This window comes from Mobula hypostoma, chromosome 2 (genome assembly GCF_963921235.1).
Source record: "Mobula hypostoma chromosome 2, sMobHyp1.1, whole genome shotgun sequence".
In the NCBI taxonomy this organism is placed as follows: domain Eukaryota; kingdom Metazoa; phylum Chordata; class Chondrichthyes; order Myliobatiformes; family Myliobatidae; genus Mobula; species Mobula hypostoma.
The window spans coordinates 52817492-52885244 of NC_086098.1; the positions used below are offsets into that span (position 1 = coordinate 52817492).

The 67753-nt window shown below is 39.8% G+C and overlaps 1 pseudogene; it reads left to right on the forward strand.

Moving 5' to 3' along the window:
• Window positions 1-23545: 23545 nt before the first annotated feature.
• On the forward strand, window positions 23546-51826 carry LOC134357212 (meprin A subunit alpha-like; annotated as a pseudogene).
• Window positions 51827-67753: the final 15927 nt, after the last annotated feature.

The following is a 67753-nucleotide window of genomic DNA, read 5'->3' on the forward strand; positions in this document are numbered from 1 at the left end:
CACACATGACACTAATAACAGGCTTATTTATTGATAGATCTTATGGGGCCTCAATGGATATTTTTCTCCAATAATATTGCAAGTAAATCTTATTGTCTGCAATGTAACTTTATATTTAGAAGCATACTCACCATTGACCTGAAATGTTTGAAGAATGCTTCCCGCATCTAAATATGATGAAATAAGTAAGTTATAAAAACAGTTGGGTACAAAAGCAGCAACAAATGCTTAAATTTTTGAAACGTTTTTCCAAAGGTTTCACCTTTGCTTCTGTGAGTCCAGCAGTTACTAACTTAAAGAAGCCGTTGAAGAGAAATGAATACAATGCATTAGGATGCATTTGTCAAGTTTCAGATGCCCTCCTGTCCTTCCTGAAATGGACTTACTAAGTTTTCCAAAAGGAATAAAGAGGTCCTAAAAATGAATACAGGGAGTTGGGAAGGAAGCTGAGGAGCAGGACCTCAAAGGTAGTAATCTTGGGATTGCTGCCAGTACCACACGACGCTGAGGATAGGAATAGAATAAGGTGGCAGAAAAATGTGTGCTGAAAAATTGGAGCGGAGGGCAGGGATTCAGAATTCTGGATAATTGTGACCTATTCTGGGGCAGGTGTGATCTCTTGCACTTCAATCCGAGGGGACCAATATTCTTGTGGGCAGATTTACCAGAGCTGTTGGGAGTGGTTGAAACTAATAAGGCAGGCGGATGGGAAATAGCGTGATAGAGCTGAGGATGAGCCAACAGGTTTACAAGTAATTGCTGGGTGTAACATGAATGTAAGGAAGGACAAGCCAATCAAATGCAGACAGAGAAAAGAGTTAAAATTCAAAAGGAAGAATGCAGGACTGAAGGTGCTGTATTTAAATGTGTGTAGCATTAAGAATAAGCCGGATAAACTCATGGATAAACTCAATCAATGGCTGATTTGATGTTGTGGGCATCACTGATTGTGGCTGAAAGAAGACCATAATTGGGAGCTTAACATGAAAGAATATACTTTGTATCAAAAGGAAAGGCAAGAATGCATAGATGGCGGTGTGGCTTTGTTGGTAAGAGATGGAATTACATCGTTAGAAAGAAGTGACATAGGGTCAGCGAATGTTGAACCTTTGTGGGTGGATTTAAGAAACTGCAAGTGTGAAAAAAACATTATGGCAATCATATATAGGCTTCCAAATAGTAACCAGCATGCGGGCTTGAGATTGCGAAGGTAGCTGGAAAGGGCATGTAATAAGGGTAAAGACACAATTGTAATGAGGGAATTCAATATGCAAGGGGATTGGGAAAAAAAGGCTGGTGTCAGATCACAAGAGAGGGAGTTTGTTGAATGCCTACAAGATGGCTTTTTAGAGCAGCTTGTGTTTGAGCCTGCTCGGGAAAAGGCCATCTTAGATTGGGTTTTGTGTCATAACACAGATCTTATTAGGGAGCTTAACATGAAGAAACCCTGAGGAGGCAATGATCATAATATGATTGAATTCATACTGCAATTTGAGAGGGAGGAGCATAAGTCACGTCTATCAGTATCGCAATGGTATAAACGGAATTACAGAGGCATGAGAGAGGAGCTTGCCCGATTGAATTGGAGGAGGATATTGGCTGGGATAAAGGCAGAGCAGAGATCACGGAAGTTTCTGGGTACAGTTCACAAGCACAGGATAGATATGTCCAAGAGGAAGAAGTCCTCAAATGTCAGGGGGAGGCAACTGTGGCTGATAAAGGACTGCATAAAAACCAAGGAAAGGGCATATAAGGTAGCAAAAATGAGTGGGAAGCTGGATGATTGGAAAGCTTTTAAAATCTAACGAAAGGCAACTAAAAAAGCTATAAGAAGGGAAAAGATGAAATATGAGGGCAGACTAGCCAATAATGTAAAGTAGGATACCAAAAGTTTTTTCAGATATATAAAGAGGTGGGAGTTGGTATTGGACCACTGGAAGATGATGCTGGTGAGATATAATGGGGGACAAAGACATGCAGGTGAACTTAATGAGTACTTTGCATCAGTCTTTATCATGGAAGACACTGGCCGGACATCCGTGAGTGTCAGGGAGTAGAAGCAAATGCCATTGCTATTACAAAGGAAAAAGTGCTAGGCAAACTCAAAGGTCTTGAGGTGGATAAGTCACCTGGGCCAGATGGACTACATCCTAGAGTCCTGAGGGAGGTGGCTGAAGAGATAACATATGCATTGGTCATGATCTTTCAAGAATCACTTGATTCTGGCATTTTCCCAGAGGACTGGAAAATTGCAAATGTCAATTCCTTTAAGAAGGGAAGAAGGCAAAAGAAGGGAAATTATAGGCCAGTTAGCCTAACCGCAGTGGCTGGGAAAGTGTTGGAGTCTATTATTAAGGTTGGAGTCTATTATTAAGGTTTTGGGCTAGTTGGAGACTAATGCTAAAATAAGTCAAAGTCAGCATAGTTTCTGTAAAGGAAATTCTTGCCTGACAAATCTGTTAGAGCTCTTCAAGGATGTAACAAGCAGGGTGGACAAAGGAGAGGCGGTGGATGTCATTTACTTGGATTTTCAAAAGGTTTCTGATAAGTTGACACATACGAGGCTGCTTAAGATAAAATGCAATGGCGTTACGGCAAAGATACTGGCATGGTTAGTGTAATGACTGATGGCAGGAGACAGTGAGTGGAAATAAAAGGGGCCTTTTCTACTTAGCTGCCAGTGACCAATGGAGCTCCTCAGGGGTCAGTATTGGGACCACTGCTTTTCACCTTGTTTGTCACTGATTTAGATAATGGGATTGATAGCTTTGTGGCAAAATTTGCAGATGGTATGAAGATAGCTGGAAGTGTAGGTGTAGGTGTAGCTGAGATTGCAGCAGGACTTAGACAAATTGTAAGAATGGGCAGAAACTTGGCTGAACTAGAGGTCACAGCCTCAAAGTTGAGGGGTGACCCTTTAGAACAGAGGTAAAGAGGTATTTTTTTAGCTAGAAAGTGGTGAATCTATGGAATGCTCTGCCATAGACTGTAATGGAGACCAAGTGAATCTGTGGAACCTCCATGATGGAATGGTGGAGCAGACAAAAATGGGCTGAATGGCCTAATTCTGCTCCTATGTCTTATGATCTTATTGTTTAATGCCCTGATTCCAAGCAAGCATGATTTAAAAAAAAGTAAGCCAAGAAATTGGTTTGTTTTACAGCCAGACTGCAATGTGTGGAAATCACATTGCTTGGATTTTTATACCAATTCCACTGCAAATCCTACTACTGGGAAACAGAGCCAGAACAAAGCAGAATATTTGATTCCAACACCATTCACACTCTAAACATTCATTCCCTTCTCCACTACTGTGACCACAGTGTATACTCTCTATAAATCTTCTGCAGTTACTTTTCAATTTAGTCTGATAGCAGCTGTCATACCTTAAATCTCTACCACAAAGAAAGGCAAGGGTGTTACGTACATGGGAGTACTGCCTTACGGTGCCCCTCCTTGTCACCATCCTGACTTTGAATTAATTCACCAAGCTTTCACCTAAAATCAGGATCGTCACTGGAATGACTGCAACAATTCAAAAAGTAACCAATCCTATTCAATCAAAATTATTAATATCAATCAAATAATATATTTGCCAGTAAATTTCTTTGCATTTTCTAACAAAGTCAGCATGGATTTGTGAAAGGAAAATCATGTCTGACGAATCTCATAGAACTTTTTGAGGATGTAACTAGTAGAGTGGATAGGGGAGAACCAGTGGATGTGGTATATTTGGATTTTCAAAAGCCTTTTGACAAGGTCCCACACAGGAGATTAGTGTGCAAACTTAAAGCACACGGTATTGGGGGTAAGGTATTGGTGTGGGTGGAGAATTGGTTAGCAGACAGCAAGCAAAGAGTGGGAATAAACGGGACCTTTTCAGAATGGCAGGCGGTGACTAGTGGGGTACCGCAAGGCTCAGTGCTGGGACCCCAGTTGTTTACAATATATATTAATGACTTGGATGAGGGAATTAAATGCAGCATCTCTAAGTTTGCGGATGACAGGAAGCTGGGTGGCAGTGTTAGCAGTGAGGAGAATGCTAACAGGATGCAGGGTGACTTGGATAGCTTGGGTGAGTGGGCAAAATCATGGCAGATGCAATTTAATGTGGATAAATGTGAAGTTATCCACTTTGGTGGCAAAAATAGGAAAACAGATTATTATCTGAATGGTGGCCGATTAGGAAAAGGGGAGGTGCAACGAGACCTGGGTATCATTATACACCAGTCATTGAAAGTGGGCATACAGGTACAGCAGGCGGTGAAAAAGGCGAATGGTATGCTGGCATTTATAGCGAGAGGATTCGAGTACAGGAGCAGGGAGGTACTACTGCAGTTGTACAAGGCCTTGGTGAGACCACACCTGGACTATTGTGTGCAGTTTTGGTCCCCTAATCTGAGGAAAGACATCCTTGCCATAGAGGGAGTACAAAGAAGGTTCACCAGATTGATTTCTGGGATGGCAGGACTTTCATATGAAGAAAGACTGGATGAACTGGGCTTGTACTCGTTGGAATTTAGAAGATTGAGGGGGGATCTGATTGAAACGTATAAAATCCTAAAGGGATTGGACAGGCTAGATGCAGAAAGATTGTTCCCGATGTTGGGGAAGTCCAGAACGAGGGGCCACAGTTTGAGGATAGAGGGGAAGCCTTTTCGGACCGAGATTAGGAAAAACTTCTTCACACAGAGAGTGGTGAATCTGTGGAATTCTCTGCCACAGGAAACAGTTGAGGCCAGTTCATTGGCTATATTTAAGAGGGAGTTAGATATGGCCCTTGTGGCTACGGGGGTCAGGGGGTATGGAGGGAAGGCTGGGGCGGGGTTCTGAGTTGGATGATCAGCCATGATCATAATAAATGGCGGTGCAGGCTCGAAGGGCCGAATGGCCTACTCCTGCACCTATTTTCTATGTTTCTATGTTTCTACTCTCGTTATACTGGGACACAGGCAGGCATTCAAATAATGAACTCAGTACAATGTTTCATTTGGATATTTATTTGAAATTTTGGATTTTATTAGAATTTTTATTCTTACAATGAAAGTAAATTACATTCTTTCAGATTTTGGCTAGAAATTTCTATGTCTTCTTTCTTTAATGCTTTGAAAGTGTATCCAGAATGTCAACAGAAACTCGAGAGTCTGGATTAGAAATCTCCCTGTTTGTCAGATTTCCGTTTAAGTTATTCAGTAATCCTGTCAGCACTTCTGTCACATTACCACGTCCTTCCTTGATCTCCTAAGAGGTAACACAAACCACTGATTCTTTTTAAGCCACTGTCTATTCGTCCACATTCCAGTTTATCCCTTTTTGTTTGAAGATCTGTTTTAGAATTTCTAAGGGTGATTTTTTTTAAACAGTTTGAGTATGAATTTCACGTCCAAGATCACAAGAAAGTCAATGGTTTGCTGTGAGCAATTAAGTAAAACTTCATTTTCTTTAATGGATTGTAAAAAATGTCTTTAGTAAGTAAATTCTAATATTCTTCGAAAGTAAGTAGTCTGTATTGAACTGACAGAGGAGGTCTGGGATGAGTGTTTTAAGAATATACATGTTTGTTCGGTCAACGCCAGACACAGACTTATACAGTTTAAAACAATGCATAGGCTTCATTATTCCAAAGAAAAGTTGCACGGTTTCTACCCTGATGTTTCAGCAGTTTGTAATAGATGTAAATCTGTGAACAGTAACTTGTCACATTCATTCTGGTCATGTTGTAAGCTTTATGCATACTGGAAAAGTATTTTTCACTGTTTCTCTGAGGCTTTTGGGAAACGGTGGGAACCAGACCCGCTCATAGCCATCCTTGGAGCAACCAGTTCCCTATCTTCAGCCAATAAGTATGAAAAAAAGGCTGTATTGTTTGGAACGGTGATTGCTAAGAGGTTAATCCTGCAAATGTGGAAAATGGACTCTGTGCCTACGTACGATCCGTGGCTGAGAGAACTGGCAAATACTTTACATTTGGAGAGACTGAGACTATGTAATGAAGACAGAGGGGACATCATTGAAAGGATATGGGGCCCTGTATTGGACATTCTTACGGGGTGAGGACTGAGGTTTTGTGGTGTGGTGCACCTCTGCTGTGTATGTTTACTTTTGCCATTATATTTTTCTCCCTTTTGCTGCTCAATATTTAAACAGATTTTGTTAAGCTCATGGTTTTTGTAGATGTGCTTTTCTTTTGTCTTGTTTTTTTCTTTGGTAATAAAAAAAATAAAAAGTATATGAAAACAAAACAAAAAAAATATAGTTGATGCCTCTACTATACAACCTTGGCATCAATACCAAGCACAATAATCCAGTTGAAAGATAAAATACAATTAGTCTCAATGAAATGAATAGATGAAATAGTAAGGAAAGCGGGAGAGGAACAAAAAGGATCATGGAGAAATTGAGGTGACAAAGGGATGCAAGGCTAGGAGAAGAAGAATTATTAAAAAGGAGGAGCAGCATGAAGGAACAATGACACAGGCATGAGGAAGGAAAATGGATAAGAAGTGCAGATGGAGAGAGAAGCAGAAATTATATCCAGAATCATGTCTAATTATTGGCAGAAAGTATCAGGAAAAGCTATTGCATCCAGAAGCAATAAATTGTCTATTCACTAGGATACTGGAAGGGATTAGATTGAATTCCTGAGAATGGCCAGATGAACTTGATTTAGATTCCGTTGACTTCGATGTCAGAGGCATCAGCGGCAGCAGAAGGCAAGTGGAGCAGCCATTGTTGGAGAGGCCATCATCAGTGTGGGGGCGAGAGTCAGAATGGGAACCTCGAGGCTTTGACTCAAGAGGCTTAATTGAGAAGAGGCTGAGGCCAAAGAAAGATGAGAAAGGTAGGTTCTTCCTTTCATTATTACTGATTGGTCTTGGTTGCCCAGAGAGCAGGACAGGCAGGATGGCAGTAGAACGTTCCTCCTGTATAATGTGGGAAATCATTGAATCTGATGGTCTCCTTAATGACTACACCTGCCAGAAATGCAGCCAACCACACCTCCTGAAAGACCACATTAAGGAGCTGGAACTGGAGTTGGATGAATTTAGGATAATCTGGGAGGCAGAGCAATTGATAAATAAGGATGTTAGGGATAAATTTATCTCGGTGAGGAAGATAAAGAATGGCAGGGTGAAGGAACCATGGGTGACAAGTGAGGTGGAAAACCTAGTCAGGTGGAATAAGACAGCATACATGAGGTTCAGGAAGCAAGGATCAGATGAGTCTATTGAGGAATATAGGGTAGCAAGAAAGGAGCTTAAGAAGGTAGCATGAGAAGGCTTTGTTGAGTAGTGTAGAAGATTGTCGAAGATTGCGGAGGGACATTGATAAGATGCAGAAGTGGGCTGAGAAGTGGCAGATGGAGTTCAACCCGGAGAAGTGTGAGGTGGTACACTTTGGAAGGACAAACTCCAAGGCAGAGTACAAAGTAAAAGGCAAGATACTTGGTAGTGTGGAGGAGCAGAGGGATCTGGGGATACTTGTCCACAGAGCCCTGAAAGTTGCCTCACAGGTAGACAGGGTAATTAAGAAAGCTTATGGGGTGTTAGCTTTCATAAGATGAGGGATCGAGTTTAAGAGTCGCGATGTAATGATGCAGCTGTATAAAACTCTGGTTAGGCCACACTTGGAGTACTGTATCCAGTTCTGGTCACCTCATTATAGGAAGGAAGGAGGGATGTGGAAACATTGGAAAGGGTACAGAGGAGATTTACCAGGATGTTGCCTGGTTTAGAGAGTACGGATTATGATCAGAGATTAGGGGAGCTAGGGCTTTACTCTTTGGAGAGAAGGAGGATGAGAGGGGACATGATAGAGGTATACAAGATATTAAGAGGAGTAGATAGAGTGGATACCCAGAGCCTCTTCCCCAGGGCACCACTGCTCAATAGGAGAGGACATGGCTTTAAGGTAAGGGGTGGGAAGTTCAAGGGGGATATTAGAGGAAGGATTTTTACTCAGAGTTGTTGGTGCGTGGAATGCACTGCCTGAGGCAGATATACCAGTTAAATTTAAGAGACCTCTGTTACGTAACTGGCAAAAATGAATATCAATTGAGACAGGTTATTTAAAAAAAAACAAACATTTATTGAACACGGATAAATGATAAAAAAAACAAACGAAAACTTTAAGCGGAAGTTAACAGATATGCAGCCGTTCACCAACTCGCCACTCAGCTCAGGTTCTGAAAGCATTAAATGCGAAAACAGTTCTTAAAGCGATACAGTCAGATATAGTTCTTAAAGCGATAATTTCGGAAGTCCAACAGATTTATACGTTCAATTGGGTGAGACTTCTCTGGAGAAGGATTTCTTTACAGACGCAACTTTCCTGCTGGTTCTGTCCACAGGATTCACGATGCTGAAAATAAACAGTTTAAGTCAACTGACCTTAAATTCCTTTAGAGAGAGAGAGCACCTTTTTGCATGAACTCCTTGCTCTTTTTGGCAAGAGTTATCTTGGATGCAGGTAGCTACTCCTCCAACGAAGCCTGAATAGGGTAAACTTTATTAAACTGCCAAACGAAGCCGACTTCTCTCGATCCTTCGATTCTGTACTTCGATAAATTCTTCACTCTCCCTTCCAGTGTTGGAATTGGGTAAATCAACACATCTAGCAAAAATTTCCAGTCCAATAATATGGAATCTCGCAGCAAAACGCACAACCGTTTTAAAAATGAAACTGCATTATAAAAACAAACACGCAACAGAAACGGAAACACAGCACGTTCTACCTGGAAATCTACAAACTAAAAAACCCACTGCATCACCTGGTTCGACTCTTATACAGTCATGGGTCACAAGTCATCACGTGACCTCACATCGGCAGGAAAATCACATCAGGTGACCTCCAAAAGACCATTACAACATTCTCACAAAAAAAACACAGATCTCCTTGAGCATGTAACACCCCTGTCCAAAAAAAAATTTGGTCTCTTGAAGAACAAAATTTTAACAATTTATGCAAAAAAAATACAAAGGTATAAAATTTACAAAATACACAATATATACAATCTTATCTTTCAGCCCTTTACAAACTAATGTACAGTAGGAGTGTTACAAATGTTAAAATACCACTCCAAAAAAACAAATTTTCATTGTATATTTAACATCCAGACAAACAATCAGTGATCACATTGTCTTTACCCTTTATATGAGAGATCAAAATATTGCACTTCTGTAACATTAGACTGTGGTATTAAATTGGAGTCTAATTTCCTTAACCCTTTTCCTTAACTGTCACAGTGGCATGCCCAAATTCACTTTTAGTTAAGTTAATAGTTAAGTTAGCTTTTGAAAGTCTCTCACTAATTTCTCCACTGCCGTAATATATGCTTTCCATGTATTATTCCCTGTAACCAAATCTTCAACCTTCAATCTGTATCTTTTTATCCCCGAATCACGCCATTAAACATCCTTTGAAAAGTACCTGGTGCATTCTTCATCCCAAATGGAAAAGCATTCTATTCATATAACCCAGATGGGGTTACAAATGCTGAAATCTCTCTACCTCTATCTGTCAATGGAACACACCAATAACCTTTTAACAAATCAATTTTTGTAAGGAATTTGGCCTGTCCATCTTTGTCCACACAATCATCTATCCCAGGGATTGGATACGCATCAGTTTTTGTCACAGAATTTACCTTTCTGTAATCCGTATTAAACCTAATACTATGGTCTGGCTTAGGCACCATAACACACGATGAAATACAATTCCAATTAGAATGTCTAATAATATCATTCTCTAACATATACTTAATTTCTTGTTCAGCCAGTTCACATTTTTCCCTGTTGATTCGATACGGATGTTGTTTTATGGGTTTTGCATCTCCCACATCTACATCATGCGTAGCTACGGTGGTTCTTCTAGTGACGTCTAGAAATAAATCTCTATATTCAAAAATTAACAGTTTCATCTGCTCTCTCTGCTCTGGCTGTAAATGAGCTAATTTTTCATCAATATTTTCCAGAATTTTTGAATTTGGTAACCTGGCTGAAATAATGTTAGGTTTAAAATGAGTTTCAGATGAATCCTCTATTAAGTACTCATCAAGATCAGACTCATTATTGATCACAACAGTCATAGTAGCAACTTCTCTCTCATAATACGGTTTTATCATATTTATATGACACAGTTGTGTTGTCTTCCTCTGATCTGGAGATTTTGCCACATAATCTACATTATTTACTTTTGATTTAATCTCATAAGGACCATGGAATTTGGCTCGTAATGGGTTCGTTTGCACTGGGAAAAGAACCAACACCTTATCTCCATGCTTAAATGAACTCATCCAAGCTTCCTTATCATATCACATCTTCATCTTCTCTTGAGCCAACTTTAAATTTTCCTTGGCCAAGCTACAAGCTTTGTACAATCTGTCTTTAAATTTCAAAACATAATCTAGCAAACTAGTGTGTACTTCTTTATTTATCAACTGTTCCTTCAACAAAGCCAAAGGTCCTCGAACTCTACGTCCAAACACAAGTTCAAAAGCACTAAAACCTAATGATTCCTGCACTGCCTCTCTTACTGCAAAAAGTAGTAAATGTATACCTTCATCCCTTCCTTTACATTTTCCACACAATGTGTCCTAATCATAGCTTTTAGTGCAGAATGAAATCTCTCCAAGGCTCCTTGTGATTCTGGATGATAGGCTGAGGAAATAATCTATTTTGCTCCCAGTTTATAAACTATCTGCTAAAACAACCCAGACATAAAATTGCTACCTTGATCTGATTGTATTTCATCGGCAACCCAAAATAAGTAAATAATTTTGTAAGAGCCTTTGTCACAGTTTTAGTTGTTAAATTCCTAAGAGGTACTGCCTCTGGAAACCTGGACGCTGTGCACATAATAGTTAATAAATATTGATGTCCAGTTTTAGTGTTTGGCAAAGGACCGACACAGTCCACAATGATTTTTGAGAACGGCTCACCAAATACAGGAATTGGTTGCAGTGGGGCCACTGGAGTAACCTGATTAGGTTTACCAACAATTTGATACATGTGACACGTTCTACAAAATGTTGCCATATTTTGTCTTAAACTAGGCTAATAAAAATATTTAGAATCTTTGTTCATAGTTTTCTTTAACCCTAAATGACCACCCTAAGGAATACTGTGAGCCATAGTCAATATCTCATGTCGGTAAATTTTAGGAACTACCAGCTGATGATTAACTTCCCATTCCTCACTAGCAGGAATTGTAGGCGATCTCCACTTTCTCATTAATACCTTCTTTTCAAAATAATATCCAACTGGTACTTTTTCAATCTCACTATCTGGAAGAGCTTGTTCTTTTAATTTAACTACCCCAGGATCTCTACCCTGCTCTGCTATCATCTCCTTTTGAGATAAAGACAAATCTTCCTGATCAGACTTACCATCAAAATCCTGATCAAATAATGTAGGCAAGGAAGTTTCTGATGCATCCTCAAAATTCGAATCTTGATTTGAACTGTCATGGGTAACAACCTCACCCTTTACATCACTCTTTTTAGCCATAGCTCTTGTTACAACACAGGAAGAACCTGTGTTAAAATTCCTCTGTGTTTCCTCAGAATTTGAATTTATTGTCAAATGTGCTTCAGGAAAAACTTGTCCACCTGCTAAATCATTCCCTAACAAAAGAGAAACATCATTCACAGGTAAACTGGATTGTAGTCCTACATTAACAACCCCTGTAACTAATCCTGACCTTAAATTTACTCTATGTAAATGTACTGGCATAAGGGCACTCCCAACTCCTCTTATATACTTTACCTCAGCAATGTCAGACTCATCACTAAACCTTAGCACACTGTCTAATATTAGTGACTGTGAAGCTCCAGTATCTCTAAGTATCCTTATTGGTACTGAATTGGATCCCTCTTTCAAGGATACAAATCCTTCTGTTATAAAAGCTTCATATCTCTACTTAACGTGGTCAGACTCTGACACAACTCCATTAATATTTTCTAAACCCTGTGGCTTTACAGGTTTTTCAATATGCTGCACACAAACATCTGGGACCACTTCTTTCTCTTTCCATTTCAATTGGAAGCAATTAGCTATTACATGTCCAGGTTTCTTACAATAATTACAAATAATACCAAAATGTCTTTCCTTCACATGTCTCCCTTCATCCTTACTTTTCTCACCAACTTCAAATTTAATTTCTGACTTTCCTTGACTCTCTGTGCTGTTTTCACTTTTAAAAAATATACCTGGAAAAAATTTATTCTTGTAAATTAAAACATACTCATCAGCCAATTTAGCAATCTCCTGCAATGTAGCAGTGTTCCGTTCATTTAAGTATGTTCTCACTTCAACAGGAATGCTTCTTTTAAATTCCTCCTGCAAATTCAGCTCTTTTAATTTATTATACTACCCATTCACATTTTTAGAGGAAACCCATCTCTCAAAACACACAGATTTCTCATTGGCAAATTCCACATAAGTTTTTTCCACCGATTTCTTCTGTGACGCCAAACCAAGCTATGGGACAATTGCTGCTGATGAGAGAGATAAGAGAGACAATGGAGAAACATTCAAAATGCTAATAAGAGAGGGGAGAGGGATTAACGGAAAAGAAACACAATTCAGAATATTGACAGACTGGTTGCTTTGAACCTGAACTGTTTGAAGTTTGATGGACAGGTGATACCCCAGCAGGGGGATAAAAAGAGCGGGTTCGCTAAGGCACAGGACACCACGAGACCATGAGACAACGAGACCCTGGAAAGAGCGGTGTGCCCCCACAAGTGGTGCGAGTTTGGAGTTCCGGTTCGTGGGGACCGACCATAGGCTCACAGGGTGTAAAGGTATGATCGGTGGGAACCTGGTGTGTGTGTCCGCCCTTGCCTAGGTACTGGGTTCACCGCGGAAGAATGATCGTATCCGGAACGGAGGGGTCACAGTTGGTGACCACAGCCGGTTAGAAGACATCAAAAAGGGTCTGCCCGAAACCAACTGCGAAGACATCAAAGGTCTGTCTGAACCAAATTGCATCCCCCTCACTCTCTCTCTCCAACGGTACAACAGCGATTGCTGCGAACTGCACTGGCTGAAATTAACTCTGCATCACTGTAAGACTGATCATTTTACCCCCAGACTGCGATAGAGCTTGGTTGATTCCTATTACCCTAGTTCTGTGTAAAGGTGTGCATTATCACTGCTAACCTGTTACATTTATATCCTTACGATGAGAGCACTGTATTATTTGTTTCTTTAATAAAACTTTATTAGTTCCAGTAATCCAGACTCCAACGAGTGTTCCATTTCTGCTGGTTTTGCAACCCAGTTACGGAGTACGTAACACTTCAAACTTCTAAATCTTTCTCTATACGCTTCCGGAACCATCTCATATGCCTTTAATAATTGCTGCTTAACAATATCATAATCCAGTGCTTGCTCAGCATTTAAAGCTGTATAAACTTGTTGTGCCTTGTGTTTAATTACACTTTTTAACATCACTGGCCATTGGTTTTTTGGCCACTTTATACTCAGAGCAACTATTTCGAAATGTTGGAAATATGTTTCTACATCAGCTTCATTAAATTGAGGAGCCCAAACAACCTCACGACTAGCACTAAACTGTTTCGTAGAAACAGAAGACTGACTCCCGGACCTTAATTTCTGCATCTCTGGATCAAATTTCCTCTGCTTATCAGCTTCCCTTTCTTTAAATTCCCTTAATTTAATAGCCTCCATAGCCTCGAATTCCTTCTGTTTATTTACAGCTTCTAACCGACTCTTTTCCAAATCAGCTTCTAATTGCTTTAACTTTATTTGTTCAAGATGTAACTGCATTTCCAGACTACTCATTGAAAACTTATCTAACACCTCCTCATCAAATAAATTCAAAGTAATATAATGTTCAGCGATTTTTCTTTGTATGAAAGCCTTGGTGGAATTCCTCATGATTCCTTTAATATCCAACTTCCTAGCAATCTCCAATACCTCAGGTTTCCTCACATTCTCTAATGATCTCGAGTCAGGCGTCTTCAAAAACCCATCAATATCCATTGTTGCCGAATATAACACACACACCAATCAAACCAAAAAAAAAATCCGGTATTTCCCTTTTCCAAATCAAAATGACAATTACGAGCACTTAAACTCAAAATCTGAACATATCACGGAGGAGCCCCCACAGTTTATGTTACATAACTGGCAACAATGAATATCAATGGAGACAGGTTATGAAAAAACAACCAAACATACATTAAACATGGATGAACGATAAGGAAAAAAAAACAAACAAAAACTTTAAGCGGCAGTTAACAGATATGCATCCGTTCACCAACTCGCCACTTGGTTCTGGTTCTTAAAGTGTTAAATGCAAAAACAGATCTTAAAGCCATACAGTCAGATATAGTTCTTAAAGCGATAACTTCAAAAGCCCAACAGATTTACACCTTCAATTGGGAGAGACTTCTCTGGAGAAGGATTTCTTCACAGACGCAACTTTCCTGCTGGTTCTGTCCACAGGATTTGCGATGCCGAAAATAAACAGTTTAAATCAACTGACCTTAAATTCCTCTAGAGAGAGAGAGAACCTTTTCGCATGAACTCCTTTCTCTTTTTGGCAAGAGTTATCTCGATGCAGGTAGCTACTCCTCCAACGAAGCCTCAATAAGGTCGATCCTTTATTAAACTGCCAAATGATGCTGACTCCTTTCGATCCTTCGAACCCGTACTTTGATAAATTCTTCACCCTCCCTTCCACTGTTGGAATTGGGTAAATCAACACATTGAGCAAAAATTTCTAGTCCAATAATATGGAATCTCTCAACAAAGCGCACAACTGCTTTAAAAATGAAACTGCGTCATAAAAACAAATGCGCAACAGAAATGGAAACAGAGCACGTTCTACCAGGAAATCTACAAACTCAAAAACCCACTGCATCACCTGGGTCGACCCTGATATAGTCATGGGTCACATGTCACCACATGACCTCACATCGGCACGAAAATCACATCAGGTGACTTCCAAAAGACCATTACATCATTCTCACAAAAATAAAAATACAGATCTCCTTGAACATGTAACACTACCAGACAGGTATATGGGGGAATTGAAGGTGGGGGTTATATGGGAAGCAGAGTGTGAGGATCAGCACAACAATGGTGGCTGAAGGGCCTGTACTGTGCAGTACTATTCTATGGTGAGTTGTCAGAGGGATTTGGAGCTAGTGAGCTGTCAGAGGGATCAGGAGATAGTCAGTTGTCGGAGGGATTAGGAGATAGTGAGTTGTTGGCGGGATTCGGGGTAAGTGAGCTGTCAGAGGGATTCGGAGTTAGTGAGTTGTTGGAGGGATTCAGAGTTAGTGAGTTGTTGGGGGGATTCGGAGTTAGTGAGTTGTCGGAGGGATCTGGAGTTAGTGAATTCTCAGAGGGATTCGGGATTAGTGAGTTGTCAGAGGGATCCGGAGTTAATGAGTTGTTGGAGGGATTCAGAGTTACTGAATTGTTGGAGGGATTCGGAGTTAGTGAGTTGTCAGAGGGATCAGGAGTTAGTGAGTTGTTGGAGGGATCAGGAGTTGGAATTCCATGCAGGCTGGAGGAACAACGTCTAATGACAACCTGTGTTTGCGAATGGGTGAGAAAGGAGCTCAAGGTCTAGCTTTCGTGTTCCTGCCATCAGCTAGTGCAGAGCTCGAGAGCTACAATTTGGTGACTAATAGATCCTGGGCTCAATGTTAAGGACTGGGGCCCAAAGGTTGAAATGGAAGACCAGAAGTTGAGGCCCATTGGCCAGAGCCGGAATCTGCAGATCTCTGTGAGTACACTGAGGAAGCTGGGGGCTCAGTGTCTGTGAGTTCGAGCCCAAGTTCACTGGAGGCTGGAAGCTGAAGCTGGCCTGTGCTGTGGATGAAAGACTGTGCATGTGTGTACGTGTATGGGTGGGAGACAGGAATGGGGCTTGTTTCACTGTTTTTGCTGTTTTGTTTCCTGTTGAGTTCTGCGTTGTCCTGCTGAGCATTGGGGGCATGCTATGTTGATGCCAGAATGTTGTGGTGACTCTTGCAGGCTGCCTACCAGACCCTTGTGTATGTTGGTTGTTAACACAAATGACACCTTTCACTGTGTATTTTTGATGTATGTGCATGTGATAAATAAATGTGAATCTTGAATCTTGAGGTGGGATTACGGTTTTGGTGGGTGTTATTGTGCAGGCCATGCAAAGCTATTTAAGTGTTTTTCCAAGTAAAATTTAAGTTTCTTGAAGTGTAAGTAGTTGCTTAAAGTATTATATTTAAATCTAAAAGTATTTATAAAAATATTTTATTTACAGTCTATTTAAGACAGACAACATTCCGGGCCGAGTATTCAAGCAGTGTGCACACCAGCTAATTGACAATCTTGTGGACATCTTCAACACTTCATTCATCTGGGCTGTTGTCTCCACGTGCTTCGAATCAGCCGCCAACATCCCTGTACCAAAGAACTCTAAACCTTCAGAGCTAAATGATTGCCACCCAGTGGCTCTGACACGAATTATCACAAAGTACTTCGAATAGCTGATAATGGTATATATCTATAGGCATCCATTAGTCTCATGAGACCATGGATTTGCGCCTTGGAAGGTTTCCAGGATGCAGGCCTGGGCAAAGGTGTATGGAAGACCGGCAGTTGCCTATGCTGCAAGTATCCCCTCTGCACGCCACCGATGTTGTCCAAGGGAAGGGAACTAGGGGCCGATACAGCTTGGCAAAGGTGTCGTCGCAGGCAATGTGTGGTTAAGTGCCTTGCTCAAGAACACAACACGCTGCCTCAGCTGAGGCTCGAACTAGCGACCTTCAGATGACGAGACCAATGCCTTAACCACTTGGCCACGTGCCAATGGTATATATCAAAAAATCTGTTTCTGTCACATTGGACAGTCACCAATATGATTAACGACAGGTTCAGAGGCAGAATCGTAAAAATTGTTAACGTAGCAGTGGCATTACAATTCAATACATTGAGAATATAGAAATCAATCAATCAATCATGGGTCGCAGCTATGCCTGCTATTTTGTCAGCTATGTTTAAAGCTTACACACGTGTCTGTTCCCCACTTTTCCTACGCTACATTGACGACTGCATTGGCGCTGCTTCCTGCACCCATGTGGAACTCGTTGACTTCATCCACTTTGCCTCCAACTTCCACCTTGCTCTCAAATTTACCTGGTGCATTTCCAACACCTTCCTCCCCTTTCCCGGTCTCACTGTATCTACCTCTGGAGACGGCTTATCTGCTGAAGTCTATTATAAACCCAAGGACTCTCACAGATACCTGGGCTATATTTCCTCCCACCCGTTACTTGTAAAAACGCCATTCCCTTCTCTCAATTCCTCCATCTCCACCATATCTGTTCTCAGGATGAGGCTTTTCATTCGAGAATGAAGAAGATGTCCTCCTGTTTCAAAGAAAGGAGTTACCCTTTCTCCACCATCAATGCTGCCCTCAACTGCATCTCTTCCATTTCATGCACGTCTGCTCTCACCCCATCCTGTCGCCACCCTACCAGGAATAGGGTTCCTCTTGTCCTCACCTATCACACCACCAGCCTCTGTGTCCAGCAAATAATTCTCCAGAACGTCCACCATCTCCAATGAGATCTCACCACCAAGCACATCTTTCTTTTCCCACACTTTCTACTTTCTGCAGGGATCAGTCTCCATGTGACTCCCTTGTCTATTTGTCTCTCCCCACTGCAAGCGGAACAATTGCTACACCTGTCCCTACACCTTCAATACTAATACTTCAATACTATTCAGGGCCCTAAACAGCCCTTCCAGGTGAGGTCCCTGCACCTTCAATACTAATCAGGGCCCCAAACAGTCCTTCACCTGTCAGACTGTTGGGTGTCATATACTGTGTCCGGTGCTCCTGGTGTGGCCTCCTGTATATCGGTGAGACCTGACATAGATTGGGAGATCACTTCACTGAACACCTGCACACCATCTGGCTGAAGAAGCAGGATCTCCCTGAGCCACACATTTTAATTTTACTTCCCATTCCCATTCCAATATGTCAATCCATGGCCTCCTCTATTGTCACAATGAGACCACACTCAGGTTGGAGGAACAACACCTTATATCCCTCTGGATAGCCTCCAGCCTAAAGGCAGGGACATTGATTTCTCGAAGTTCTGTTAATGCTCCCACACCCCATACTTCTTCATTCCCCATCTCTTTTCCCTCTCTCATCTTATCTTCTTGTCTGCCCATTGCCTCCCTCTGGTGCTCCTCCCCATTTTCTTTCTTCCGTGGCCTTCTGTCCTCTCCTATAAGATACCCCTTTCTCCAGCCCTGCATCTCTTTCCAGCTTCCCAGCTCTTTACTTCATCCCTCCCCCTTCCGGTCTCACCTATCACCTTGTATTTATCTCTCCCCCACCTCCCACCTTTTAAATCTACTCCACATCTTTTTTTCTGCAGTCCTTCTGAAAGGTCTCGGTCTAAAATATCAACTGTAGTTTTTCCATTAGATGTTGTTTGGCCTGCTGAGTTCCTCCAGCATTTTGTGTGTGTGACTAACAATTACTTCATTCTCCTTACGCTTGTGTACAGGAAATGACATTTCATAATTTTGACTCTCATGTTTGCGATGATTGAAGTTTACATCTTCTTCAGTGAAAACACAAAATACTGGAGGAACTCAGCAGGTCAGGTAACATCTATGGAAATGAAGAAAAAGTCAAAAGGTCCTGAAGGAGAGTCTCGGCCTGAAATGTCGACAGTTTATTCATTTCCATAGATGCTGATCTGCTGAGTTCCTCCAACATTTTGTGTGTTTTGCCTTGATTTTCCAGTACCTGCAGATTTTCTCGTGGTTTTGATCTTCTTCAGCCAAACATAAAAGGATTGGATTAATCTTTGAAAGTCAATGGCAGATGAGAAAAATAGAAAGATTTCATTATCAAGGAAATAATATTACGGAACTAGCCTAATGGGCCAGGTCATACTTCTGTACAGAAATGCACACATCAGCACCTACCGGATTAGTGTGTCTGTACATTATAGAGCAAGTGTAATTGTGAAAGGTATGTGGACCTTTGAACTTCTTGCAAAATCAGATGTGAAACATTGAGCTTGATGGAAATTGTATTCAGAAATCCTCTAAGTGGCACTTCTTAACAGTAATAAACATTGAAAAAGTCCCAAAATAATCAGAACTAATTATTCATTTTAAATATACATTGTTAAAATTTCCCTTTTGTTTGCAGAACAGAGTAAGATGGTTCCAATGATACACGATACAGATGAAGAGTGGGGAAGTCAGAGTGAAAGTGAAATGGCTGAAAGAAGCGAAGTTGCCAATAAGAAAAGCATCATTGCATATTTGGCTTCATTTAAGCCAAAAAAATCTTCATGATATTCATGAAGTGCTTAAGAAAGGAAATTGCTAAAAATAAAAAAAAAGATTAATTTGAATTGACTTTATTACTTACATCCTTCATCTCAATGAAGAGAAAAAATATTTTCGTTATGTCTGTGTCTAAATGTGCAATGTGCAATGTGCAATTTATAATAAATATTATGTACAACAAGATAGTCAGTAGAATATAGAAATACATTTGTGTCAGCATGGGTTAAGCAGTTTGATGGCCTGGTGGAAGAAACTGTTCCGGAGCTGTTAGTCCTGGCTTTTATGCTGTGGTACCGTTTCCCGGATGGTAGCAGCTGAAACAGTTTGTGGTTGGGGTGACTCAGGTACCTAATGATCCTTTGGGCGCTTTTTACACACCTGTGTAAGTGTCCTGAATAGTGGGAAGTTCTCATCTACGGATGCACTGGGCTGTCTGCACCTCTCTCTACGGTAGTGGTCATTAACCTTTTTAAGCCCAAGATCCCCTACCTCAACCTCAGTGAAAGGCAAGATCTACCGACTAAATCGTTTAGAGAAAAAACAGCTCAGATTGTACTTCCAGTTTGAGGCCTTTTGTTTGGGTGAATTATATTTGAATTACACAAAATACTTTTGTCAAACTTTCAAATGAATTCAAACAAGAAAACACTGTAGCTAGCATATCAAACAGGCCATAGCTGTCTTCCTTTAAGAATATTACAATACTTCACACCTTTAATTCAAAGTTTCATTATTTAATTTTATTTCAACACGAAAAATAAATGAATAAAAATTGACTGTTGCACTCAGTGTGATGACTGGGGCTGAACACTTTCTGCTAGTTCCCTGAAATTTGGCTCATAACTACAGACAGTCAGTCTGAGACAGTCTGTGAGGTGTAGGGTTGCCAACTGTCCTGTATTCCCCCCGCTAGGGTAGAACGCTCCTATGAAACGTTTCGTGCCGAAATGCTTTACGCCAAAGAAGCAAATACCGGTAATCTCTATGGGAAATTTTTTGAGTGTTCCTAGACCCAAAAAAAAACTACCAAATCATACCAAATAACACATAAAACCTAAAATAGCATTAACATATAGTAAAAGCAGGAATGAGATGATAAATACACAGCCTATATAAAGTAGAAATAATGAAGATTGAGCCAAAACCGATTCATGGGGTTAAAAAAAGAAATCGGCACATCACACATGCGCACAGAGGTGCTCGTGCAAGGCTTCATGGTCATGGTCGTCTTTCTCGGGGTAAACACAAATGTCCCGGGATTTGACTGTTACTTTTGTCCCTTATTTGGGAGCGAGAAAGTTGGCAACCCCAGTGAGGTGTCTGTCAGTAAATCAGCTCCTGTACTTAGATTTAGTAATTTTCATCTGTTAAAATGCAACTTCTCAGTGATAAGTTAACCCGAGGTAGGCACTTTCAGTGCTATAAAACTGATGGACACACCCAGCATTGCTTGGCCCCATCAGTAGTAATTCCCACCAGTTTATGAATAGGGATGTCATTTTCTTGGACATATTTTTTAAAACTCATTGTAGATATCCTCTCGTTCTTTCCTTTAATTGAAAAAGAGTGAGGAAGTCCTCCTTCGTTGTAAAATCCTGAAAAGCCATTCTGACAAATACAACAAGCCGAGCTGTTTGCATTACATTCTGGGATTTATCGAACTGTAGTGAAAAATATTCACATCCTCTGACGGTGACTCTACCCTCCTTGTCACTGTTGCAGGGTCAAGCAGTATATTATGTATTACGGTTGTGATGCCATTTTTATTTTTAAAGTCATTAAAAACAGTCTCTGCGGTAATGACCATTGCTTCCTTGAATAAATCGCCATCAGTAAAAGGCTCTTGTGTTCAGCCATAAGGTGACTTAGACGAATTGATGCTTCAATAGCAGCCTTATTTTGAGCAGCTTGTTTTGTGGAAAACGACTGCTGGGCCTTCAACCCCGATTTCAGCTCCTCAACTTTCCTGGCATGAATTGCGCTCTTTGGGGGGTAGGTGTCTTTAAATTCCTGTTGGTTGGTGTTGCGGTGCTGCTCCAGATTCCCTCTTTTAGACAGTGCTTGTGTTTGGTGGCACAACATACATACATACATACTTGCCTTTCACCAAGGTAAATAGAAATTCCTCTTCCCATTCTGGATGGAATTTGTATGTTTTCGCCTTCTTTCGTAGAGCCTCCACTGTGCTATCAGGATATCACGATTGCCGATTGCATCACCTCTGATCTGAGCCGACATTTACATGCCAGGCAGCACCTAATTAATTAGCTTGTTTATTTCGGCTTTTTTCTTAAAAATGTGCTGTGTGCGTCCCGACTACCGCTGTACCCCTGCCTGCTTCGCGGCCCGGAGGTTGGGGACAATGCCATATATTGATGTTTGCGACAGTCTGTACTCTTATCTAATCTGATTGGTCACTTTGATACAGCACAGGCTACACTGAAAACGCGGTGCATGGCGGGGAAAATACACACATGCGCACTGGGCAGAAAGTACGGAACTAAACCCCCGCAACCCAGAAACAATCTCTCTGTACAAACAGCTTTTAGCGAAAATATTGCTGTATTACCATTATCCTAATCAGTATTACTTATTTTTATAATGCTCACATTACAACAGTATTTTTGTATTTATTTCTGATTTTTCATCGGTATCTACTGGGACAGTCTCAAAGATCGACCGGTCGGCGACCCTACTCTACAGAGTCCTGTGATTGAGGGAAACACAGTGCCCATACCAGACAGTGATGCAGCCAGTCAGGATGCTCTCAATTGTGCCCCTGTAGAAAGTTCGTAGGCTTTGGGGGCACATAACAAATTTCTTCAATGGTCTGAGGTAAAAGTGGTGCTGTTGTGCCTTTTTCACCACACAGCCGGTATGTGCAGGCCACATGAGACATTCGGTGATGCTGCAATGTTCGTTCCTTCAATGGAATTTTGCATAGAACATATTTTTGCAAGCATTGGTACTTCATTGCTGATTCTAAGAAATGGAAGCCAATTACATTATTTTGCCCTCTTACAAAAGACCAGCTCTCAACATTCCAGGAATCTCTTATATACTGGACCTGTGTACATTTGCACTAGGAACTTGCATGTGGTTCAAAACCAAGTGATATTCATACAAATGTGATCTTGGTAAAGGCATAGAATTTGTCTTTTCTTAAATATAAATGAAAGCTTGCTCTGTACCTAGCTAAATTTGACCCCTGATATACTGTACTTGCAGAAGAACTGGATGGGCCTCAGCAACAGGAGACCGTGAATGTATAGTCAGTGGCAACTTCATTAGGTAGAGGAGGTACCTAATAAAGTGACTACTGAGAAGAGTACTGTGCATATGAATCTCTATTTAGTTGATCATTTTGATTAGTGAAGACTTTAATGGTGACAAGTTGTTCCAGGTAATGGGGTTTGGCTACACATCTCCCTATGATCCTTAGCCAGGTTCTCAGTACGTCTGATTACATTCCCATCTCACTCTGGTTAAACATCTGAACCCAAGTCCCAGCAAGGCACCTGACCCACTATCCTGACCCCTGCCTCTGGCCACGAGACTGCTCACATTCCAGACTACTGACTCTGCCCTTACACCTGATTCACTGCATTCCTGTCTCCTGTCTTCCGTGACAAATTTATTCATGCTCCTAAACCCAGAGCTGACTACACACTTGACCCGAGCCCCTGATCACCAATCTTGCATCTTGTGAGACACGAGCACACGTACTCTTAGAAGTATAGAATGCTAAAGAATCAATACCTTCTGGGTGAAGAAATTTATTCCTATCTCTCCCTGTGTACTTACTTTGAAGTTCATAGAAATATCAACCCTGCATCTCAACTCCAAATTTTATATGTTTTCATTATGTAGCAGATATGGTATCTTATTTGTATTACTTCATGAATAATATTTAAGCCTGCATCAGCAGATTTTCTTTGGAGAGATAGTAATTAAGTTTAAGTGAATTATTCACTATCCTTCTGAATTGTCTTAATAACTTACCAAAAAAAACGCAAGGCTAGGAATACAGTAACATTCTTGTACCATGAAGCTGTTATTAGAAGAAAGGATTTTGGACTATTGCACTCATCTTCCCCGTGGTGTAGATTTATCCCAAACATGCTATAAATGTCAAGATGGTGAAAAATGAATGTTAGTGTGTCCATATATCGACAGCCAATGCATTTGCTGAGTGGAACAAAATGCACTCATCCGCATTGTATTCTTTTTCTTTAGTAGTTTTGTTGGCAATTGTGAAACTTTGGTGGTAAGATGCACTATGTTCATTTGCAAATTATTTTGATGAAACTTTTACCATTTAAAATCAAATATTTCTTTTTCCAGATCAGAAAGGGTCCTTTTGAAAATTGTAAGTGTTGCTTTTCTCTGTTACTTGTTTTAAAAGTCTTTCACACAACGTCTTTCTTAATGTTTAATGCATTCATTTTAAATTCTTCATTAATTAGATTATGAAGTGGATGTTAGCAATTTAAAAGAGCATATCCCACAAATAAATGCAGGTAATTTATAAGACTTAGAACAAAGAATGCATTCTCTACTATCTAGAAAGTTAAGTCTCTTAAATTTACTAGTATATTCTTCTAAATTTCTCTGGATTATTGAAAATTCTCACAGCATCTTTGATCAACATGTAGAATTTCTTATAATATGTTTTTCCGATTACCTTTCTGATAGAATCCCAAAGGTTTTTGCTTCAGGGAGACATTGAAGTAGTTGTAAGTATGATATGCATTATATTGATTCATAATAGTTTCATTTCTTGTACCATGCTGTCATCTTTCATGGAATATTGATTTCCTGACTTTGTTTCAGCGAGAACGGAATGCTCGTAAAGACCCAACAAAGAGATGGACATTCCCAGTTCCATACATTCTAACAGATAGTCTTGGTAAAATTTTATTTACAAATTATTGATAATATGGAGGTCTTCACAGTCTTTATTAATATCCTGATTTAAGCATCTAATATTATATGAATGTTTAATGTGCACATTTGAAAATTCTCAATAGTATTTTGCAGGAGAGTGGTCAATCTTGTCCAAACAGGGCAAATTGAAATGTTTACATTGACAACTTTAGGGACTTATTGAAGATAAGCAATCAGAATTCAAAAGTGAAATATTGCTAAATGAACAGAGCACTTTTTCACTTTTGTGTTGATTAACAAATATATTCACTGTTGTTGTTCATTGTAAAATAAATCAAAGCAGATTAATTTTTGACCCAGAATGATAGGCAATTTCTAGTGCACATGTTGCAGCCCGGTGGATGATCATTTTGCTTCATTAACTGTATATACTTTCCTAAAGTTAAATCATGGGACAGCAAAAGATGAATGCATAACGTGCATATCTGAAATTTCTCCGTATTATTTTGCAGAAGAGGGGTCAATCTTGCCAGAATTCTGAATGATGTTTGAACAGAAAACAAAGTTGATTCTTCAAAACATTTTAAATAGTTGAAAACATGAAAATAAATGTAATCAATAATAAAAAAATCAAATTAAGATATTTTTACTTCTTTCTCTAACAGAAGCACAAAAAAACTCTAATTAATAGTTTGCAAACACAAGGAAATCTGCAGATGCTGGAAATTCAAGCAACGCGCACACAAAATGCTGGTGAATGCAGCAGGCCAGGTAGCATCTACAGGAAGAGGTACAGTTGACGTCAGGACTCCTGATGAAGGGTCTCGCCCCGAAACATTGACTGTATCTCTTCCTATAACAGCTGCCTGGCCTGTTGCATTCACCAGCACTTTTTGTGTGTGTTGCTCAAATTAATTGTTTCCTGGAACATGATTCCTAGGGACTCTGAGCAAGTTTCTACTCAGTGGCTGGGCTCCATGCAGAGCCCATTCACAGAGCACAACAGAAACATGTCAGTGAGTATATGCTCAGGAGTTGAAAGACATAGTGGCACTTACACTGAGAATTTCCAGAAAAATTCATCCTCATCATCTCATAAGCATGAAGTAGCGGTATTTGGATATCATTTTAAATAATATTTTAAGTAGCTTTTGACCATTACAAGTGAAAAAATTTATGGTCAAACTCCTTCATTTGTTATATTTACCTAGCTTTGGTTTATTGTGTAAAAATACTTCAAATGAATTGCTTAAATTCTGATTTTCAGAGTTAAATGCCAAGGGCATCATCTTGCATGTGTTTGAGCAGTTTCGCTTAAAGTCGTGCATTGATTTTAAAACATACGAAGGAGCGAAATCTTTCCCATCTTTTAAAAAGTTAAATGGGTATGTATAAAACTATACAGTTTTTATAATTAATTTTTATATATAGACTGCACGAAAGATTCTAAGTTTCATAAAATAGTGCAAACTGTGTGCTGTTTTGACTGTGAAAGAAGAGAGCCAAGTATTATTTATCTCCTTTCAGGTACTCTGCAAGTATTAAACAATATAGCAGGTTCATGCTGTAAATATTGACCAGTGCTTTAGATTTCTAGCATCTGTAGTAGTTTGATTTACCCTTGCTCCATCTTTTCTTTTAGCATAACTTTCTAAGTTTGCATTCTTAATTTTCCCAAATTTATCTTCTGCATATTCATCTCTATCTCTCATTAAAAGAGTCTTCCTCTGATCACTCTGAAATTCTCTTTGCAACTATTTAAACCAAAAATCTGTATTTAATTCTCTCTGATTAATTGATGGTAGATATGTGAGTTATCTTTCTTCCTATCCCTCTTCATATATTGATGGGCCTTGGTGCATTAAGCATGACGTACAAAGAAGAAATATTGTTGATTTTGTTCAAAAGAGACAGCAATATACTTTTAAATTCTTCTCTAAATGTAGAGACAAAAACTAAATTAATCTTCAGAAAATCACTGGGAAATTTTAGAAAGAAATTATGTTTCAAGTTGAAAAAAAAGAGAAGAGAGACTGAGAGAAATAGGAAAGATCTGAAACACCACCACTACTAATCTCATTCAGTCTCTCCTGGCCTACACCATGTCCCAGCCCTTCCCTTTGTTCTCCCTGTCCTGCTCATCTTTTCCTAAACGTAAGGTATAGTGTGGTTCGTAACTTGATTTGCCTACACCAGGATCAGGAAGAAGATCCCTGCACTCCATTTCAAGCTAGATGGTTAGGAGATTGTTAGAAGGAGATGGTTAGAGGCTCGTCTTTTTAATATTGTGCAGTGTACATTGACAGTCGAATTAAATATTTGAGCTATAGCTGAGTTTGTGGCTCTCTGCAGGTACCTGGAAAGAATCCTTGCATATTCCTGCAGCTTATTTTAATCATGAACTTGGCGTGCATACTATTTATGATTGACATCACAACAACAACACCAAAGATCTGATGGTATTTTAATATCAGCATTGCAGTTCAATAATTCCATTTAATATCAGAGATGAAATCTCTGTAATTCTTGAAGTTCTTTTTCTTTGCAGACATCCACGAAGATAGAAGAGAGCCCCAAAGAATGAGTGGCAGTTAAAAAGTTAGAACCCCAAAGCCCCCCCCCATTCCCTTCCCACGCACAAGCAGCAGCAAGGCAATTATCCTCCCCCACCCCTACCCATCTCTACAAAAATAAACATCAGCACCCTCCACTCGCTGAGTACACAGTTTCCGACAGCTGATTTGTGTTCCTGATGCTTCATTCTTTCCTGCGACATTTCAGTCAGTGGAACTGGCTCAGAATCATTCCATCCTCGGGGCTGCAAAACCTCACAACCTTGAAAGCGTGCTCGCTTTCTGGGCCGCGTCTGTGAGGTATCGAAAAGCGGCCGGTTGTGAGCTCCTGGGAGCGGTTCCCACCACAGCAAAGAACCAAGGTCTGAGTGTAACTTCAGGTCAGGGTCTTTAATAGAACCCCAGCCACGCTGAAAGGGAAAAGGAGAGACATCAAAGTTAGAAATTAAGCTGTTTTCATAGATGAACACAAAGGAGTCACATTTTAGCACCAACATGACTCCTCGTCGGCTATGTCATTGAAATATGGAAATATGTCCTGTACGTTGCCAAAACGACCATATTTCAAACATATCTACTGGATTCTAAACAACTGTATATTTTCTTCTTTGTATGTAATTGTCAAAATACTGTCTTCATTGAACAGGTGCTGGTCTTTTGTTGGTAATAACCACAAAGGCCAAGATTTGTCCATCGGTGAATGGTGTGACACAAAAGCTATTGTTGAGCATGAAATTCTGCATGCACTGGGATTTTACCACGAGCACTCAAGAACAGACCGTGGTTACTACGTTAATATTCGGTGGAATGAAATTCAGCCTGGTAAGGTTTCAAGTTAACAATCTCATAGGTATATTGGTTTAGTTGAGCATACTGACACAGATCTGAAAGGATCTGGGCTTGACCCTGTCCTGCGATGCTGTCTGTGTAGAGTTTGCATGATTTCTCCATGAACACATGGGCGTCCTCCCACATGGTAAAAACTTGCTGGTAAAGTAATTAGCTCATTCCAATGACTTCTGAGTGTAGGGTGGAGGCAAAAAGAATCAAAGGACAATTGATGAGCATGTGTATGGGGAATAAGTATCAGGGAAATAGAGAGGAGATGGGACTATTGGGATAACTATACTGGGAGCCAATGGGCCAAATGACATCCTTCAGTATCAAATTACATCAGGTATTTGTAATTTCTTTCAAATGATACTTTAATACCTCTAAGTTGCAAAAGAATAATAGGATTGCTTGGTTATTGGTATAAAATCTGTAATTCTAATTAAATAAATTTAACATTTAATCTAATTTTGAAAATAAATTACCCTTAACTGCTGCTGAATGTCAATGTTGTACTTTTATTCAGATAAGAAGATAAATTTTGAAGTGTATGGCAATGACATCATTACTGACCAGAATACTCCATATGATTATGAATCTCTGATGCATTATGCACTATTCTCCTTCAACAAAAACAATAGTGTGCGAACCATCACTACAAAGATACCAGCGTTTAATGACATTATTGGACAGCGATTAGACTTCAGTGCTCTTGATCTGCTGAGGTTAAATCGAATGTATAAATGCAGTAAGTTCAGTTTTCAATTATTTTTCTTGATGACTATGGTCCTCTTCAGGGATATTGATTAATTTTGATTTTCACATAAACCTTTATCTCAGATGCCACTCTCACACTGTTGGACCAATGTGCATTTGAGTTTCTTAATATCTGTGCATGATCCAGGGAGAACAGGATGCTACCGATTGGGTTCATGTGAAGAGCAGTCCTGGAAATGAAGATCATACTATAAATGGAAAATGCAGAGGTGAGTGTGAACCATCAAGTTCTTTCAATTTCCCATGATCACCTAATCCACCATTCCGATCCTTGCGCCTGTTCTGTCATGGGGAAAGATCATGGCTGACCTGGATCTGATCAACATTTACCTGCGTTGTTTGCATAACCTCAAATAAACTTGACTAAAGGAATCTCAGTTGTGACATTTCAGATTGGCCTACTCCTCAAAAGCAGTCTGACAAAGAGTTTCAGATTTATAATACCTTTAGCATGATGAAAAACTTTCTGATATTACAGCCAAATATCAGAAAGCTCTCATTTAACAATTTTCCTCTTAGTTCTGGATTTCTTGGTGAAAACCTTGATATCTCTTGACCTATCCGATCAAATGTTTTAATTCCCTAAAACTCTTATCTTTGACTGAGTTTTATTTAAGAACTGCTGTTGCATATTAGTTATAATTTTATACTGAGCATGTAATAACATTCATAATGATACAATCTGGATCTTATTAAATATGAATTTGATTCCAGGTGAAGCCACAATATTATTAAATGCCCATACACTAAAATAATAGGGTAACATTAATTTGGCTTGCCTGGTATCAAATGACATCTGGTCTTCAGATATGAATGGCAGAGAAAACCAGTATTTTGATTTGTCCAAATATGACTAAAAGGGTTGCGGAAGTGTGAGGAATTGTTTCTTTCTTGCTTTCTCGATCTTTTTATTAAGTTTCCAAATATTAAACATAATAATGATAATAATACAAAGAGATTAAGGTTACATTAATAACAGTTAACATATACAATCACAGACTCCGAGTAACATATGTAATTTAAGCCGCCCAATCTCTTAATAACTGAACATGAAAAAGATTCAAAAAATTTTATACAAAGAAAAAGTCCCCCTACACTAAAAAAACCCAAAAAAATATAACGAAACAAAACAAAGGCTGGGCTGCCATGTTTCATCAGTTAAGATCATTATTTGTCATTAACTCCGCTCCTCTATACACAAACAAAAAGTTATTGAAAAAGATTCAGAAAAGGTCAGCTTACATCATATGAAAATGTTGAATAAATGGTTTCCAAGTTTCTTCAAATTTAACCGATGGATCAATAATACCACTCCTAAAATTTTTTCCAAGTTTAAACATGTTATAGTTTGGGAAAGCCATTGAAATGTACTAGGGGGATTAGAATCTTTCCATTTAAATAAAATGGATCTTCTGGCTATTAATGTAACAAATGCAATCAAATGGCAAGCTGAAGGGGATAAATGACTAGAATCTATCACTGGTAATCCAAAAATTGCAGTAATAGGATGCGGTTGTAAATCAATATGTAAAACTACTGAAATAATACCAAAAATGTCTTTCCAATATTTTTCCAAAAGAGCGCAAGACCAGAACGTATGTGTCAAGGAAGCTACCTCAGAATTACATCTGTCATAGACAGGATTGATATGGCAATAAAAACCAGCTAACTTAGCCTCAGACATATGGGCGCTATGAAACACTTTAAATTGTGTCAAAGCATGTCTAGCACATATTGAAGAAGTGTTAACTATTTGGAGAATTTTCTCCCATTTTTCTATAGGTAAAGATACCTGAAGTTCTCTTTCCCATTCATTTTTAATTTTATCAGATGTACATAGATGTATTTTTGTAATTAAATCGTAAACAATTGCTATTAAACTCATTCTGATAAGGGTTTAAAGCTAAAATTTTTTCTGTAATTTCAGTTTGATGTGGTATGGGAAAAGTAGGTAAAATAACATTTAAAAAGTTTCTAATCTGTAAATATCTGAAAAAATGTGGTATTAATGAAAATTATATTTATTAAACGACTGTTCAAAAGACATGAGACAATTATCCATAAATAAATCACGAAAACATGTTTTCCCTTTGTCTTCTATGAAAGAAAAGCTTGATCAGTTCTGGATGGTTGGAAGAAAAAAATGCATATAATAGGACTTGATAGGGTAAATTTATTCAATCCAAAAAATTTCTGAAATAGAAATCATATTCGTATTGTTTGTTTAGTTATTGGATTAATCATTTGTTTATTCAGTTTAATAAGTGCAAAGGGAAGCGAAGCCCCCAAAATAGAAGCCAATGAGAACCCCTGTACAGAGTCGCACTCGAGGTTCACCCATCGTGGACATTGAATTTCATCCAAATCTTCTGTCCAGAACGTTAGATATCGAATATTAATTGCCCAATAATAGATAAGGCCCAATAAGGTTCGGCAATGCCAAACCGCCATCCTTTTTTGATTTCTGTAAATATTTCTGACTTAATGTAGGATTTTTATTCTGCCATATATATGAAGAAATTTTAAAATCAATAATATCAAAAAATGATTTAGAGATGAAGATTGGTACCGCCTGAAATAGATACAGAAATTTAGGTAAAATAATCATCTTAGCATCATTAATTCGACTAATCAATGATAGGGACAATGAGGACCATTTAGTAAGCAGTTGTTTAACATGAAAAATTAAGGGTAAAAAGTTAACTTTAAATCGATCCTTATACTTCTTAGTAATTTTAACACCCAAATAAGTAAAATAATCAGTAACCAGTCTCAAAGGTGATTGTCTATAAATTGGAACTTGCATATTTAATGAGAAATGCTCTCTCTTATTAAGATTCAACTTATAACCAGAAAAACTACTAAACTGAGGAAAAAATGATATTACTACAGGGATGGATTTCTCTGGGTTTGGGATTATATAGTAACAGGTCATCTGTATATAGTGATACCATATGCATCCCATTCCCACGAATAATGCCAAGTATATTGGGTGAATCACGAAGAGCGATTGCCAAGGGCTCCAAGGCAATATCAAGTAGTAAAGTGTTTAAAGGACAGCCCTGTCTAGTACCTCGACAAAGCCTAAAAAAGGGGGATCTCTGATTATTACTAAGTACAAAAGTCAAAGGTGTATGACATATCAATTGAATCCAAGATATGAATTTTGGGCTAAAATTAAATTTCTCAAGCATATTAAATAAATATTCCCATTCAACTCTATCAAACACCTTCTCGGCGTCAAGCAAAATAACACATTCTGGAGTTTTAGATGAAGAAGTATATACAATGTTCATTAACCTCCTAACATTAACATATGAATAATGATTTTTAATAAATCCTGTCTGGTCGTCAGAGACAATTTGTGGCAATACATTTTCCAATCTACTTGCTAATAGTTTGGAAAAGATTTTGGAGTCCACATTCAACAAGGATATAGATCTATATGATACACATTCAGTGGGGCCTTTATCTTTTTTAGGAATTAAAGAAATAGATACTTCATAAAAGGATTGTGATCATTTACCTACAAATAAGGCATCCTTAAAGATTCTACATAACCAAGGAGAAAGTAGATTTGAAAACGATTTTTAAAATTCTACTTTATACCCATCCAGACAGGGTGCTTTACCAGAATTAATGGAAGAAATTGCTTTCTTTACTTCTTCCGTAATGGATGCATCCAGTGTTAAACATTCATTAAATGGTAATTTTGGAATATTCAATTTCCTTAAAAATTCATGCATTATGGTAGAATCATCAGGAAATTCTGATTGGTATAAAGAGGTATAGAATTCCTGAAAAGATTGATTAATTTCGTCATGGTCAACCATCGAAATACCATCCTGTTTACGAACGTTAATAATCTGACGTTTAGCTGAAGCAGCTTTCAGTTGGTTGGCCAGTAATTTACCTGATTTATCAGCATGTATATAAAATTGACTCTTAGTTTTAAGTAATTGATTTTCAATCGGGGATGTTAATAATAAACTGTGTTGCATCTGAAGTTCAACTGTCTTTTTATAAAGCTCCAGATTAGGAGCAGCAGAATAGTTTATATCAATTTCTTTAATCTTATCAACCAATGTACGTATTTCATTATTAATTCATTCTTTAAATCCAGTAGAATATGAAATAATTTGTCCACTGATATATACTTTAAAAGTATTCCATAATATCCTGCTGGAAATTTCTTCCGTGAAGTTAGTTGAAAAGAGAAAGGTAATCTGTTCTTTAATAAAGTTAACGAAGTTTAAGTGCTGAAGCAGAGTAGAACTGAACCGCCATTGTTGGGTACTGAAAGTTACATCAGTTAATTTGATTGATAGCTTCAAGGCCGCAGGCTCAGAGACGGCCATTGAATCGTACTCACAGGCAGTAACAGACGAAACTAACGGAGAGTGCATAAAAAAATAATCAATTCTAGAGTAATTATGATACACATGAGAAAAGAATGAGAACTCTTTATCTTTAAGATTTAAAAGCCCCCAAACTTCTAAAATTCTGGAGTCAACTGAAAAGGAATTAATAAAAATAGTGGATTTGTTTGGAAGTACCTGATTGGGCGCAGACCTGTCCATTGACGGATTCAGGCAACAGTTAAAATCTCTGCCCATTATCAATGTATATTTATTTAACTTAGGAAGAGATGCAAATAAATGCTTAAAGAATTCAGGATAGTCGGTATTTGGTGCATAGATATTAACCATAACAACTTTTTGGTTATAAAGTAAACCAGTAATTAACAAAAATCTACCATTCAGGTGTGAACTTGTTTCATAGAGAACACATGAAATTGAGGAATCGATGAAAGTAGAGACTCCTTTCACCTTATCCTGTGAGTTGTAGTGAAATTTTTTGTCTTTCCAAGACCTAAAAAACCACCGATTATCCTCCTTCCTCACATGAATTTCCTGGGCAAAGATAATCTGAGCATTCAATGTATGAAAAACTTTAAAAATCTACTTCCGTTTAATCAGATGATTCAAACCATTCATATTCCATGAAACAAAGTTAATAATATTATCCATTTTACTTGAATAAGCTATATGGTATGTGAAGGATTAACCTTAATGCATTGGAAACTCATAAATCAGGAAGATGGAAAAAGGTTTAAAGGGGAACCGGAAGTTACGACAATTCAGACATATTTATAGTTTCAGATCAACCCAGATGAAAAAAACTAAATTAAAAATAACCCCACTTCCCATCCACAAAAGCCTGAAAATTGACCAATAGACAGCCAGAAAGCTATCTAGGAACTGATGAGTTTCGTCCATGGATATAAACCATTTACGTGATTTATCAGGCAGAACAACCCTTAGGTGAGCTGGATATAGCAGAGCTGGTTGGAACTTTCTTTGATAGAGCTCTGACATCACCGGTTTAAAAAGCGCTCTTTCTTGCATTACCTCAGGACTGTAGTCCTCAACCAGACAAAAGTTGAGGTCTCCGTGTTCAATAACCCCTTTCTGATGGCAATTCGAATTAAATGCTCCTTGCTATGCAGATAATGGAATCGGAGTAAACAGGTCAAGGCTTCAACTCTTTAGGAGGTTTTGCTCTTAAAGCCTGCTGAACATGATCAAGTATAGGAGGAGTAGAAAAAAAATTGATCAGAGCCGAACATGTCCATTAAAAATTGAGAAAGGAATTTAGTAAGGTCACCACTCTCAACGCCTTCACGGTGTCCTATTACTCGCAAATTCCGTGTATGACTGCTATTTTCCAGGTCAATAATCTTGACTTTATACTGTTCCAGTGCTTGAGTGGTCAAAGTTAATTTCTTTTCCAACAAATCCAATCTATGATATCTCTCTCTACCAGCTACATCAAGTTCAGAAATTTGCCGCTGTTGTTTTTCACTCTCCCGCTTAAGTGCTCCCTTCAATCTCCTTTAACAATACTTCCAAAGTAGAAAATCTTTTATCGAATTTATCATCCAGGAGCTTCGACATAGCTTCCAAAGTAAGTTGAGACTGTTTGGGCTGTTTAAAATCACCTTCTCTCCTTCCATTTCCATTACCTGCTTCCTTGCCTTCGGCTGATGCCTTTTTCCCTCTGGTATCCATTTCCAGCGATTAAAAATCAAAGTTCAAGCATATAAAAGTGTTATAAACACTTTAATATAGATAGTAAAAGGGTGTTAAAAAGATTGAAAAATGAATGGAGCAAAGCCAAAAAGCAACTTACTCCATCCAGTGCCCCAAGAGAACTTAAGAATTGTTTTGTGACACAAAAAAAACTATAGTGGTTCTGAGGTGCTGTGTTTTTAACTATTTTTATCTAAGTATGTCCAATAAGAATTGAAATCAAAGAACAGAGAACTCTAGAGCATTGTGACTTAGAATTCTATTTACGATGGATGGCTTTCCTACTGATAAGAAAAGTTTTTGACCTTGTAATAAATGATGCGAAGGGTAATAAGACCACAAGACTATAAGATATAGGAGCAGAATAAGGCCATTTGACCGAATGAGTCTGCTCCATCATTTCATCTTGGCTGATCCATTTTCCCCCTCAGCCCCAGACTTCTGCCTTCCCCCCCGCCCCCATATCCCTTCATGTCCTGGCCAATTACAAATCTCTGCCTGAAATATATATAAAGACTTCGCTTCCACAGCTGTCTATGGCAATGAATTCCACAGATTCACCTCTCTCTGGCTGAAGAAATTCCTCCTCATCTCCATTCTAAATGGATGCTCTTCTATTTTGAGGCTGTGTCCTCTGGTCTTAGACTCGTCCACCACAGGAAATATCCTCTCCACATCCACACACCATGGCCTTTCACCATGGTTTCAGTGAGGTTATGTCTCATTCTTCAAAATTCTGGTGACTACAGGCCCAGAGCCATCACATGTTCTTCATCTAACAAGCTGTTTAATCCAGGAGACTGAATGGAAATTAGGAAGAATATGACTTGTACCTGTTGCCATGGCTTCCAATACCTTTGACACAAAGGTTGGGGGTGTTGTGGATAGCGTGGAGGGCTGCTAGATGTTATAGCGAGACATCGATAGGATGCAAAACTGGGCTGAGAGTGGCAGATGGAGTTCAACCCAGATGAGTGTAGGGTGGCTCATTTTGGTAGGTCAAATATGATGGCAGAATGTAGTGCTAATAGTAAGACTCTTGGCAGCGTGGAGGATCAGAAGGTTCTTGGGGTCCAAGTCCATAGGACACTCAAAGCTGCTGCGCAGGTTGACTCTGTGGTTAAGAAGGCATACAGTGTATTGGCCTTCATCAACTGTGGAATTGAGTTCAGGAGCCAGGAGGTAACGTTGCAGCTATATAGGACCCTGGTCAGACCCCACTTGGAGTACTGTGCTCAGTTCTGGTCAGCTCACTACAGGAAGGATGTGGAAACTATTGAAGTGGTACAGAGGAGCTTTACAGGGATTTTCCCTGGATTGGGGAATATGCCTTATGAGAATAGGTTGAGCAAATTTGACATTTTCTCCTTGGAGCAATGGAAGATGAGAGGTGACCTGATAGAGGTGTATAAGATTATGAGAGGCATTGATCGTGCGGATAGGCAGAGGCTTTTTCCCATGGCTGAAATAGCTAACACAAGAGGGCACAGTGTTAAGGTGTTTGGAACTAGGTACAGAGGACATGTCAGGGGTAAGATTTTTATGCAGAGAGTGGTGAGTACGTGGAATGGGCTGCCGGTGACAGTGATGGAGACGGATACAATAGGGTCTTTTAATGGACTCCTGGATAGGTGCATGGAGCTTAGAAAAGTGGAGGGCGATTGGTAATCCTAGGTAATTTCTAAAGTAAGGACATGTTTGGCACAGCATTGTGGGCTGAAGGGCCTGTATTGTGCTGTAGGTTTTCTATGTTTCTATGTTAATAAGGAAACTTGGCAAATGTGAAAAGCTACACAAGTAACTTCTGACAGGCGATAGCATGAATGATCTATTGAAAAAAATGAAAGGAATATACAGGATGATGCCAAAGGGGATTGATTGCATTGTTGGCAGAAGGAAGAAACAAAAACTTATGATCAATGACATAATAATGGACAAACTAGGACTGGAACAAAATATAATTGCACATCAGAAGCTTATTTTAGGAATGCTGTATAATCAGCAGCCCCTAAACTGCTGAGCAATTGCCTACAGACATCTACTACATTTTTACACTCAGTTATGTAAATATCAACTTAATCAATGATCCTGTTTTGTTTTATTCAATTAGAAATAAATGGTTATCATATCTTCAATTGCTTCTTTAATTTCAGATTAAGAGTTTGATTTGAAGCATGCTTCATCCTGAAGTCTATCATTTGATATAAATGTGTAAAACTAAAATTATTCTTTCTCTTGTCACCAATAATTTCTGCATCTTAGTTTGTTCCATAGTTGTAAAACAATGAATGAATCTGAGGCTTTTTTTTACTACGTACACAAATAGTTCCACTTTCTCCAGTTTCTAACATATTATTCACAATTTAGATGCTGGATACTTCATGTACCTTGATACTAAGGATGGCAAGACTGGTGAAAGTGCTGTTCTGGAATCCAGGATCCTGTACCCAGAAGGGATGAGCAGTGTCTTCAGTTTTTCTACAAAATGACAGGCAGTCCAATGGATAAGCTCGTTATTTGGATGAAAATGGATAATGGAACTGGAACTGTTCAAAAACTAGTTAAAATTCATACATTACAAGGTATGATCTTTTTAGACTGATAACCTATTACTTCATTTGTCTATGTTTGTCCATTTCTCTCTAAATCTGCAAGATGGCACAGGTGAATCATGGCAACATTCTGCGGGCTACATACGACCTGTTGGTGCAGTCTTTCATTGATTCTGTTATGCTTATCAGATTTATTTAGTAGGCCTGCAAGAAAATGTATCTCAGGATTGTATATAGTGACAAATAAGTTCTTTGATAGTAAACAAGGAAGAAGCTGAGATGCTAGAAATCCGAGCAACACACACAAAATGCTAGAAAATCTCAGCAGGCCAGGTAGCATCTATGGAAAAAAGTACAGTTGATGTTTTGGGCCAAGATCCTTCATCAGGACTGGAGAAAAGAAGGTGAGGATTAGATTGCAGGAGTAAAGATTGGAGTAATTTACTCCTCATCTATTTTTCTCCAGTCCTGCTGAAAGGTCTTGGCCTGAAATGTCAACTGTACTTTTGTCCATAGATGCTGCCTGGCCTGTTGAGTTCCTCCAGCATTTTGAGTGTGTTACTTTGATAATCAATTTACTTTGAACTCAAATCTCTCCTATGCATAATATTTGTCCAAAAGTCTGATATCGATATCAAAGAATCTACTAATCTCTGTCTTGAATATGCTTAGGGATTGAGCCAAATATTCAGTACACCCAGATGAAGAATTTCCTTCTCACTTCTATCCAGTCTGGCCAGCATTTATTTTAAAATTATGACCTTTGGTCTGGATATCCCAACCAGGGGAAATATCTATCCCACATCTACCCAGTCAAGTACCCTACTTCTTAATGACGACCCTCTCAATTCTTGGTCCAGTCTCCTTAATCTCTCATCAAATGCCAAGCTGGCACTCACTTTCGCCACAGACCTGTTCACAATATCTTAAATGTAGTTTCATCAATGATGTATATAATCAGAGCTAATGCTCTCTACTCCTCTCTTTTATTCTCGTCTGCCCACAGTAAAACCCAATGCACTGTTTGCCTTCCTAGTTGCTTGCTTTACCTGTACGCTAATTTTCAATGTTTCATGCATTAAGATGCCCAGATCCCGCCCCCTTTACATCAGCAACTTTCAATCTCTTACCATTTAAAAAAACACTCTACCTTTCTGTTTTCCCTAACAAACCATTTGATCTCATACATTTACACAATATGTTCCATCTGACATGTGTGATCCAATCTGTCAACTTTTCTGTATCCCTTTACAGCTTCATTACATCGTCCTGACAGCTCATATTGCTAGTGAGCTTTGTATCATCACCAAACTGGAAATATTACACTTATTACACAAAATGCTGGATGAACTCAGCAGGCCAGGCACAATCTATGGAAAAGTGTAAGCATTGCTGTTTCAGGCCGAGACCATTCCTCAGGATTCATCAAGTCCTGAAGCAGCATTTTGGGGTATTAAGGGTGCCACACTGTAGGTGGCAGTGATAGTGTTTTGCGGAGTTGATGATTATGGAAAGTGAAGACAATGATTAAATGGGGAAACGAGATTCTCTAGATGCCGGAAATGTTAAGCAACTCAAACAGAATGGAGGGAAATGTGCAGACAAGTTTTCAGGTTGAGACCCTTCACAAGGCCTGATCTTGAGTCCTGATGAAGAGTCTTAGCCCAAAATGTTGACCTTTCATTCCTCTTCAGGCAGGTTGCCGCTCTTGCTGAGTTCATTGAGAATTTTGTGTGTTTTCCACGAAGAGTGGGTTCAGGAGAGTATGAAATGGAGAAGTGCAGTGAATGGGGTGGATGCAGCTGAAGATCTGCTCATTAAGGATAATCACTGATGAAGGAAATCAGAAGCAAAGGTGTGTGAAGTAACATTATTGAAGTAGATATAACAAAGATAGAGGAAACCGGAAACTAGCATTGTCCTTTCAGGAACTGGCAAGAGAGGGAGTGTGGCCAAGAAAGTTATGGGTTTGTTGGTTTTTCATAAATGTTGAATACCTATCTATCCCTGAAATAGAGAAGGGAAAACTAATGTAGGGAAAGGAAGAACCTTATTTGAACAGTGTGTAAATTAGGACAGAGTAGAAATTGCCACTGAAACTGACATAAATTTCCATTTCAGGGTGTGAGCAGGAAATAGCACTGACAGTGATCAGGGTGAGGAACTTGAGTATCATTGGCTAAGAGGACTTTCTGAAAAATTAGCATCCATAACAATTCCTTATTCCATAGCGACACCTTTGATCTGGAGGGTTGGTGAGCTTTAAAATCTAATAACAGAAACTATCCAAGTAGCCTAGAAACCAAATTTTTCACTATTTTCAATAAATAATTGCAATATAATAATACTTTGAGCATATGTTGGTGTGCTGGTTAGAAAGAATACTTTTATGTTTAGTTATTCCAGTCATGAAACTACTCATTTTCAGATTGGTTCATTTTGTTTCACTTCACTTCATTTGAACGTGCTTTACTCCCGGTACTCCTGGAGATTTCATCAACCACATTAAATTCTATGCCTTGTATGATAAATCATTCTGATTGTTGAAACTTTGACAAATATTTCATGTTTTTATCATTTATTTCTTTTTCTATAGCGGATGGCAGCCATTCATGGAACATTGCCCATGTGACCTTCAATGCGACAGCCAAGTTTCATTATGTTTTCGAAGGAATAATTGGTTAATCCTGTGATTCTTCAGGTGGTATTTTCCTGGATGATGTCACACTTATCGAGACCAAATGTCCTTATAGTGTCTGGCATGTAAGGAAATTCATCAAAAAGATTCAAAACAATGATAGGAGGACCATAACCTGTCCATGTTTCGAGAGCCCCGAAGGATATCGATATGGTTTATATTCAGACCTCATTCTTATTACGAAAATTATACAGGGATCTTTTTCCACCTGTGCAGTGGTGAAAATGATGATATGCTTGAATGGCCAGTTGGGAACAGACAAGTTACCATTACAGTACTGGACCAGCATCCTGATGTGAAACTGAGAATGTCGTCTACTCGAAGCTTCACTACAGATGGAAGTTTTCTTCTACCCGCTGAGAAAATAAATGCAATATCTCTGTTACAATTTTAGCATCTGTTTGAAATGGATTCTATAAGAAAGAGCTTGAGCTTTGGTCAAACTGTTTCTCCTTGTTTTCAGTTAGTATAAAACAGGGGTCCCCAACAGTTTTTGCACTGCAGACCAGTTTAATATTGCCAATATTCTTGCGGACCGGCGACCGGAGGTGAGGGGTAGGGTTGCCAATGGAGAAGAGTAGCAGTCAAATGCGTGTTTACCCCGAGAAAGACTACAATGACAATGAAGCCTTGTGTGGGCACCAGTGCACATGCGTGAACGTGCCGATTTTTTTCACAAATCGTTTTTGGTGATTCTGATTGGGTGGGGGTGGAGTGTTAATCACGACCGCAATATAGGTGATAAGTGGCTAATACACTCAATTTCATTTCTAAAAGTGTTTATCTAACGAATTTAATATTAAACACACAGCGTATATTTTCCTCGCATGAATACAGTGATAAGTCAATTATCAGGGGAGCTTGAAGTAAGTGTTGAACGGACTACGAACCTCCAGTAGAAGTGGTAGAGGCAGGTTCGATATTATCATTTGAAGAAAGATTGGACAGCTATATGGGCAGGAAAGGAATGGAGGGTTATGGGCTGAGTGCAGGTCGATGGGACAAGGTGAGAGTAGCGTTCGGCACAAACTTAAAGGGTCTAGGTGGCCAGTTTCCGTGCTGTAATTGTTATATGGTTATATAAGTCACTTATAAGTCAATTGTATCATAACATTTTAAGTAATGTTTGGATATTAAACACACAGCACATATTTTCCCCGCATGAACATATAAAATCATTGCAACACACCAATACTGCTGAATCAGTGGGAGCCCTGGGCTTGTTTCCCTGCAACATCGAGGGGTGACGGGAGACAGCGATACCCGAAGGGGGTTCCTTATGTCCAGTCTATTCCGCAGTTTAGTTTTTGTTGCATTCATTGCAGAGATATGTTGGAAATGGAAGCAACGTTTTCAGTGCTTTCGTGGCTATCTCAGGATATTTAGCCTTGACTTTGATCCAGAATGCCAGCAGAGGTGTAATGTCAAACATACTTTTCAGCCCGCCGTCATTTGCAAGCTCGAGGAGCTAATCTCCTTCCCACACTGACATGGATGACGCGAGGGTCATGACCTCACGTGCGTTCATGCTCAACAGTGGCCGTGACAGGGAATGAGGAAAGATGCAGCTGACTCATGTCACCAAATCATGTCGTTTCCTCACGGCCCGGTAGCACTTGCTTTGTGGACCGGCACCTGTCCGCAGCCCGGTGGTCGGGGACAGCTGGTATAAAACATACACATAATGGACACAGGTGAATAAATATGAGTGAAAATAATCAGACACCGGGAAATATGAAACAAAAATATTTTTTGTGCTTGTTTCACAGAGTATCTGAATTTTCCTTCATTCTCTAGTTTTAAATCTCTCAGTGCCATACACACACCATGTTCATAGTTTCTATGGGTCTTATCTCCATCTTCCTTAACCTAGTTCCCAAACTATTAACCACTTAGTGGTGTCTCCTTATAATTTGTTAACAAACTCTGCGAGGGCGGCATCTTTTGGCCATCTGTACTTACACACTGAATCACACACTTTGCTATGGGACTGAAGTCCTCTAGAATGCAGGCCAGGTTAAGAATTGGTTTCACTTTCCCAGATGGGCCTTAATGAAGTAGGTGAGTATTTATTAACAATTAAATAACTTCACAATCACTAGTAATGTTTGTTTTCAGTACTGTTCTCCTCCTGAAACCTGGGAATTTAGCTTTAGATTTAGATTATGAAGACACACAGTCCTATTTACTGTCATTTAGTAATGCATGCATTAAGAAATGATACAATATTTCCTCTGGAGTGATATCACAGAACACAGGACAGACCAAGACTGAAAAACTAACAAAACCACACAATTATAACATATAGTTACAACTGTGCAACAATACCATAACTTAATGAAGAACTGTCCATGAGCACAGTAAAAAGTTCAAAGTCTCTCAAATGTCCCACATCTCATGCAGACGGGAGAAGGAAGAAAAACTCTCCCTGCCATGCCCGACCATAGTCCGACTCTGAGTCGTCGGAAAACTTTGAGCCTCCGATCTGCTCTCCGACACCGAGTACCGAGTACCATCTCTATCCGAACGATTCGACCTCAATCTCGGTTGCCAACAGCAGGCAAAGCTGGGGATTTTGAGGCAGTCTGTCTGGAAGATTCTCGATCGCCCAGTAACAACAGAAGTGAACATGCATTTCTGAAATTTCTCCATATGTTCCTCTGTGCTTTCACGTCTGTCTCCATCAAATCAGAATTGTCCATGGCCCCTATTTAACGGATAAGATATCACTTTCACTGGAGGGCTGCGCACACGTGAGGCACTGTTATCTCTTCTAAAAATTATGTACAGTTTGAACTTCATCCTTTCCTTCTTTCAATGAATCTCAAAGTGGTATATGGTGACATACAGCTCAGGTACATTGGTAATAAATTTACTTTGAACTTTCACTTTTCCTTCTGTCTCTAAAGCCACAGACTAAACTTTGCCACGTGCCTTCGTTATTTCATGATATAGTGAAGTCTTGAGCAGCCTTCCTAATTAGGGGTGCCTGGGAGCTACAGAGGTCCATTGGACAGGTGCCTGGATAAGGTGCGGATTTCGGGGCAGCACATCAGAGAAACAAAGTTGAGTTTGAGGAGTGTGACGAGAATACACATAAAATTAAGATGTTTGCTGGCCTCGGTTAGCATCAGTGATATCAGCAAGTGGTCTGCCACCTGCCCTCAGGGGAAGGAGAGATAAGGAACAATGGAGCAGCGTCTGGAGATGTGTAATGAAGGAACGGGGGAGAGAGAGCTGTCTGGAGCGGCTCCCCCCTTTGAACCTTGAACTGTTTGAAGTGATGGACAGGCGATACCCCAGCAGGGGGATAAAAAGGGACCGGTTCGCTAAGGCAGGACACACACGCCACCCGAGGTAACAAGACCCTGGAAGCGGTACGCCTCTCACGAGTCAGTGGGAAGTATCAGACAACGGCCAGGGTGGAAAGGTACGATCAGCGGGAACCCGGTGTGTGTCCGCCCTTGCCTGGGTGCCGGGTTCACTGCAGAGGATCGACCGCATCTGGAGGAGGGGTCACAGTCGGTGACCTCAGGTGACATCACCAAGGACCCGCCCAAAATCGCCGGTCTGTGAGTGAAGCCGTGTCTGAATGATCAGTTGTTCCTGTTCTCTCTCTCTCTCCCCCCACGTTGTCCATCGCCATGGCAACGATTGCTGCGAACTGAACTACTAAACTGGACTGAACTTTGAGTCACTTTGAAATTTGGTCATTTACCCCTAGACAACGATAGAGCTTGATTGATGCTGTTATCTTAATTCTGTGCACATGTGTGTTTATCATCGCTGAACTGTTGCATTTATTATCCTTTCGATTACTGTGTTGCTTGTTTCTTTAATAAAACTTTCTTAGTTCTAGTACTCCAGACTCCAACTGAATGATCCATTTCTGCTGGTTTGGCAACCCAGTTACGGGGTACGTAACATAAGTGGGGTTCTCGTCCGCGATTTTGAACGCTAAATTTGGGATGGAGTAAATTGATTGGGTTAAAATTCCCGAAAGAAAGAAAAGACAAACAGCAGAAATGGAGGCTGAGGAATTTATAAAGGCGCCGACCTTGGAGGCATTAGAGGATGCCAGGAAATCGGAATTGATAGCTGTGGCCAAACGGTTGAATCTTGCTAAGGTGAAGTCGACAATGAGGAGAGAGGAGATACACAGAGCTATTGTAGAGCACTATGTATCTAAAGGTGTGTTTCCCCAAGGTTATCTGGAGGTGGTGTCTATTGAAAAACCTGCTGGAGACGCGGTACAGGTACAGCTTGAAAAACTGAGACTCGAGCACGAGTTCCGGGTACGGCAGTTAGAACACGAAGAGAAGCAGTTAGAAAGGCAGGAGAGACAGTTAGAAAGGCAGGAGAGGGAGTTAGAAAGGCGGGAGAAAGAGAAAGAGGTAGAAAGGCAAGAGAGAGAAAGACAGTTGGAGAGAGAGGAGAAACAGAGGGAAAGGGAATTTGAGCTGGAGAAGTTAAAGATAAGGGCCGAGCAGGGGCTCGTGCCGAACCAAGGTGAAGGGTTCCGGGCGACCCAGGAGGTTAGGCTGGTTCCCCCATTTGACGATACCGACGTGGATCGGTACTTTCTCCATTTCGAAAAAGTGGCTATAAGTCAGGACTGGCCGAGGGATAAGTGGGTTGTTTTACTTCAGAGTGTGCTGAAAGGGAAGGCCCAGGAAGCTTACTCAGCTTTGTCCGCGGAAGATGCCCAGAGGTATGAGGTGGTGAAAGAGGCCATCCTCAGGATTTATGAGTTGGTCCCGGAGGCATACCGGCAGAGGTTCCGGAATGCGAGGAAGCAGTGGGACCACACGTATTTGGAGTTTGCCCGTGAGATGTAGACATATTCTGAGCGTTGGTGTGCCTCGAAGGGGGTAGAGGGGGATTATGACAGACTGCTACAACTGATCCTGATTGAGCAGTTTAAAGGTTGTGTCCCTGAGGGTATGGGACCCTACCTCGATGAGAAAGAGGCAGCCACGTTAGCCGCAACTGCTAAGTTAGCGGATGAGTATGCGTTGACGCATAAAATGAAGTTTGCCCCGAGTAAAGGCTACCAGAAGGGTAGTCAGGACGGCGGGGAGAGTCCACCGGAAAAGTCAGAAAGTAAGCCGGGGACTAGTGAAAAGGATAAGGTAGACCAGGAGCAGTCTGGTAGGAAGTCTCCTGGGGTCGTCTGTTATAATTGTGGGAAAGCTGGACACTTTGCGTCCAGGTGCTTTGCCCCAAGGAAGGAGACGGGGAAAGGAAAAGTGGAAATTTTGAATGGCTGTATCGAGCTTTTAAGCGAACCACTAGGGAAGGACAGGTCTGAAAAAGTCCAGGAAGGGCGCGAGAGGTTTATCTCGGCGGATTGGTGTCAGTGAAGGAGAGGTTAAAACCAGTTCCAGTGCGGATCTGGAGAGACACGGGAGCGTGTCAGTCACTAATACTGAAGAGTGTATTAGAGTTTAGCTCAGAGACCCAGACTGGGGAGGTAGAGGTCAAAGGTGTTGGGGAAGGGACAGAGTCAGTCCCTTTGCACCAGATACACTTACAGAGCAACCTGGTCTCTGGACTAGTCATGATCGGGGTGAGGTCCGAATTACCGATGAAAGACGTGGAAGTCTTGCTCAGTAATGACATCACCGGAGGAATCGTGTTCCCAGTCGTGAGATTGACAGGTCAGCCTGCCAGCATTGAGGCCCCGCCCAGGGACTCACAGGTTCATCACGGGCCCGCGATAGTGAATTTAGCTGAAACATTTCTGCCAACCTTGTATGAGACGGGGTGTAGTGAGATAAGAGGTAGTGAGGGAGCTGGGACGGACATAGCAGTAGCCAGGAAAGAATTTGTGCAGACGCAGGACCGAGACGAGGGGCTGATGGTTTTTGCAGAGACAGCTCTCTCTGACACAGCTTTAACAAAGGAACTAGTAGGCTATTGTGGGGAGGAGGAAGCGCTAAGGAGAAAAGGGAAATCAAGTACAGTACCCGCAGATGAGGAATGGGGGGTGGTGCAAAAGGGTTATGGGGATGAGGTTTTTAACATGGCCCACGAGGTACCCCCCCCGGTGGACATTTTGCGGTGCTGGAGGAAACAGTTGGTGGAATCATGAAAGAGATTTACCGGCTGCCCAGGGGGAAGAATGTTATTGATCATGACCGACGCGAACTGAGACGGTCACCGGCTTTTGATATGCTAACAAACCTAGTCGGTGTTAGCGTGGAAATCAATGAAGCTAGGGGCCCCCTGATAAGAGGAAAAAACCATTTTGAAAAGATTAGGATGGGATCGGTCAGATGGGAGAAGGTCTATTGTTTTGGCCGTGTCTGAATGATCAGTTGTTCCTGTTCTCTCTCTCTCTCCCCCCACGTTGTCCATCGCCATGGCAACGATTACTGCGAACTGAACTACTAAACTGGACTGAACTTTGAGTCACTTTGAAATTTGGTCATTTACCCCTAGACAACGATAGAGCTTGATTGATGCTGTTATCTTAATTCTGTGCACATGTGTGTTTATCATCGCTGAACTGTTGCATTTATTATCCTTTCGATTACTGTGTTGCTTGTTTCTTTAATAAAACTTTCTTAGTTCTAGTACTCCAGACTCCAACTGAGTGATCCATTTCTGCTGGTTTGGCAACCCAGTTACGGGGTACGTAACAGGAGATATTGTTAAAGATCATACTGTTTTTGTGGCACATTCAGTAAATTGGGGTAAGTGAAAAAGGATGGGGATTAGAGGGACCTAATGATCAAAATATCATGGTAGAGTGTGGAGATCAAGACATGCATAGAAATACTGATTGATGGGGTCGAGGTTATTAGGGTATTTAGGAAATTTGTTCTCAGTGATCAGGAAGTGCGACAATAGCCGGGTCTGGATAGAAGTCCAAGGAATAGAACTGCAGGTAGTACATCACTGAAAATTCAGTACGTCTTGGTTTTAATCAGACACCCAAAATATGTTTCTTCATCCTGCTCCTGATCTCCATGAGGAGACAGCAGTGGAGTGCAATGTTGCTGATTCACTGCTGGATTTGACATTGCTTTGATTTCGTTGGAGATCCCAGGGGTAAGGAGTGGAAGGGCATTGAAAGATAAATTCCTTTAGTTTTATTATTTCCTTATAGTATTACAAACTACTTAAATATTTTAAATGTATCTAACCATTTAATTGTTTTTTTATAATTTAGCACTTACCATGAAAATATAATGTTTTGCAATTGAGATCACACTAGTAGGCTCAGGGATACGGAGAATTCTTGTGACTGGATCCCATATTTGGACTATGTAAACATGGATGTCATAAAAGATAAAATACCAAATTGAATTAAAATATTCTTTTTCTAAGAATGTGCTGATTAATTTCACCTACTATTTCTCTATAATAGTTTATGGACAGAAGATTAAAATGTACTGCTATTGATGCAATAATGTTCTTGAATCTGTAGATCACGAATAACCATTATTGAAGAACCGAATAGTTCAGTATATTTTTCATTCGAAAGTTTAGATAAGACTTCTTAATAATGAAAAACCCAAGTGAAATCCATTGAAGTGTTTGTTTCTGGCGTGAATCGACTCTAAACTCAGAAATGACTGGAATTCCCTTCAGTTTGCCTATTGCCGCAACGGGTCAACAACAGATGTTATTTCATTAGGTCATCACTTAGAGCAAGATCATCTGAACAACAGTCATGCACATGATAATATGCTGTCGTTTGACTACAGTTTGGTGTTCAACACCTTCATCCTCCCCAAACTGATCACCAAGTTCCTAGATCTGGGCTTCTGTACATTCTTTTGCAACTGGATCCTTGACTTCCTCATCAGCAGATCCCAATCAGTATGCTAACAGTATCTCCTCTTTGTTGATCATCAAGACAGATACATCTCAAGACTGCATTCTTCGCCCCCTGCACCATTTTCTTTACATCTATAACTTCATCTCTAAGCACAGATCCAATACCATCGATAAATTCGCCAATGGCACAACTACTGTTGGCCAGATCACTTGTGGCGATGAGTGAATATACAGGAATGAGATAAAGCATCTAGTTGAGTGGGGCCACTATGGCAACCTCATGGTCAACATCAACCAAACCAAAGCAGATGATAAGAAGCCTGAAGTCCCACACCACAGGTTTAGGAACAGCTTCATTCCTACAACCATCAGGCTCTTGAATATACCTGCACAATCCTAACCCTATCTCAGCAATGGAACACCATAGATTACTTCTTGCATTGCCATGGATTTCTATTGCACCTTTGCTTTTTGATATTACAGTCTTGCTTTAACAAACATGGTTTAATTAGATTTGTAACATATTTGGAATTTTTATTCTGTGTTTATTTAAACCTTTGTACTGGTGATGATGTTGCAAGGAGTTTTTCATTCTGTCTGTATCTCACTGTCCTTCTGAACCTGATAATAAACTCAACTGGAATTGTTAAATTTGAGATTGTTACACTATTAAGTTGTTAGATTTGCTTCATATTTCCGACCAATATGATTCTGCACTCTGCTTTAATATTTAAGGTAGCATTAAATGACCTAATATGTATGACACTGTTTAATTACAGGCAGCAATAACACCTAATTTTGGGACAAGCCCACATTAACTGGATACTACGATGGTGCATGCGACTGTTACTGGAGTTTCTCCTGGGGATGGGCAGGATTCATATCACACAGGGATCTCCAGGGCAGAAGTTTCTTAAAAAATGATGACCTCATTATTATTATTGAGTTCAATGGTAAAGTTTTTTCTCATGTTTTCTCTTGGTGTGGTTGTTACTTTTCCATCGCAGACTGAAAGTCGGGTTTAGAAAGCTGAGTTCTGTGCTTCATTGTTAACTTCATCTGATATGAAGTTGTTTAGGGATTTTTGCAGAGAAATTAGTTACTTGTGCAAGTAATAAATATGATTGGTCAACAAGGTGATAACAGTCAGTTATAAGGAGAATTCATGGCAGGGACACATGAATGAGAAACTTGGCAAAATTTTGTAAAGTAAATGGTATTGTTGATGGGTGTATGGTTTGAAGAACTAGAGGGGGATATATGTGAGAGTCTATCTCCAGTTGCTACTTTTATATGTGGTAATTTGACATGCTGCTTTTTCAAACACACTATGGAAGACTGAAGGGGTACGGTACACTGCTCATTCTGTTCTTCTTAATGGTGAAGAAAAATGATTGAAGCTTATTTCTCCAATAAACCAGGGGTCAGAAAATACAAAGGTTTATGCACTGTTAGTTAAAAAAACAGCTGACACACCTAACAACTACGAATTATGGATCTGGAGTGGGATGAGTTTACTGGTTATCCCTCAGGTGGGATAATTTAATCAGCTAGCACTTCCTCTGGCCTCTCATTCCATATTGCATGCTGCTCTGTGTAACATAAAATAGCTTCCATAGTTCCTATTAAATATTTTCCCTCTCACTTTAAACCTAAGACTTCCAGGTTTTGGTTCCCCAACACTGCAAAGAATATGCTATGTATACACTCATAATGAGTTTATATGTTTCATCAAGTCTCCTCTTGCTCTTCTAAGTTCCAATGGATACAGAGCCACTTATTAAATGCATCAAACAAACTACTGTGAGATCGTCCCTTCAAAGCTTCTTCTCTGGTGTGGATTCTGAGGCAATGAATGAGCGAATGTGAGAATCGCAGACTCCACATGTGGGGCAGCAGAGAGCTAATGGAAGAGGGGTTTGGTTTTGTGAGGTGGTGTGATTCTGCCCCTACTTACACCGGGACGTTTGTGTGCTCTCAATACATGACCTCAGGACTCTCAATATGACCCTGAAAGCAACCTCTCCACTCAATCTTGCTCAATGCAATGTGCTATTTTGAAGCATTGCCACTTTTTAAGAACATACTGTTCCTATTTGGCCGTGCTGTTCCCCTCCCTTTCTCTACCTCTCAGACATTGTTAGACTCATACCTAACACAGATTGTTGCCCTTCATTGTAAATGGTAACAATAACTTCCAGGATTTTTTGAATTACACTGAGAACTTCATTGGGTGCTAAACTTGCAACCATGTGGTTCCTGAATCAGGGTCACTGGGGTGACATTAGCAGCAACAATTGCCATATGCAACGTAGCATAGTCTTTGAACTATGGACTAGGGGGTGCATACACCTTCAGGTGGTTTTTGCACTTGTCCAAGGTTGGAAAGGGATGGATTAGACTCAAATCATGATTCTCACACTCATGAATGACCTGCGTAATGGATAATGGATAATGGCACAGAAATGGTTGGATGTGGTTCATGCCATACTTTCCGTATCCAGAGTCTTGTCTAATTTGATGCTTGAAGAAGACACTGGAGGGAAGCTCTGGATGATTGAGAGAAGACCAAGGGAATTAACCCAGAGATTATAGAAGAAAACAGGAAAGAAACAATTATCAAAATGCAAAAATCAATCGCTGAACTTAACTAATCTTTTTTTTCAAAGATCTGACTCCACTGATTCATACAGAAGTGCCAGTTCAACCCAGGGGTCCTCCATTAAGGCATCGGCGAGCAGTAGAACATCAGCTACAAAGTCCCTTCAGAGAGCAGTGCAGTCCTGGCTATTGTCTGAATGGTGGAATATGTGTTATTGTGAATGGGAATTCAAGTTGCAGGTAGGTGAAGCTTCTGCAACTCATGTGTGGTACTTTGAAGGAGCAAAATAGTTATTTTGCAGGGTTTACTTAGAAAATTTTGATGACCTTTTGTCTCAGTTTGCACTATGAAATCTGATTTCTCTGATTCCAGAACCACAGATGTCCATTTGTTACAAAGATCTGATCTACCCTTTTCTGAAATGCAAATTACTTTTGTTGAAAGCCAACCTCAACAATATTTGAATTTGCTACACCACATGACAATAGGACACATGTCCTACTAAGTTGATACAGTTATTTGATATCAAAAAGTCCATACAGCTCAACTTGTCTATGCTAACCAAGTTGCCCATCTAAGCTAATGCTATTTGCCTGAATTTGTCTCTTTTCCCTCATCATTTTGTTTCCATGTAGCTGTGTGAATATCTTTTTAAATGTTGTAATTATACCTGTAATAATGGCATGATTATAAACGTTGTAGCAAAAAAAAGCATACAAATATAAGACACTGCTGGGCAAGAGAATATTGATGATCATCAAGCCCACGTTGTATTCCCCATGCTAGCATTAGTTCAACTTTATTGATAGATATTGCCTATCTGACCCATTAGTCCCATGCAACAATTTTTAACACAGTATAATCTTTAGGGAGATGTGCAGCTCCGAGCGAGAATAGAATTTTCCCTATATTTGTGTTTGATAGAAGATGGGCAAGATTCAAACACGATAAAGCCTGCAGAGGTTGGAAATCCAAACAACACACACAACATGCTGGAGGAATACAGCAGGTCAGGTCGCATCCGTGGAAAAGAGTGAAATGGGAGGACTAATCAATCCATTTTGTTTGGAAAGCACTCACAGCCCAAACTACCATTCTCCGTAATGCCCTATATCTCTTTTCAGTTTCATCATCAAGTTCAAACAAAATGCAAAACATGAAATTAGTATGACCAAAAATAATTAATTGTAACTTCAGAAGATGCTCTTATAGATCAGGGCCACTGGGTAAACTGCTCCTTACAACTTATCCTGGCCATTATCTGATGACACATTCTCAGATTTGCTTGTTACGGCTCTACATAGTTTGCATTATTGGTATAGGAGAGAACTATTGCTCACTGGGAAACCTAGGTAAGTACATGAAGACTGTAGAAAGGATGTGTTTGTGAACTTGGAAGCTGTTAGATGGGGGGATCTGTATGGAACATACTGTAGGCACCAACATTAAACTGTTGGACCGAAAGGCTGTTGTTTGTGCGATATTGTTATGTCATACTCTGTAATGTTGTTCCTTTTTAGGTGTACCTCAACTCAAATACACCAGCTCTTTGGTGATCGCTGTGAGAGAGCACAGGTTCATGGCACAGTCCTGGGAGTCCTGATTGGTGCAATTGCAGGTGTGCTGGTGTTGTCTATTGCTATTATTAACATAATTGCCAGAAACGAAATTAAATCATCATAATGCATCATAGTGGATTATAAATTGAAATTTTCACTAATTTACAAATCTTTTAATGTCTTGCAAGAACTTGCATGAGTTTTGTGCTTAATGGTAATTTCATGAAATTTGGTTGTATTTGTATCTCCTCACATTAGACATTGCAATTTTTTCTAATTGTATTATGGGTAATAAAGCATGTAATAAGTAGTTGAGTCAAACTGTTAAGCACTGCTTTGCTTTGTAGAGCTTTTACAATATTTCATTATGCCTGTTCGCATTTCCTGAAGCTTGTGTGTGAATTTATTCTTTAACATAATTCAGAGTTAAAGCAGACAACAAGGCTGGTTGAGCAAGGGAGTCCTGGTCTATAGAAAGTGAGTTCAGATGAGATGAGGAGCTGTGTAAGAAAACAATTTAGTAGCTACCTTACAAGGAATCTGATTTAAAGGGGAGTGGATGCAAAAAGAACTTGTGTAAAATGGTTGATCATCAATATACTAGACACATTGTAAAGATCAATGAGCATAGGAAGATCTAGGAAGTATTCAGCACTGATTTAGAGCACTGTGGAAGTGTTCTTTTGTGCCAGGGACATCTTAGGAGGAAATGATAATCAAACATATAAGGTGCAAAAAAAGATAAATGGGTTTGAAGTCTTATAGATCTTTAGTTAATTTAATGCCACCAAGTAGGAGAGTTAGTGTTCTATTTGAAGAGAGGTGTTGAGAATTTACGCAGTAGCTTTAATCGAACATCTCCAGCGATTTCTGGAAGTTATAAATTTGCCACGTGTGAAAGAGGCAGATCACCATCGTCATCATCAGCATCTGGCGCCGTGTCATATGATGTGCACGATCGTGGTCTATGACCATGATTTTTCTTGGAAAACTCTCCAGAAGTGGTTTGTCACTGCTTTCTTCTGGCCAGTGTGTTTACAACACGGGTGACCGCAGCCATTATCAGTACTCTTAAGAGATTGTCCGCCTGGCGTCAGTGGTTGCATAACCAGGATTTCTTATGTTCTTATATACCAGCTACTCATACAGTGATGCACCACCTGCTCCCATGTGACCCTGATCGGCGGGGGAGGGGGTGGGTAAGCAGGTGCTACACCTTGCCCAAGGGTGACCTGCAGGGAAGCAGCATCTTACACCTTCCTTGATAGAGACGTATCTCTACTCTGCCACTGAAGATCAGTGATCACATTAGTAAATTAAAGCATGCACTGTACCAGTTAACTTTCTGTAGTCTTTGCAAGTTGCATGTGTTCGTTGATAGTGTATTTAACCACATTGAACATTATTTATGCTGTATTTTGACCACAATGTAAAGTATTCTTTCACCACTCAGAAGCCTTGAACAATGTCAGTTGTTAGACACTATGGGATATCATTCTTAAAATTGGCTGAACACAGAAATAAATTTGCTGTAATCTTAACTATAGAGTCATATAGTAATAGAAAAGTACAGCACAGAAACAGGCCATTCATCCCATCTACTCTGTGCCTAACTATTTAGACTGCCCACTCCTGTCAACGTGCACTGGGACCATAGCACTCCTTCCCCCTACCAGCCATGTACCATAAGACCTAGAGCAGAATTAGGCCATTCAGCCTATCGAGTCTGCTCTGCCAATTCATCAAGGCTAATCCCATGATCCCACTCAACTCCATACATCTGCCTTCTCCCCATATCCGTTGATGCCCTGACCAATCAGGAAATGATCAACTTCTACTTTAAATGTACCCATGGACTTGGCCTCCATCGCAGTCACTGGCTGAGCATTCCTCAGCTTCACCACTCTCTGGCTAAAAGAATTCCTTCTTACCTCTGTTCTAAAAGGTTGCCCCTCAATTCTGAGGCTGTGCCGTCTAATTCTGGATACCCCAACCATAGGAAACTTCCTCTCCACATCCACTTTATCTACTCCTTTCAACATTTGGTAGGTTTCAATGAGATTCTTCCCCTGAATTCTTATAAATTTCAGTGAGCACAAGCCCAAAGCTGCCAAACGCTCCTTACATGTTAACCCCTTCATTCCCAGAATCATCCTTGTGAACCTTCTCTGGACTCTCTCCAATAACAACACATCCTTTCTGAGATATGGGGCCCAAAACAGTTGATAATACTCCAAGTGTGGCCTGACTAGTATCTTAAAAGCCTCAGCATTATCTGTGTGTTTTTATATTCTATTCCTCAAGAAATAAACGCCAACATTGCATTTGCCTTCTTTACCAGAGATTCAACTTGGGAGTCTTGCACAAGGACTCTTAAGGCCCTTTGCACCTCTGATGTTTGAATTTTCTCCCCATTTAGATAATAATCTGCACTATTATTCCTTTCACCAAAATACATTATCATACAATTCCCAACACTATATTCCATCTGCCACGTTTTCGCCCATTCTTCCAATCTGCTTAAGTCCTGCTGCAATCACATTGCTTCCTCAGCATCACCTCCCACATTTTTCATATCTTCTGCAAACTTTGCCACAAAGCCATCAATTCAATTATCTAAATCACTGGCAAACATTGTGAAAAGTAGCAGTCCCAATATTGACCCCTGAGGAACACCATATGTCACTGGCAGCCAAACAGAAAAGGCCCCCTTTATTCCCACTCACTGCGTACTGCCTGGCAGCCATTATTCTATCCATGTCAGTATCTTTCATGTAACACCATAGGATTTTATCTTGTTAAACAGCCTCCTGTGAGGTACCTTATCAAATGCCTTCTGAAAATCCAAGTAAATAACATCCGCTGCCTCTCCTTTGACCACCCCGCCCATTACTTCCTTGAAGAACTATAACAGATTTGTCAGGTAAGATTTTCCTTTATAGAAACCATGTACCTATCCAAATTTCTCTTAAAGATTGAAATTGAGCTCGTATGTACTTGTATCGGCAACTCATTCCACAATCTCATGATCCTCTAAGTGAACAAGTTTCCTCTCATGTTCCCCTTAAACTTTTCACCTTTTACTTTTAACCCTTGACCTCTAGCTGTCATCCCACCCAACCTCAGGGGAATAAGCCTGCTTGTATTTACCCTATCCATACCCCTCATAATTTTGTAGACCTCGATCAAATCTCTCCTGCTGGACTAAAGAAGATCTTATTTTATTACAGACAGGTATCAAGCAAAACTCTGTCAATCCCCCAGCACATTTCTCAGTCTTTTTCACTGCTTTACCCAATAAGATTTCCCCTGAAGTGGATCTATTCTGCAGGACAAAGGGAAAAGTGTTTAATCTATATCACCTTCACTTCAGAAGCAAGTTTATGCCGACTTTAGTCATCGAGTTGCAGTACACAGGCAATCTTGCATGTTCACACATTTGCAGCTCCAAATTATCAGTGAAGCAATTTTTAAAGCATACTAGAGGACAAGCCTTGCACTTAAAAGCTACCAATCAAAAGTTTATAGCACTTTAACAAATTGTTAAACAGAAGTTCTTTACGTCAAGTTGTACAACACAACATCTTGACAAAAAAGGTTCGTGTGAGATTCTGGGAAACATGGAAAACTTCCCATTCCATGGGAGCCACTTTTAAACAATGGGTACACAGTGCTGATGAGCACACCATTTCTTCAACTGATTAGCACAGCGTTTGGAGGTCCAAAGGAAAGATCAATATCTTAAAGGTGGAAAAAAGCTTATGATCTATGAGAGAACAGGGATCCTTGTGCTTCTGTGCACATGGTTAACTTACAGGAAGTACTTCAAAGCAATGGAAAGTTACCACAAACATCCTTTCTACAAATCCTCCAAATTAGTTATCAGTATAAGCACACCAATGGCAGCATCATTTTGCAAGTTAACAGCCCCAACATAAGGCCCAATTTAGATCCAACAGGTAGGCCACTTTATTTGCATGAATAATGTTATATAGATGAATCAGACACCCTACTCAAGGTTAGAGATTTGAGATTCAAAGTTCTAAGCAGATTTATTAACAATGTACATATATGTCACCACACCATATACAAACTTGAGATTCTTTTTAAAATGCTTTTATTGAGTATGTAGTTATACTCAATAAATCCATTAAAAATAATCTCAAGATTGTATATGGTGACATATACATACTAGGATAACAAATTTACCTTGAACTTCGAACTTTAAATCTGGAATTTTGAATCTTGAATGGGGTGTCTCATATTTATCACGTGTACGTAGAAACACACAGTGAAATGCATAATTTGTGTTAACAACCAACAATACCCAAGGGTATGCAGGGAGCACACCATGCGGTGTCCAGTGTCACCATACATTCTGGCACCAACGTACAGCCGGACAACACGGAACACAACAGCACAGAACATAACAAGCAGCAAATGAACAACAGCAAACCAGGCCCCATTCCTCCCTCCCTCTCACCCACACACATACACAGTTGTCCTACTCCAGGACAGGCTGTCTTCAGCCTCCAGCGGACGTGATCTTGCAGTCATTGGACCTTCTGTTTTGTTTGGCTGTATTCATGTATGGTTGAAAGATTTGAACTTCAACTTCAACTTCCTCACTGGCTCACAGAGATTCAGACTTGGGTACTGGCCAATGTTCCTCAATTTACAGACTTGTGATTTGACTGTTAGGCCTCGAGCTTCAGCATTGACCCCAGGACCTGCCGATTACTGAACACGAGACCTCCAAATTCACTCTTGCTGATCCGCGAGCCCTGTGTGTCATCGGACCTCATTCCTCCTGCCCACATGGAACTCCAGCTCTGGAACCCACTGACAATTCATTGACCCTGGTGTGGGGGGAACCTCCCAACATCTGACCATAGATGCCCCAAGTCCACGTCATTGGCCATCAAATGTGGAGCGGGGGATTAGACTCAGGCCTTACAGCCAACTTCCCCCACATCCTTGTCAGTAAACCCTAACCTGACCGCACTCCTCTCTGTCCCCAAAACCATCTGAAATAAAGAATGAAATCTGAGCCGCGAGCTTGATGGAGACCACGCGTCGTTACCATCCAAGCACTTACATGGGAAGGAATACTTAGATATTCTTAAAGCCTGTTTGAAAAATGTGAAACATCCTCAACAACTTGTCGAAATCCCTAGCCCATGACAACTCAAAGTTTAGGAGTATTCAGGACTGCACTGAACTCCACTGACGCATTCATCGAGAGCACAGCAATGTCCAGTTTAAACTACAAGTGAAACATACCACTGTCCCAATTACTCATTTGCCAGATGTCTCTTGTACCTGTAGCATAGCCTGTGCATCCACATAGGCTTCAAGAGTAATCTTTATTCCTGAGGGGCTGCTTATGATGAAGGAGTCAACAGGACATGAAGAATCTACAAAGAGAAATGACACAGGGCACCCAAAAGATATCCCTGTGAAAGTGGATATATACAGTAAATTAATGTATACCAACACAACAGCAGACATGGAAGAGATTGGAAAGGCACATGACAGGGTTAAATCTATAATGATATTATGCGTATCATGATTTTCTGCCACACAAGTTCCTTTTACCCGTTAAACCCCATGCTATAAGTGAAGATGCATTCTTATGGAAAATTTTTGTTTGATATTAAACTTTTATTTCAGCGATGACAAAGTGACCCACTGCTGATACTTGACAACTGAGACCAACATTAGACTAAGGGAATGGAAAAGGCTTGTACGATATGAACAAGATATTTTGAAAATTTTTAATTTTTAGTCACTCATGACCTGGGACAATAAGATTTGGAAATGATGTCACTGCGTCAATTGCGTTGGCAGTCGGAAGAGAGATATGACTGCTCCAGTCTGGTGACACGTGAACAACCATCTCAAAGTGCCGTGATGCCATCTTCTACATTTCCAAGGCCATTTAAAAAATGCGCCTCATCCTGGTTCCCCATTCCTTTGTTGCCACCAAAGGGCTGAAATGTTTTGGTAAAGTGTTTTGTGCTATATCCCCATGGTTACAGTACTAGGTAAATTGTACTGTAATTGTTACTTCTACTTTGTAAACTGCTGGAATTCCTCCAGCATTTTGTATGTATTTCTCATGACTTCCTGCGTCTTTCGAACCTCTTGTGTTCATCATTTGCCAAATAATGGTCACCTTTACAGGTAGAGGCCAGAATGCATAACATGGCAATAACAAGTTGGATGAATGAGAAATGAACCTTCAGACCAAGACTCAGATCCTGACCTTGATTTCAAGTTAATATTGTCCCCTGCCACAATTCTTCCTGACTTTCGACATTGTCAAAGTACTACGTTAATTTGCAAGAGGAAGATTATGTCATGTGGAAAGATTGGAACAATTCTGCTAAAATGCAACAAGGAATGACTCCCAATATTTGATACAATGTCATGTTTAGAGGTGCCATTGTAATGTCGTGAGGGGAGCATTTAATTACAGATAAAATAGTTGTTTGATAAGATAGTCAAAGCTGTGGCAAGTATATTTGACTATATGAAAAGAATTTTCATGGCATGTATGCGGAGGTGATTAGAACTACTGGGACAGTTCCCGAATTCTGCAGTACGATCAGGAAAAGACAAATTTCTTCCCAGAGTATATTCTTTTGTTATTTTATTTGCTTAAGATGTTAGATAATAGGCTGATTTCTGTAAAGGTATAACTATTATATGACTGAAAATATTCCTTCAGCTATAGTAAGGTAGGGTAGAAAAAGATGACAGCTTTTGGAAGAAATTACTGACATAGTTCTCTTTGCAACTGTTTCTTAAAATTGATATATTGCATATAAATGGAACTTTCTGCTCAATGCATAATACTAGTAAAATAGTAAGTTTATTATCTCACAAAGTTATTTCTTTATTTTTATCATCTATGTCTAGAATGAAGCATTACATTTTGAATGAGTGATATTTTCTTTGAATATTAATAACAACCAAAACAACTCCAGACTATTACATATGGCATTTATATCAGTTACAAGTAATCCTATTCCTATTCAATCTAAAAGTACACAAAAGCGTTATACGTTTTAACTTATCTAAAATTGAAAATGTTCATGTAGCCAGTTTCCATTTACAGCAAAACTCAGTGTAGGCTCACAAGTGATTGAATTTTTTGTAGACTTCAAATGCTCCTTTGAGATCAGAAATGGAAGTCCCTATTGAAGTTTGGCTGAATTTGAGGATGAACTGCAATTTGAATGGATTTCTATTTTTTTTAAATTAGTTTTTCATCACTCGTGTATTGTTGATTTAAAATCCGTATCTCCACTTAAAGCCTAATGGGGAAAGCTACCAAGTTGTGTATTGGAAGAAAGCTATTGGTAATTTTTTGTGGTAATTTTGAATTAGATGCTGGTACAACATTGCACATTTCAATGATCATTATTCTTCACCACAACCTTGTTCTCCACTCTTTATCCTCTAAAAGGTAAAGAGTCAAATATCTAATCCTATTATCAGACAAATAAATATAAAGTAAATAATCAAAAGATAATTCCTAACTCTAGAAAATGTTTATAGATTAATACAGCTTTAACTAGTCAAAACTAGTGTAAAGAGTTTTGTTTCAATCTGCATGATTAAGGAGTCATCACCAAATTCTCAGGTGCATTTTAGTGTGGGGAATAAATGTATCCACAGACACCAGTAATGTAACTGAAGTCATTTTATGCTTCTATTCTCAATGAGTTATAACAGTTAAATATACAATATGATGAAAGATAAACCAAACAACAATTTCAAACTCATTTTGGGAACAATGCTTAAATAAACCAAAGTTAACTCACGCTTGACATTTTGTTTCATTCCTAGTTTTGAAATACTATATAGTTAACAAAAAGCATATTAGAAGGTTGGTACATAGAGAAGCTAAAAATTTTATTAAGAACTGTACTAAGATAATCATCAAAGACATGAGTAAATGATTTGCTGTAGGATTTCTTGTTTTCCATTCTTCATTATCTGTTGGGGATGTAATTCATTTAAATTAATAATAGTAATGCACTTTAAGATATAAAGTAATATATTAATACACCATTTAGCACATCTGCGAGGAGCACTGCCACAAGTAAGCAGCACGCAGGCCATGCTCTCTTCTTACTGCTAGTATTGGGATGGAGGTACAGAAGCCTTAGGTCCCACATTATCAGAATCATCAACAGTTATTACCCTTCAACTATCAAGCACTTGAACTAGTGTAGATAATTTCCCTCGCCTCAACACTGAACTGATTCCACAACCTATAGAGGTACTTTCAAAGACTCTACAATTCATGGTCTCAGTAGTATGTACGTATGTACATATGTATGTATGTATTTATTTATTTATTTTTAATATTTGCACTGTTTGTCTTCTTTCACACAGTGGCTGTCAGTTTTTGTTTGTGTGTAGTTTTTCATTGATTCTATTGTATTTCTCAGTTCTACTGTGAATGCCTGCAAGAAAATCAATTTCAGAGTGGTATATAGTGACACACGTGCACTTTGATAATAAATTTACTTTGAACTTTGAATTCATAAGTCTTAGAGAAAATTGTAACTTGCAAGAGGTAATCTTAGAAATTGGATTAGTGAAAACTTACATATTTATTGATAAATTTTGCATGACTATGATTCTGGGAATGTTGTGAAGTATATTTTCTTGGCTGAATGGCAGATGAGTAGGAAAAGCTGAACTCAAACAACAGGACTTCTGCAGATGCTGGAAATTCAAGCAACACACATCAAAGTTGCTGGTGAACGCAGGGTCCTTTGCCAGGACGAAGGGTCTCGGCCTGAAACGTCGACTGTACCTCTTCCGAGAGATGCTGCCTGGTCTGCTGCGTTCACCAGCAACTTTGATGAAAGCTGAACTCAATTGCCTGCATTATTAACATTCTGTTCAACAAGGGACATTTCATGCCAAAAGTCTTGAATCAAACATGATTTAGAGGGACATTAGTAGTGAGTGACATTAATTATATACTGTTTCCTTCTGATCCCGCTGATTTGGCCATCATTTTCACGCAATGTCCTCAAACCTACATTTTTCATTAAAAGCAGAATTCACCCCAAATGGGTTTGCTGCTGTAGGTATGGTGGTTGACAAACTGAGAAACAAATCTGACAGAGCAAATGGCCGTCTCTTAATCAATGCACCTTTCCTCACCAATTTCACTTATACTTTATGGTTGATTGAAAGGATTGCTTTGTTGAGACATTCTCGGATGTACATTGGGAGACCTGAAAGAAAAAAGGGATCTTGTTATTTGTTCCCTAAAGTCATTTTTAGAAAGCAGATTACCAGGTCCTTTCTGTAGCTTTGATTATCCAGACCCTGTATATTATTAAGAACTCACTTTGTGATTCAGTCACCTGGAACTGTACTCGGTGCAATTCAGGAGAATGAAAGGAGATCTTATAGAAACAATAAAAATTATGAAAGGGCCAGGAATTCCTTGTCCTATTTCAAATAAGATAGAGACAGGAAAGTTGTTTTCACTGGTCCGTGAGACTAGAATTAGGGGACATAGTCTCAAGATTCGGGGAGTAGATCTGGGAAGGAGATGAGGAAGAACTGCTCCTCCCAGAGTGGTGAATCTATGGAATTCTCTGTCCAATGAAGCAGTGGAGGCTACCTCAGTAAATATATTTAAGACAAAGTTGGATAGATTTTTGCATAGCAGGGCAATTAAGGGTTATGGGCAAAAGGCAGATAGGTGGAGATGAGTCCATGGCCAGATCAGACATGATCTTATTGAATGGTGGAGCAGGCTTAATGATCTAGATGGCCAAATCATGCTCCTATTTTTTATGATCTTATGTTCTTATGTAACTCGGTTTCAACATGAGATTACTGTGTTCTCTCTTTGTCCCTTGACCTCCTTATAGATCAAACATTTGTCAAACTCTGCTTTGAACTCTGCTGAATAATCACTTTAAAAAAGACTAGCAAAAGGTGGCAAAGGGAGGTCACTGTAGTAAGCTTTTGAGACCGTTAATGACTGCAGCCTTGTCTACTCATTTTCTAAGGTGTTTTTTTCATGTTCCAGCCCGGGCAGCAGACATTTTGAAGCCTTTCCTTGGGTCCTGCTTCAGGAGGGTACTGAATATTTGCTTTCAAACTTAATATAGGACTACGAACAGCATAAATCTCACCAACAGAAAAAAAAGATTGCTCTGCCAGCAAAACAAATTTTAATTACTTTTCCTCTGGTGTGTTCAACAGCTGGTATTGTTAGATTCTGTCCTACCTCCTATACCAACATTTTATCCCAGAAAACCCAGACCACATTATGTTCAGCAGCAGGCAATTGTTTTAGTGACTTGGATAAGAGCATATGGGATAAAACTTATGCGTTAGGTGTTTCAATGTATGCAGATACTGAAACTGGTCATTGAGGAGAACATACTCAGCCGAGAAAAATGTACAGTTGAGAAACAAGTATTAATTACCAGAGAGAAATGTGAAGAGATGCATTCTGGCAAAAGGAATGAAGAGATGATAGTACAAGAACAGTATAAACTAAATGGGAGCAGCTCTAAAGGAACTGAAGGCCCTTGATCAATGTTTACAAATCATTGTATGTTGCAGGGAATGTTGAAGGAAAAACTTGTAAAGAAATATGTTCATAGACTCTATAAATAGTCATTGAATATAAATGGATGGAAGTTATATTGCAACTTTACAAAACAGTGGTACAGGCTAAAAATGTGAACTTGTAAATCAGGCGATTGCTTTTAATGAAAGTTGTGGAGATGCTGGGCAATGTTCAGGACATTGAATGGAACAATTCTAAGGATGACGCCTCCCATCTGTGGCTGGACTGGAGAAGCTGGGGCTGTTCTTCTTCAAGCAAAGAAGATTGCGAGGAGATACGATGGAAGTGTATTTGATTATGTTTGGCAAATTGAGAAATGCTAAGCTATAGGTGGTTTGTTTGAGGAGCAGGGAACACCAATTAAAATTGATAAGCTAGAATGAGGGGGAATGTAAGGAAAAACCTTTTTGTGCGATGTAGTTACGACCTGAAACTCATACTATAAGTACTGCAAGTATTGACATTCAGAAGCTAATTGCAATTTGATCATTTGTAGGTCATTGGGGAAAATAGAATTAATCGTACTGCAAGGATCTGGCATGGACTCAATGGGCTAAGTAGCAGTGTTTCAAGAATTCTGTGAGTTGTACAAGAGTGTCATTTTCTTTGAAACCTCTCATTGGAGAAGGCTGTGTGGCATTTAATGCTTCTGCTGAACCTAGATATTTTTCTGACCTTGGGTGTGTCTGTAGGCAGTCTGCCCATTCTCCCTGTGACTGCACAGGTTTCTTGTGGCTGCTCCAGGTGTCTCCCATATCCTAATGGCTTGCTGGTAGCATGACTGGCTGGAGAAAATTACCTCTGTAGCCAAATAATCTCCCAGCATAAGTGGCTGGTTCCATCAACAAATTATGACAGCCTATGAGACACTGGCGCGAGGCTCAGTAGATAAAATATATTTGTGGAAGACTTTGAATTTCATAAGCATTTAAAATTATTGGGACCTTGTTTACAAATATGTTAAATAAAAATAAAGAAAACCTGAAATCTGAAACTGCAAATAGACTTAAAGTGTTAACATTTAAACTATTTTAATTAAATCCAATGGGAATTTTTACATAATTATCTCCCAGCAGTTCATCTTGTTATTATTTTGGGAGATGGTGGAGAATCAGTATGTAATCAAAGACTTACAACTTTCTATAAACGTGCAGTGGAGAGCAATACAACAGCTGCATCACAGCCGAGTACGGAGGTTCTGGTGCACAGACTGCAAGAGGGTGCAGAGGGTTATAAACGATGCCAGCTTCATCGTGGGCACCATCAAGGACATCCTCAAGAGATGGTGCCTCAAGAATGTGGCATCTATCACGAATGACCCCTCTCCACCCACCATTCCAGATGTGCCCTCTTCTCATCGCTACCATCAGAGGGGAGGTAAAGGAGCTGAAATTTCTACACTCAACAATTCAGAATTCCCTCTGCCATCAGATTTCTGAACATGACCTTGTTATTGATTTCTTTGTATTATTTACGTTTGCTTTTCTAACTGCAATTTTATGCTTTACACTATACATACAACATGTCATGCATGCCAGGGATAATAAACCTGATTCTCGTTCTCTCCGTTCATTGAATGGAGATGTTCTTCTTCAGGTATGTTAATCTGTTACAGGTCCAGCAGACAAATTTCCCTGCCTGAGAGCTGTGAATCTCCAGAAGGTTGTTTTGTCTTGCTGAGTTCCAATTGCATCATTCTTGTAAAATTTGGGTATCGTTTATGATTTTCTTGAGAGAGGGAGAGAGGGATAGAGGGAGAGAGAGAGAGAGAGAAAGAGAGAGAGAGAGAGAGAGAGAGAGAGAGAGAGAGAGAGAGAGATGCAGTTGGTTTCAGGCAAACCTTTCGATGCCTGCTGATCCAGCTGTGGTAACCGACTGTGACCCCTCCGTTCTGGATGCGATCGTTTTTCCGTGGTGAACCCGGCACCCAGGCAAGGGCGGACACAGACCAGGTTCCCACTGATCGTACTTCTACACTCTGTGAGCCTCTGACCGATTCCCGCGAATCGGTCCTCCAAACTCCCACCAGCTTGTGGGGTACAGTGCTCTTTTCGGGGTCTTGTGGCATGTGTGTTGTGCCTTAGCAAACCCGCTATTTTTATCACCCTGATGAGGTATCACCTGTCCATTAAACTTCAAACAGTTCAGGTTCAAAACCAACTGTCTGTGGCAGACGCCAACATCTGAATTATGTGTCTCTTTCTCGTTAATCTCTCTCTTCTCTCTTATTAGCATTTTGAATGGTTCTCTATTGTCTCTCGTTGTCTCTCTCACACATGACACTGATAACAGGCTTATTTATTGATAGATCTTATGGGGCCTCAATGGATATTTTTCTCCAATAATATTGCAAGTAAATCTTATTGTCCGCAATGTAACTTTATATTTAGAAGCATACTCACCATTGACCTGAAATGTTTAAAGAATGCTTCCCGCATCTAAATATGATGAAATAAGGCAGTTATAAAAACGGTTGGGTACAAAAGCAGCAACAAATGCTTAAATTTTTGAAACGTTTTTCCAAAGGTTTCACCTTTGCCTCTGTAAGACCAGCAGTTACTAACTTAAAGAAGCCGTTGAAGAGAAATAAATACAATGCATTAGGATGCATTTGTCAAGTTTCAGATGCCCTCCTGTCCCTTCCTGAAATGCACTTACTAATTTCTCCAAAAGGACTAAAGAGGTCCTAAGAAAGAATACAGGGAGTTGGGAAGGAAGCTGAGGAGCAGGACCTCAAAGGTAGTAATCTCGGGATTGCTGCCAGTGCCACACAACACTGAGGATAGGAATAGAATAAGGTGGCAGAAAAATGTGTGCTGAAAAATTAGAGCAGAGGGCAGGGATTCAGAATTCTGGATAATTGTGACCTATTCTGGGGCAGGTGTGATCTCTTGCACTTCAATCCGAGGGGATCAATATTCTTGTGGGCAGATTTACCAGAGCTGTTGGGAGTGGTTGAAACTAATATGGCAGGCAGATGGGAAATAGCGTGATAGAGCTGAGGATGAGCCAACAGGTTTACAATTAGATGCTGGGTGTAACATGAATGTAAGGAAGGACAAGCCAATCAAATGCAGACAGAGCAAAGAGTTAAAATTCAAAAGGGAGAATGCAGGACTGAAGGTGCTGTATTTAAATGTGTGTAGCATTAAGAATAAGCTGGATAAACTCATGGATAAACTCAATCAATGGCTGATTTGATGTTGTGGGCATCACTGATTGTGGCTGAAAGAAGACCATAATTGGGAGCTTAACATGAAAGAATATACTTTGTATCAAAAGGAAAGGCAAGAAGGCATAGATGGCGGTGTGGCTTTGTTGGTAAGAGATGGAATTACATCCTTAGAAAGAAGTGACATAGGGTCAGAGAATGTTGAACCTTTGTGGGTGGATTTAAGAAACTGCAAGTGTGAAAAAAATATTATGGGAATCATATATAGGCTTACAAATAGTAACCAGCATGTGCGCTTGAGTTTGCGAATGTAGCTGGAAAGGGCATGTAATAAGGGTAAAGACACAATTGTAATGAGGGAATTCAATATGCAAGGGGATTGGGAAAAAAATGCTGGTGTCAGATTGCAAGAGAGGGAGTTTGTTGAATGCCTACGAGATGGCTTTTTAGAGCAGCTTGTGTTTGAGCCTAATCGGGGAAAAGCCATCTTAGATTGGGTTTTGTGTCATAACACAGATCTTATTAAGGAGCTTAACATGAAGAAACCCTGAGGAGGCAATGATCATAATATGATTGAATTCATACTGCAATTTGAGAGGGAGGAGCATAAGTCACGTCTATCAGTATCGCGATGGTATAAAGGGAATTACAGAGGCATGAGAGAGGAGCTTGCCCGATTGAATTGGAGGAGGATATTGGCTGGGATAAAGGCAGAGCGGAGATCACGGAAGTTTCTGGGAACAGTTCACAAGCACAGGATAGATATTTCCACAGAGGAAGAAGTCCTCAAATGTCAGGGGCAGGCAACTGTGGCTGATAAAGGACTGCATAAAAACCAAGGGAAGGGCATATAAGGTAGCAAAAATGAGTGGGAAGCTGGATGATTGGGAAGCTTTTAAAATCTAACGAAAGGCAACTGAAAAAGCTATAAGAAGGGAAAAGATGAAATATGAGGGCAGACTAGCCAATAATGTAAAGTAGGATACCAAAAGTTTTTTCAGATATATAAAGAGGTGGGAGTTGGTATTGGACCACTGGAAGATGATGCTGGTGAGATATAATGGGGGACAAAGACATGCAGGTGAACTTAATGAGTACTTTGCATCAGTCTTTATCATGGAAGACACTGGCCGGACATCCGTGAGTGTCAGGGAGTAGAAGCAAATGCCATTGCTATTACAAAGGAAAAAGTGCTAGGCAAACTCAAAGGTCTTGAGGTGGATAAGTCACCTGGGCCAGATGGACTACATCCTAGAGTCCTGAGGGAGGTGGCTGAAGAGATAACATATGCATTGGTCATGATCTTTCAAGAATCACTTGATTCTGGCATTTTCCCAGAGGACTGGAAAATTGCAAATGTCAATTCCTTTAAGAAGGGAAGAAGGCAAAAGAAGGGAAATTATAGGCCAGTTAGCCTAACCGCAGTGGCTGGGAAAGTGTTGGAGTCTATTATTAAGGTTGGAGTCTATTATTAAGGTTTTGGGCTAGTTGGAGACTAATGCTAAAATAAGTCAAAGTCAGCATAGTTTCTGTAAAGGAAATTCTTGCCTGACAAATCTGTTAGAGCTCTTCGAGGATGTAACAAGCAGGGTGGACAAAGGAGAGGCGGTGGATGTCATTTACTTGGATTTTCAAAAGGTTTCTGATAAGTTGACACATACGAGGCTGCTTAAGATAAAATGCAATGGCGTTACGGCAAAGATACTGGCATGGTTAGTGTAATGACTGATGGCAGGAGACAGTGAGTGGAAATAAAAGGGGCCTTTTCTACTTAGCTGCCAGTGACCAATGGAGCTCCTCAGGGATCAGTATTGGGACCACTGCTTTTCACCTTGTTTGTCACTGATTTAGATAATGGGATTGATAGCTTTGAGGCAAAATTTGCAGATGGTATGAAGATAGCTGGAGGTGTAGGTGCAGGTGTAGCTGGAGATTGCAGCAGGACTTAGACTATTGGAAGAATGGGCAAAAACTTGGCTGAACTAGAGGTCACAGCCTCAAAGTTTAGGGGTGACCCTTTAGAACAGAGGTAAAGAGGTATTTTTTTAGCTAGAAAGAAGTGAATCTGTGGAATGCTCTGCCATAGACTGCAATGGAGACCAAGTGAATCTGTGGAACCTCCATGATGGAATAGTGGAGCAGACAAAAATGGGCTGAATGGCCTAATTCTGCTCCTATGTCTTATGATCTTATGGTTTAATGCCCTGATTCCAAGCAGGCATAATTTTAAAAAAAGTAAGCCAAGAAATTGGTTT